Source organism: Agelaius phoeniceus, chromosome 1 (genome assembly GCF_051311805.1).
Source record: "Agelaius phoeniceus isolate bAgePho1 chromosome 1, bAgePho1.hap1, whole genome shotgun sequence".
NCBI classification, from domain to species: domain Eukaryota; kingdom Metazoa; phylum Chordata; class Aves; order Passeriformes; family Icteridae; genus Agelaius; species Agelaius phoeniceus.
In genome coordinates, this window is record NC_135265.1 from 125,017,289 (window position 1) to 125,089,377 (window position 72,089).

The 72,089-nt window shown below is 42.1% G+C and overlaps 1 protein-coding gene across 6 annotated transcripts; it reads right to left on the reverse strand.

Annotated features, from left to right (window-relative positions):
- Positions 1 to 13,907: 13,907 nt before the first annotated feature.
- Positions 13,908 to 55,182, reverse strand: TPD52 (tumor protein D52). Of its 6 annotated transcripts, XM_054639177.2 has the most exons (9): positions 55,027 to 55,170; positions 46,623 to 46,704; positions 26,056 to 26,171; positions 24,303 to 24,451; positions 23,308 to 23,409; positions 22,257 to 22,283; positions 17,911 to 17,952; positions 16,514 to 16,562; positions 13,908 to 15,366 (listed from the first exon to the last, which is right to left on the reverse strand). In XM_054639177.2, exons 2-9 carry the CDS (start codon positions 46,627 to 46,629, stop codon positions 15,250 to 15,252), a joined length of 609 nt encoding a protein of 202 aa, XP_054495152.2. In that variant the 5' UTR covers positions 46,630 to 46,704; positions 55,027 to 55,170; the 3' UTR covers positions 13,908 to 15,249. The 6 variants fall into 6 exon arrangements, with proteins under 6 accessions (XP_054495152.2, XP_054495144.2, XP_054495117.2 ...); XM_054639169.2 differs by lacking the exon at positions 46,623 to 46,704 and having other exon boundaries at positions 55,027 to 55,182; XM_054639142.2 differs by lacking the exons at positions 46,623 to 46,704; positions 55,027 to 55,170 and adding an exon at positions 31,195 to 31,584.
- Positions 55,183 to 72,089: the final 16,907 nt, after the last annotated feature.

Sequence of the window (72,089 nt, forward strand, 5' to 3'; positions counted from 1 at the left end):
AATACTCAGGCTCATTTTACTGTACAGCCATTATCTACCAAGACAGCATCCCCTCTAAACCTCCACACCTTGAGTAGTCACAGACATTTTGTCTCCTCTTCTAAAGTAATTCTGCACTGAGCAAAACATCCTGCACTGCCCACCTTGGGTCTCTACCAGCTGTACTTCTACCCAACAGACAAGGTGACACATAATTGGGTTTTTTTTTTCCTTTCCTTCTAATTTTTTAAACCCTGTCCCACAGCTTAGATACATCCTGAGATGAAGAAAACACCATCAGAAACCACCTCAGTATACAGCACTAACTACATTATTATACAACTTACTCCTTTGGAGAAGATTTGTACCTGCCATTATTTTTTCAAACAACACAAACTATAGTTCTGCAGGGCTTCACCTGCTTGTTTATTATCAACAGACATAACAATAAACAGTAAAGAGGAACAAAATCTGATAAATACTTGTACTTGCAATATACATTACATGACTTGCCTTTATTCTGTAGTACATGGAAGAGCAGAGAAGCTGTGGATGCCCCATCCCTGGAAGTGCTTAAGGCCAGGTTGGATGGGGCTCTGAGAAACCTGGTCTGGTGGAAGGTGTCCCTGCCCATGGAAGGAGGGTTGGAACTAGAGGATCCTTATGGTTCCTTGCAACTCAGGTCATCCTATGATTCTACGAAATCAGAAGTCTAAGATGAAATATAAGTCAGGAGCATCTTTTGGACTTGAATGTGAACAGTAATGTAAAGACAGGAACCATCTCTTCTCTATCTCTATTCTAGTATTTGACAACCACTGGAAAAAGTACCAAATTACTTGTTATTCTCTTATTTGCCAATGACATTCATCTTGAGCAGTATTAAGGAAGAGAATCTGCAAATTGCTCACTAATATATGCCACTTATCTACACAGACAACACACAAAATAAACACCAGCATGATGCCAGTGCTTTAAAAATGTATAAGGCTATTTTAGAATTTTTTGAAGCCCAATATTTAATTCTGCAATATGTACCAAGGAAAATTTTAAAATACCATTATTTAAAAACACCAAATGTTTATGGATAAAATAGACAGGTGAAACTACAGAGTAGAAAACAGGAAGATCGGATTAGGCAGAGCTGTGTAAGAATAAACAGAGACACAGAATTTACCTAGCATACACATAACTAAATATAAAAGCCACAAAATTCACCTACTAATGCTCATAAATAACAGCACATCATCCCACATACAACAGAGGCAGAATTACAACCAAAGACACCATGAACATAGAGTCTATTCTTTAAAGTACACTCTCTGTTTTATATTTATCCTCCCAAGAATACAGCTCTCTTTCCTCCCCAATGAGCGGCATGAGGTTTTGTTCCATTAAAAAAAAATCAAAAAACTGAAGTTTATGCTGTTTCCTCACAGATTCAATTTACAACCCAGAGTGGGCAACCACAAAGACAGGGAAGACCTCTTCAGTTTCCTTTAAACAAGAGACTTTTCCACTTTATTCTGTACAAAAATATTAAAGAAGAAGAAGAACTGATTTAAACTTCTTGTTAACAAAAGGCTTTGAAGATTAAATACTGAACAAAGCTTAAACAAAACAAGATTGGTGTTATTTAATAAAACTACTGAAGGGAAATAGTCCAAACAGAAAACATTAAACAAGGATTTGTGATTCAAAGCAGTAATTTAGGGAAAAATCTAAGGTTAATGACTGCACAGTCATGAAGAAGAGCTTTGAAAGCAGTCAAGGAGAAAACTGGAATCTTCCCTGCTAGATATTGAAAAGATATACAGATACATATAGATATATATACAAGATAATTATAAAAAGCTTCATATGAATCACTTCCTATGCAACAGTTGTTACAAGGCAAAATTTCCATGAAGACAGCACTTCCACACCAGTTAGCACATTCTGAATTCTATAAGGGAATTATTTTAGCTATAAGGATTCTAGTCTACTATTAATTATTTAATATCTACAGGCCAGTAGAAGAAATAACAGTGTAACTAAGAGTTCCAACAGACACCATATTCCTTCATTTTTTCTCAGTCTGAGTAATGATTTGAATTGCACCACCAATGGTAAAAAACTCCTAATTCCATAGTTTTTGAATAAACACAGATAGTATTTGTACTCAACTTTTTAAAGTAAAGTTTTGAAAAAAGTAGGAGAAGGGAGAAGAAAACAGAACCACTTGTTAATACAATGTAGTACTACAAAAGTGATATTCAAGAAGAACACAGTAAGCACCAGATTCTCCTCCAAAACTATAGCATTTGGAGGGAAAAAATCTTTCAGATTTTATGATTGGAAAAAGCAAGGGAAACAGCTCTGTTTTGCCTATAGAGAATCAGGTAAATTGACTGCTATATATTCATTCTTTATTAAATTTTTATTAACTTTCAAAAACTTTACTTCAGGTTTTAATTGTCCAGAGTTATTTCTTATCATAATTTTAAAACTGCAAGTATCCCTAAAGAATGAACAGAAAGCAAAGCAAACTTCTGCTGCTTCAATCAAAAGAAGAACATCCATACACTCTCCTCAGCACAGTGAAGAAATATGGTTTTATTTTAAAATGCAAACCAAACAAAAGTCATCAGCTAAAAAGATTGGAAGAAACTGAAATGAGGCCTGTAACCACCCCCTGATGAGGAACAGTAACTGTCTGGCAAAGCATCACTCCAACTTTACTCCAGATATTAAGATTTTTTGGTGGATTTTAGATTTTATTGTCAAAGCCTAAGAGTATTTTGTAAAATCCTCCCCATGAAAGCCCTGAGTCCTTGTTTTTGTTCATACTTCAGGACTAGGCTTTAAGGAGCACAGAATTCCACTCTCACTGCTAACTTGGAGGTAAAATCTCGTAGTGTCTGCTACATATGTGTGCTGGAAGTCTCAGCATACCTGTGAGCATACTGAACTGAACCCTCTGGAGAAGAGCACCCTCTCTCCTGTGGAACATCTCAGACAGCATGATCTATTCCATAAGCCTTCTTTGCAGCTTGGACAGAGCATTCTGACAGTATTTTAAATCTTAGTTGTAAACCAGTGAACTTAGAGCTGCTCTTGCCACTCCATTTGAAATCAGCTAAGCTATAAGCACTGCAATAAGAAGAAAATCCTACTTAGTTATCAATTTAGACCTAAATAAACTACAATAGCACTAATAAAAAGCCTCTAGGAAATCCCATTTAGATAGCTACATTAACTGGATATCCAACTGCCCTCAAAAGGCTGAAAACACTGGAATAGAAACTTGGATGGATGTTGCTTTCTTACACATACATATTACAACTGGTATTTTTTTCACAGAATGGTTTGGGCTGGAAGGGACTGTAAAGGTCACCCAGTCCTAATGCCCCCTGCCACGGGCAGGGACATCTGCCACTGGACTTGGCTGCTCAGAGCCCCATCCAGTCTGGCCTTGAACACTTCCAGGGATGGGGCATCCACAGCTTCCTATTCCAGTGCCTCACCACCACCACCATTCTTCCTTTTGTCCAACTTAGATCCACCCTCTTCCAGTTTAAAACCATTGCCCCCATCACCACAGGCCCTACTAATGAAGACTGAGAGGGACTTTTTACTTTATATTAAAAGTACACAGAAAGGTCTTCCCAGAGCCTTCCAGGCTGGACAATCCCAACTCCCTCAGCCTGTCTCCTTCACAGCAGCTCCAGCCCTGCTGTCATTTTTATGGCCTCCTCTAGACTTCTCCATCTTTCATATACTGGGGACCCCATAACTGGATGGAGTACTCCAGGTGGGGTCTCACAAGAGCAAAGGGTATTCATCAGTTTTGAAGTGCACAAATTTACCTGAAATACATGTTTGCTATGGAAAATGCAAAAGTCTCTGGCTGAAATTCAGTGCCTTATGTCAGTCCAAGTCAGCCTAGATGGCCCCAGTGATCATCTCCAGCCTAAAAATCAATAGTCTAAGATTCAGTTACATAAGGACACATTATACTTTCAACAATACAAATACCATGCAAACCATAAAACCTTCTGGCACATTACTCCTAAAGAAAAAATGTAAGAACTGTACTGCTTCACTGACTTCCACCTGGGAAGAACTGTAACTAATTAAGAAAGAGGCTACTGCACAAAAATACCTACAGGGTTATTTTGAAATTCATGTAAGGCAGGAATAAATTATTTTCACAGAAGAGTATCTTCATTTTGTCCAAGTAACAGTTCCTGTTTACCAACCTTTCCTATCCTAAAAAGAAAAAATATGGAGAGTACTAAACTTCAGTTTTACCAAGAACAGGATTATTCATATTTAGTAGCATTGTCCAAAGGGAAGCAAACACAGTTATAGGAAGTTATAAGGTTTGTCATACTTGGCAAAGACCGCTGCAAGATTTCGCCTGGCTACAGACACAAATGTTAAGCCAACTTCCCATAGTGAAATCATACATTTTTAAAAAGTGCTTAAAATCATGTTTTGATTGCAGATTAGGAAAGGATTACACTTCAATTTTAAAAACAACAAAAGTTTCATCATAGACTACTAGATATAAATTTATCTTCATTAACAACCTTCCATCAAGCTCCATATTTTGGTACTCACTGCAATGCTGACTGATGAATACAGCATATTCCAAACCTAGTTTAATTTTTGCATACAGAACAACTTCTAGTTAAAAATATCTCAGCTGTGCAGAGAACACATGATATGCTTGAATGTATATATTTGTATATATATTGCCCTCATAATAATGAACAATGTAATACTGTAAACTAAGCACATTTTTAAAAGAGAACCAAATAGTACTAAGCCAGTAAAATACCATGGTGAAAACTACCTTTGTCTCTCACAATTACACTTTTCAAGAAGAATCATGTAGATCTCAAAAGAAAAAAAAATCACAGGAATAGGATTTGGGTGCTGTGCCTAATACTCAACAGGTTTTCCTGAACTGTACTTTTAGTATCAAAACTTCTTTGAAGTTGTCCAGAAATCTCCATTGCTAAAGCTATTTGCAGCTTGTTCTCTACTTGAAGATGGGTGCTTCTTAACCTTATCATTGAGATGCAGTATACAAACTCTCCTTCAACTGATGGAAGAGCATAATTATTCAGAATACTTTGTAAACGTATTTAACTTAGCAGTGCCTTACTACATGCTACTAACTCAAGTGTAGCAGTACTGTTCACAAAACAAATGTCAATTTTTTCAATTAACAGACTCATCTCATATGTCCTATAACAAATATTGTGCTATCAGAGTAAATGCAAATTAAGCTGATTTTTTTTTTTTTTTTTTTGTTAATTATGGCTATCCCTGCTCATTATCAGAAAAGACAAAGGTTTACACTATTGTGTTTGAGTCTGGGTGTTTTGGTATTATAAACAGCAACACACATCACTAAAATTAAAAAAAAATACTTTTTTTTTTTCCTGTGACTCTATGTAACTGAGCATGTGCTTAGGAGGAATAGCATAAAACATTAAAGGACATCTGGGGAGGGGAAGGTCAGCCCAGCTGTATCACAAAAATTAATCATCTGCTACTTCTAGATCCTTTTTTGAAACTTTTCATCAATCAGCTGCCCATTTAAAACCAGAAAGTCATACTGCTAACACACTATAATGCTACCCAAACCACCAAGGCTTACCCAACAAGTCTTATAAATGTACAATCTGCTGCACTGGTTGACTCAATACCAGCTTCTTTATGTTTGTAGTAAAAGGAAGGTTTTCCATTTATCTTCACATTTTGACTGGATACACAGCAAAGAAACTGCAAAACAAGACTTTCATAAAGAATTTCAAATGCAGCTTTGAAAATATGCTGTTGACTAGCCAGGTGGATCATTTACTGAACAACGCTGAGCTAAGATTTTATTTCACAACACAAAATAGCACAGAATTTGGTCACAATAAAGCAGCTTGTTTTTCTTGAAATTAAATAACTTCCATATAGAATTTAAAACATGAAGTATTTATCCATATATTTCTTTCAAGGGTAACTTTATAGCAAACAAATAGAACATTAGCATCTAAATCACAGAAAGTGGGTGAACCTACTGCAATGGATTAAGTCAAAAAGAAAATCTAACCAGATGAGCACACACAGTCCTGAGAACAGCCCATGGTGTTTTGAGCCCACTATCTGCCTTTCTCCATTTATCACTACCTTGCTCTTCCAGGCACTTTTTTTCTTTTTCCAAGCTCCTGGAGGACAGGATGCTGTTTCAATAGTCATAATTGGAGAATAGCAGAGCTCTCCCACAGCAGCAGGGGATGTAAATATCCTGTTGATAACAGTAACCACTAGAAAGGATTTCAATTCCTATTTAACTGTCACATTATGGCTACAGGCACCTTCTTCCAGGTATCTCACATGCAGTCAATCAAACACAGGCAGCTGTCATGCAACTCCTTTTCTCCATGATACTGGCAGTCCCAAGACAGTTTAATTTTGGGGATTTCACTCTGACAGCCAGTCACCAAGGCCATATCACCCACCACTCATGGATCCCCAGCAATGCCAAAGAACCAACTCACCAACCCAGAGCTATCTGAGGGAATGAGTCCCACAGACAACTCCTCCAGAGCTGTGATCTTCATCTTCTAAAGCCAATCAAGGACTAAGGGCCCAGGGTCTTCCCACATGAATTTGTGTCCCTGAGTACATGGCTGTGATAGGCAGCAGTGACAGTGTCACTGTACTACAATTAAGCCCTCCAAAGGGCAGCAGGCATCATTCCTCTGCTGTCCAACATCAGAAGTCCTGCCTACTTCCTTTCAGAGAGAGTTGCTCCAACACCCAACACCAAGTGAGTTTTACAAAATCCTGTCATGCAAGCACTTCTGTCACAAGCAAAGCAGGTCATCTGACAGACCCAGCTGTGCCTTCACCTGGGACAAACCCAAGGCAGAACAGACAAGTTCTGGTGCCTCAGCCAGAGCATTCACAAGACAGAGATGCTCCTTCACAGAGGTCAAAAGAAGGACAAACAGGTTGATTCCTACTGTAATACAAACGAGCATTTCAAGCAGATCCAGCTGAGAGGATGCTGAGAAGGCTGTGACACATGATATGCTTGAATGTATATATATATATATATATGCAGTCCTTATTTAGCACAAACCTGTAAGCACCAGGATGTGTTCACAGCACAGTACAAGCACACAGAACCCAAGTTTCTCAAACACAGACTTACAATCTGGCAAAGCAAATCAAGGGAAACTTCCAGGAAAAGACTAATTCCAGATCCCACAAACCCCACAACTGGCATGGTCCCTCTCTCAGTTAGTGAGCAGTTTCCAGCACCTGAATGCTGACCAGAAGATAATCCACCTAAAACAATGACCTCTGCACTTGGCATATAGCTGTTATATCTGTAATTAAACAAAGAATGTTATTTATTAGTTATTTATTAGCACTAGCAAAGCACTCCAGTCACATAAAGATTACAGGTATACTAAGAAATATTACACTCTGAAAATTACAAGTGAAAATTGCACTAAATATTAATCAGCATTTGTGCTCTCAAATAACTGCAATTTCACTAAAATCACCTTCTAAATGCTAACTTAGCTGGGAAGACAGATTGAGAGAAATATTTCCCATCAATTATTAGATTAAAATAATTTTAATTTTTTTTTTTACTATTTGATATCAAAACATCCAGTGTCACACATTATTTTAACCTGAGAATGCCCAGATGATGCACAAGCAAGACAACAACACATTCTTTATAAAGATATCCATGTAGCTTTCAGAAATGTAATACATTCCTTTTAAATTGTCACTTTTGTGTTTTAGTTTTTAATTTCTCTCTTAATATATAAACAGATGAAAGGGCTCTTTATATGACCTATGAAAATATTTTTTCATTTTCTTTCTTAATGAATACTGATATTTTATTTTTTAAATAGTGACATTTAAATACACAGACATCTTCCTCAAATTTACTAATCCTTTCAGCAAAGAACCCATGGCTAAGTTAATTTAAACACGTCTGTGCCTAGAAGAATAATTTCTGATCTCTCACTTGCAGAAATTAGAGATTATCATGTACTGATACCAATCCAATCCCTTCTATCTGAACTTTAGACGAAATTAGTTACGTTTCTTCTTAACAGATGCTTTCCCTTCAAACACGGCATTTAAGGAATTCAATAGGAAACCCCTCAAACGTGCTGCTCTTGCTGAGACATCTGGAAAGGAGCAGTGCCCTCTGCTGTGCCGGGCGGGGATGCTCACGCAGCCCCGGAGCAGCATCCCTGCCCCGCTGGGCCCTCCAGGCCGAGCCAGGGGCTGCAGGTCCCTCCTTTGAGCAGGACAACCTTCTGCTCGTGGAACCAGCCCCTGACACGCGGCTGATGCTCGCACCCTGCTATTCTCACATGAAAACCTCCCGACAGAGCAGCTCCATCACACTGTGACACACAGAGTGGATTAGCAGCAAAGTTCACTTAAGGAACCCGTTTCTACCTAAAAGGACATTTGACAAACTTCACCACTCGCATTTGAAACATTTTTAGACTACTTAGTTCACAGTGAAGAAAAAAATGTCCATTTGTTCCTTATTAGTGAGTTTATTCTTACATTTTCTTCAAACTTTGGTAAGTGAGCTAACAACACAGCTCAAAAAACATTTCTCTACCTGTATCAAAAACCATCTCATCCTTCCTAAAGACAAGGTTTTCTGTTTTACTAGGCAAGCAGCTTTAAACCATTAATGAAGGTAACACCTAAAGTATTTGGTCCTTCTAAAAGATTTCATTAAGCAATTCCATAAAGAAAAAATGAACTTTAAACCTATCTTTTTTTTCTTTGTTGTTTATAATGCAAAATTTAAATATAAAAGTGCAGAGGCAAATGCAGCAAGAAATGAGTTGCCTGCTGTAGAAAAATGTCATATGGGTTTATCAGGATATTTGGCTTACCAAGTTGCTACCTTTTCAACAGTTTTAATCAACATTTAGGTGCCCTGTCTGTAAGTTTCACTATTAACAAAACAGTAACAACAGAACTGTAAACTCAAGGTGAAAGCTAAAACACAAACCTGAACCCCTCTAAAATTACCAACACAGCAGAGACACCACCAGGCAGTTCTGAGGTAAGGGCAGCAGCACACATTGCTGCCAGAAAACTTAAAGAGCTACATAGACAAAATATCATCCCTGTGCTTTTTAAATCATCTGAAGACAAACACATGTCAACATGCCCATTTATCAAGTTTATTTATATTTGCCTAAACTAAGCCACTGCCACCCAAATGTCAGCCAGTTCATCCAGTTTCAAAATTGGAGGAACAGCTGACATAGGAAACCCATGCAGGAACTGTTATTGAGCCTCTTCCCAAAAGAAAGAGAAACACAAAGAATCCAAACACCAGCTCTGGCTCTTACAGGATGAAGCACAGCAAAAGACAGGCAGCACTTGTCAGCTGAGATAAGGAACACAAGTTTTCCTCTGACCTTAGCTCAGGTAAGGGATGAGCAAGACCACATTCCTCCTCCTTCAAAGAGCAGGTCCTGCAGCTGCTGGGACCACAGGAAGGAACTGCAAGTAGAGCCATCACAGCCTCTCCCAAGGGAAGTGGGTGCTTCTCTTAGAAGGATCTTATCAAAAGGTCTTCTAAATATTTGAGTTTCACCACCAGCATCCAGTGCATCCTACCATAAGTATTACCCAGCTTTACCAAAGTAGCATCAGGGTTGCTCCCATCTATGGAAAGTTTATTTACCAAATAACATACTGTCTAGCAATCAAATATCAGCTGAAAGTGGTGATAATGGCATTTCAAGAAAGCTACACAAAATGAACAGATTACACTGCAGTCAGATCCCTTTCATTTCCCTCTTGTTTCATGCCACCTTCCACTGCTAACTCATTCTCACCAACACCCACTCCCTCTCCAGTAAACTATTCAAAGAGCAATCTGTTAATTCAAGATTAATAAACATTAATCACACTCAGACTCACTGAGCACTACCTGGGCTGAGAACAGCATGAAAGTAGACTCATGATAATCTTCACCTCATTATTATGCTTTCAACACCACTAGGCACTGCAAAGCAAGCTACTTTCCTTCCTCTGGTTCAAGTGAAAAAGTAGCTCAGCAAAGCGTACAGAAATTCAGAGTTGTGGTCCAGATATTCATTTTAAAACCCTAGTTTGACTTCTACTAATGCATTATTTGTATTTGTGTATGCAATTCACATATTGTGAATAAAATGTAACATTTGAGTTAGTTAAGAAGCTTTAAAGGCTTGATAACAATTCATTTACAGAAAGAGATTATGTAGATAGAAAATAATGTTTCCAGCTACTCACTTCAACAGAAAAAGGGGGGAAAATTAAAATTCCCAAAGTACCATTCAGTATCTGCTATAGCTACATCAAGTGATTTTTTTCCTAAACTCCTCTGTTAGACACCACCTGAGCCCCAGGTTTGGCAAACCTTTGATCTTAGCACAGCCAGCCTTGCAAGTGTGGATCTTCAATGGAAAATAGAATATTATAGATTATGCAGTAATTTGGGATATCAGGTCTTGGATTCAGTGATAGGCATTTCCAGTTCTACACCTGCAATACCAAACAAGTCCTGTCATAATTCACAGCCTTAATCTCCATATCCTACTGAGCACATTTCAAGCAGTCTCAGATACAGAACTGAAAAAAGTTACAAAAAGATGACTGTCAAGGACAAACACCAGCATGGCATCACTTCCATCTGAGGAATAAGCAGAGATCAGGGGTTTTCAGTTTAGAAGAGATATTTTGGAATGTCAGTACACACACAGAACTGTCTTCTGTTTCCCTACCTGTCTGCTAATGGGCACTGTCACAATCCACGGGAAAAAACAGTATGATAAAGCTCAGTGCATTGCTAGAGAAAGTGATGGTTATTCACAAAATCTCTACGTTTATTTTACCACTCACTCTCTCCCAAGTCCCATCCACTCACATTCCCATATCCCCGGATTCCCAACAAGCACCTGGGGAAAACCCATTTGGGTACAACACCGAGGATGAAGGTTGCCAGCTATCAAAGCCTCACCTCTGACGTTATTCCTGGTGGAATTCCTGGTTTGGCAATGGTGAACTAGGTTTTGGACAAATCTTTTACACCCTTCAGGAGTCAACAGCTGTTGATGGGGTGGTCCTTTGCTCCAGAATTCTACTTACTGCAGCCTCAACAAATAGCAGACTGCTGCTCATCATCTCCCTCTCCATGATTCATGGTGGAGTGACAGGAAAACAAATGGCATGTAAGATATGGGACACAATCCTATGACCCCCCTTGTGCATTTCAGGAGCAGGGTCTGTTCCTGATGAATCATTCATGCTGCAGCTCACCAGAGTGCAGGCCTTGCCAAGCACACCATCCTAATTTTACAGCCAAGGACAGCTTCCCAGAAAACTGTGGGTTTTCAAAGTAACTTCCAGCATCCTTTCAACCCTTGTCCTCATGTTTCTTATGCTGGCTTCACACACATACAATTCTACAGGTGTTTCATTCATAAAGGCCTTTATATTTCCACCAAAAGTCTCTGGAATACTGGTTTAACGGGTCTTTGATGTGACCCAATAAAATCATCAAAAGATTTTCCACATCCTCCCTGTCAGCTTGTAAAAAGCCTGAACACAGCTTTGCCCATGCAGCAGTACCTTGCATGCTTTCTACATTACATTTTTGTAGGAGCATCTTAAAAAGAAATATGAGCTGTCCACGTTTCTGCAGGTTACTTATTAGGCAGGGTGAAGTGGTGAGAAGAGAGAATCAGAGTTGTTAGGGTTGGATAGGACCTCTGGACATCATCCAGGCCAGCCCAGCTGGCAAGGCAGGGTCACCTGGAGCAGGTGACACTGGAGTGTGTGGGTTTCTGGGTTTTGATTGTCTCCAGAGAGGGAGACTCCACAACCTCCCCAGGCAGCCTGGTCCAGTGCTCTGCCACCCTCAGTGCAAAAAAGTTCTTCCTCGTGTTGAGATGAAACTCCTTGTACTTTAGTTTATGGCCACTGCTCCCTACCCTAGTGGTGTCGCTGGGCACCACTGAAAACACTCTGGCACCATCTTGCTGGCACCTGCCTTTGAGGTATTTATACTTATATATTGATGAGATCCCCTCTCAGTCTTGTCTTCTCCAGACTGAACAGACCCAGCTCCCGCAGCCTCCCCTCGTAAGAGAGATGCTCCAGACCCCTTCTCATGTTTCTGGCCCTCCGCTGCTCCCTCTCCAGCAGCGCCTCCTCTCTTTTGCACCGCCGAGACCAGAACCGGACACAGCGCTCCGGCTGTTGCCGCATTAGGGCCGAGGACGCTGCCCCGGCTCGATCCCCTCGCGCCCTCACCTGCCGGGGAGCGGAGCCCGCGGTGCCGCCGCCCGGGCGCTGCTCCGTTCGCTGCGGGGGAGTCTCGGCGGCTCCCGGCGCGGCGCCGCTGGCCCTGCGGAGCGCGGGCAGCAGCGCCCGCCATGGCCGGGCCGCGCGGCCCCACAGCGCCGCCGCCATCACTGACCGGGGGCGGGGCCGGCGCTCCGCGCGCAGGCGCAGCGCGCGGGGTTGAGGCGGGCGGCGCCATCTTGGGTGCGGGACGGCGGCGCCGCGCTGCCCCCCAGCGGCAGCAGCGGGAGCGGGCACGGAGCTGAAGCCGCGCCAGGGAACGGGCGGGCTGGACACCTGAGGAGCTTCTTCACGGAAAAGGTAAGTACGTATTGTAGTGCCCAGGGAGGGGCTGGAGTCACCGTTCCTGGAGGTGTTTAAGGAACGACTGGACTTGAATAACCTGAGTTGGACGGGACCCACAAGGATCATGGAGTTCAACACCTGATCCTGCACAGGACACCCCAAGAGTCACACCATGGGCCTGAGATCATTGTCCAAACAGTTCCTGAATTCTGTCAAGCTTGGTGAAGTGACCACTTCCCTGTGGAGCCTGTTCCAGTGCCCAAACACCCTCTGCGGGAAAAACCTTCTTGTAATACCCAGCCTGAACATTGTCGGGCACAACTTTGTGCTGTCCCCTCTGGAGCCCCACTTAGTGCCATGGTCTGGCTGACAAGGCGCTGTTTGCTCGTAGGCTGGACTCCCTGCTCTCAGAGGTATTTTCCAGCCTAATTGATTCTGTGATTACTACACCAGCCCTGAAAGCAAAGCTTCAGTGCTCACAGCAGCCCCAAAGCCAGCTGCACATGAGGAAAGGAAGCTGTGGGCAGAGGAAGATGCAGCAAAAGCTCCTTGTGTGTGGCCTTAAAAAAAAAAAAAAAAAGCTTTCCTTCCTTCAGCAAACAGAAAGCTCAACTCTGGACTAGATTGACCTTTCTCTTTGTCAGTTAGTTAGATAAATAAATAAAAGACCCATCCAATAACAATCATGTTCCAGAAGAACCTGCCCTACATGGTATTGACCCAAAAGAGGAAGAGCTCCTTTCTCTCTAACCATTCAATTCTCTGTTCCTTTGTTAAGTTGGAGCTGTCAGAGGCTGAGGGAACATGTCAACCTGTTTTCTGTTTTCTGAATTTCACACCGTAACCAGGGCAGTTAAATTTTATATAGTGGCAGAGCACTGGAACAGGCTGCTGCAGAAGGTCCTGGATTCTCACTCTCTGGAGACATTCCAAACCCACCTGGGCACAGTCCTGTAGAACCTGCTCCAGAGGTGAGCCTGCCTCAGAGACAGGGAGTTTGGGCTAGATGAACTCCAGAGGTCCCTTACAACCCTAACAATGCTGTGATTTGTAATTTTATGTAAGCCACTAGAAGGCAATCTAGGCTCAGTGTTCTCTAGAAATGCCAAGCTCAGCCATGCAGAGTCCCAGCAGTACAGTAATATGTACCAGCATTGCCCTGAACCAAACTTAAAGGACTGCTTCAAGTAGAAATGAAATCTCCTTACTTATTTACATTATCCTCCATGTTCACAGGACAATACATTCCTCACATACACTTTTATTAAGCTTCTCACATTGTAATTAAGCACACATTCTACATCTGACATGCTAGCAAGGTTGTCAGGAGCCAACTTTTTTTCCTCCAGACACCTGTGGCAGTTGAAGTTTCATGGATTTCACACAAATGTAGCAAAAGTTGTTTCCAGTTCTAAGCAGGGTGATAAAATGTTCTAACCATGTGGCAGAAACACATAAAACACAAGAAATTTGAGGAGTACAGCAGACAAAACAAGATGTAGGAGGACACATCTTTTAGGAGAGCTACGCTGAGCAGTGACACTGTGCACCTCTCTAAACAGACTTCTGGGGCTGGCAACAGGGGTGTTGGCTTAAATACATTTAAAAAGGTAAGATGGCGTAGCAGATGTTTTCAGGGCTCAGCCTACAAGAGAAACAACATTAGGCTACAGGAGCAATTCTCTTGATGACTACAAAAGAACCACTTCTGGGGTCAAGCTTATTCTTCTAGTCCATGCTTTGTTAGTGTGAATATGACACCACCGCGTGTGAATGAATCTATTTGTGACTGGTCCAATGTTCAGAAGAGTGTTATCTTACCACAGTGATATCCTGTACAAGAAACAAGACTGAAAATGCTGTGGTGACTGAACCAAACCAGCACTATGAGGCATCCTGCTTCCATCTGCGTTGGTCAGAAGTTTCTGAGGTGGACAGTGCACAGACAGATGGGTAAGTTTTACATGTTCTATCACCTATCCACACCTGCTGGATGAGGAACACGCTCAAAAGACAGTACATTCCTACTCATGTGTGATCCTGCTATAACTTGTGTAAAGCCTGCTGAAACTGAAGTCCTTTCTTTAGCTGGGAGGGATCCTTCCTCCTTGTCCAGCCTCCTGTCCAGTGTCTCTTGCAGGCAACACTCAACTGAAACAATCACAAGGGAGCGAAGTAACAAGCTTCAGTTTGGCAGCAGCAGTAGATTCATAAGGATTAAGTTGAGCAGTAATTACAGATTGAAAAGAAAATATGTATCCACAGTATCTGTACAATATAATTAACTTCTCAAAAGAGGTTTTTTTCATTGCTATATTTTCAAGGTTGTCTTCAAATTACAGGTAAGTCCTTTAAATGCTTGAAAGGCATAGAAATTCCCCTTCCCACACAAAATCCCAAACAATGTATTTTAGTTTCAAAAATATTTTGAACCCACAAACAAGCTTGGTATCAGTTAATCGGGTAAAATAACTACGTGCTAAATAAAAGCACATCTGGTGGAAAGAGCGCGGAGAATGTTACAAGTGTGCTTGGTTTTCCTTGCAGCATCTGGCAGTGGATAGCAGGACAGAAGCAGAAATCTCAGTGGGTCTCTTCCTCTGTCTGTTCTGCAATAGTTTCTGTGGCACTGGCATTGGCAGCAGAGTTGAGAACTTCTCCAAAGTCTCCTCCAGCAGGTTTGCTTCCTCCAACTTTAGACTAGAACACAGAGAGAGCCCCAACAAAGCACAGTAGTTAGTTGGCATGCCAAACATGCTTAACTGTACAAAACCAGTATGTCTGGTTTAATAATTCTCTTCAACAAAGCAGCTTTTCCAGGTTGAGAAGACCTCCACAATATTCTTGAAACAAATCTCTACATATCTGGCAGGAAACACTCACCAGCAGATTAACACAGTAATCTCCTTTTGACTTTGAGATACACGAAGCAGCCCTTATTCCAGGGCTGATTCCAGAGTCCAAAGGTTGATACAACCGCAGTTTCAAGTGGATAAAGGTATGAAGCCTTTCAAATCAAGGAGTCTTTAAGAGATTCAGAGTTAAAACTCGCTACTTTATTTCTCAAGAAAGAACTTTGGACAGTTTTGAGTCTTAAGAGCAAGTCCTGAGATCTTCAGAGGAGCAGAGCAACTATGATACTTTCTCCATGTAACATGTTTACCTTTTGACTTCCCTCCGCCCATACGCTCTGTGGCACTGCAGGGGTGTTAAGGTCAATTAGTTGCAAGAAAAGAAGGGCCAATTCCCCTTGCTATCACTTGCATGCTTCTCATTCAGCCCAGTGTGCCCAGGAGAAGTCAAATCTGGTTCTGATTACACAGATTAGTTATTTTTGTTTTTACTTGGAGAAGTTATTAATGTTACCAGTTTTTACCTGGAGAAGTTATTAATGATTGTTTCTGACACTTGAGGCTTTCAGGAGTGAAGTTAAAATTAAGGTGCAAAGGCCTTTAATCTTTTATGCCAGAAATGAGAGATGTATCCCAAGGTATTCTCCTGTGTAGGATACTAGTCCCTAGAAAGCCATGAAATAAAAGCCTAGACAATTCTGGATACCTAGCATTAGGTATTAATTATTTTGCATACCTAATATTAGCTGTTTGTGCAGGTTAGCTGGCTGTTAGTTCTTCTAAAGGCATGCTCCTGTAGGAGGTGCAGGCAGCCCATTACTTTATTTGCAAATCATTAGGCAGAGAAACTGTTTCCACAGGACTTAAAAAGATGTTCATCCAAGCACCTCTTCAACAGTTTACCAGTAACTAAAAATTAGGCTGCCCAAAAGGACTTGAGTCTTTTCTCCACATCCACAGCTGCACAATCAATAATGTGTTTTAGAAATTCTTACCTTGAAGTTTTCAACTTTCTCCTCAAAGGATTTGAAAGTAGGAGAATTTCTACAAAAATAAAAAAAAGGATCCACAGGATTAAAACCACATCTAGTTAACCTATAAACATCACAAACCAAGCAGACAGTTCCTTTTACCCAACAGTAACAAGAGATTTGTTTGGGGCTCTTTCTCTGTTTTAAAGATAGCCTAAAAATAGTTTACATCTTGATCCTCCCAAGTACTACAAAACTAAAATTCAAACATACTCGAATTGCAGGCTCACTTTCAACTTGGCAACAAAACATTGCCAGGTCCACAACAGGATCCTTCCTATCAACATGGAAGGGAGAACTAGCAAGTATTTTAGGTTTAGCTTATATTATTCCCAGTCTTTTCAAACATGTTTCTGGCTTAAAGCATTTGTTCAGAAAATCTTAGTCATCACTTCTGGCTAGCCTAATATATTATTGCTGAAGAGAGCTCATCAGTTTTTTTACTTTTTACAGGAAAACCAATTCAGTTTACTTTGCTACATGTTCAATAAATAAAACATGGTTCACAGTGGCATTTTCTGCTAACATGTTACATTTAAGTGAGACTCTCCCTTGCCTTTAAGTGCCAAAGGCAGCTGTAATTACAAATAGTAAGTTATGCTTACAAAAAGCAGGACAGCTTGGGACTTCCAGTGCTGAAGGCTGGTGTATAATTCATTAGGGTCAGAAAAGTGGCTTAATGCTCCAAGTAGCTGTCACTGCTATGTGCAAATCTGTGCAACACTTTTTCTGCCTTTATGTAGGATGGAAAATGCTTGCCTTCATTGGACCAGGACTAAGGATTACTCAAAAATGTATTATATAAATATTGCAGACAAGGGTGTTTTTCAAAAGAAGCCTACAGCTTCCCTTCTTGCTTTGCTTGGCATTTGTGTGGGTCAGCCACACTTAGCTGCACACTTTTCCCTTGGGAGAGCACACAGTGACACGTGTCAACCCAGACTCTCAGAGGGACACGGTGCCAGGCAAGTGGAGAGAAAAGGCAAGCACCCCAGATCACCAAGAGACTTCTTGTGAAACCACAGGGTTTTTTTTACTCACTTTCATTTTCAAAAATATATGCCAAGCTACTGCATTAAAATTTGGAATCACTTAGTAACATTACACTTTAACAGACAGGGAAAAGCTGTTATAGTTTTCCAAACAGTAGGGAAATGTCACTTTCCAGATGTTTGATAATCACCTCCATTAACCAGAAATAAAACAAATTTTATCCTATATGTTAGTACAGGAACTCCATTACAAAGCTGGGTGGGTTTTTTGCTTTTTTATAAAACTACGTTAGTTGATTTAAGTTCAATTTGACTTGATTCCACATGTGAAAATAAATAAACCAAAGAGCTGGATTATGCATACATTACCTCATAATAGGCATACTAATTGAATGTTGTATGGAGCGTATACTACATGCCAGCATTAAGAGAAAAGAAAGCAAAAAATTAGTTTAAGGATTACATCGAGAAGAAATTGGCTTAGAGAGCTGACTTCTGTAAACTATCTTTGGTAAACAGCCAAACAGTCTTACACAGTCTTAGTAACTGCTTGGGTTTGCTTTCTTAAATTGCTTAGCCATGCACACACACACACACAAGTACATCAGAGCAAAAGCTGCAGCAACCTTTTTCTCTTTTAGAAAGATTCAAGTGCCATGCTTGTTAGTACTTGTTCTGCTTAGCTGCAACAGTCTGTCTGCTCCTTAAGTTTCTCAAGCAACAGGAGTCATGCTGCATTTACAGTTTTGGCAATAGCAAGTAGCAAACACTTGAGAGTCTTATAAATCAGCTAATCTTCCAACTGAAAAAATTATCTCTACATCCAGAAGGCTTCCATTTACATTCAGTAAAGTTTTTTACGCTCATCAATACAAATTATCTACTCATCAATCAACAAAAGCAGTCACATCAGTCAGTATTCAAGGTTGGATTTATGCTGGGAGCAGGATAAAGTCCTGTGTTCTGAAATTCATGGACGATTTCTATAACCTGCCAGTGTTGCTATAAAGTTACTGTTTGTCTAGCAAGAAAACACATCTACTCCTAGAAGGTAATTGGATATAGATGAAGGAGCTCCTGCACAGCTTCAACACCACTACCACACACCTAATTTAGTTCCATACAAGAAATCCCTGTTTACTGCAGATACAAACAAGCCTTATATGTTGAATAATTCTTACCAAATACCACAACAGTAACTTAGAATTAGTGATGATCTTAGAACAAGTGATGATCTCAGGTTTTCATAACTACATATGGAATGTCAAAATTTGTCTGGGCTTTATGATGCCTTTCAAGAGAATACCTTCCAGGCAGTTGTTAGGGAAGGAGAGGAGGGAAGGGAAACAACTCTCATAAAATGTACCTCCAAACTTACAATTAGCATCTCAGCACACTCAATGGAAGATACATGCACAGAAGAAAAAAAGTTCTATGTTTATTGCAGAAAAAGTTTTAGGAGATCCTTTATGAGGGCTCATTAGTAAAATACCATGATAGAAAAAAGGTTGGGATCCCTTAAGGCAGATGCACAACTATGGTTTGATTTGTAGTTACAGTGTACTGGGAATCAGATACATGAGGCCAGATGCTTTCCTGACACTTCAGTAATGCACAGCTATATTTCATCTATTTACCCAAGCCCATTTCTCCTGTGTTTCATTCTTATGGATGGCCTGGCTTCCACAGGCTTTTCCAGATCACAGACAAGCTGATTGTCTTCTGGACTGTAATATATATCCTTCACTGTGATGTGGATTACTACAAGTTCTGGGCTTGCTACATGGCAGGTTTTATTACAGAACTACACTGACACTAACTGGTTTCAGTCAATGCTCAGCCAATTCCCCTCATGCTGCAAGAAGTTTCTCCCTGCAAGAAGTTTAAGGCTAAAGAGGATTAAATACATATATTTACAAACTGTAGAACTGCTCACACTGAAAAACAACAAGCTATAGTGTATCGCAGATGTTTTAACAGGCGTCTGAAAAAGTTTCGTTTCATCTCAGACATCATTTAATACAAGAAATATTCATGTATTCATGAAGAATTTACTTGCTGCTGAACAATACACTTCTGTATACCCTCAGTATCCAGTTTGCAAAAAACCACCATAAGATATTACATAGTATTATCATACAATGATCTGGTTTGCAGGAGAACTGAATTAGACAAATGCAGTTGATTTTTTTAACATAAACCACCTATTCTTCAGGTAATGCAAGAGGCACAATTAAGCCTTGAACAGCTTTATGAAGAGAACTTGTATTTCTTTCCCAAAGCACAGAATGCCACACTAAAACACACACTCAACTAGGCCATCAGCTTGGGCAATTTGAAAGACAAGCCCTCTTTGCAATGCTCAAAAGCAAACCCCTAGCTTAAAAAAGACAATAAATAAAAAAAGGCACAGTAAGCTGCCCTCCAGTCTTCCATGCATTTTGTATTGTATTAAAGCTTTCTTATCCTCTACACAATAATTTTTTTAAAGCTACTCCATTGCCTCACATTTTGAAAAGGCACAAGGAGGTATGCCAGAGTCCCAGACTAGAAAACACAGCTCAACATACACAGTAGCTAGTTACTTTGTAGTTAAATTTCCAGCTGATAAGTTATGGTATTTTTAGGAATCCATGATCAGAGATCAGACTTCTAAAGCAAGCAAAGAAAGTTATTCTGTAATCTCAGAGCAAGGCAAAGATGGACTTTGCTCCATTATAGGGATGCAGTGCAAGAAGGGCCAAGTGCAAAGTCATGACTGCTCAAAAGCTACATCTTGGTACTACTACTTTGCACAGAATACTGATGTTGCCTACAGAAGGAAGGTTAGCTTATCAAAACTTCAACAAATTCTTATAAAGAGAATAAAGGTATTAAGAAAAACCTAAGATGGAACAGAGTTCATTTTCATCATAACAAAGGGCAGAGAAAACAAATACAAAAAGGAAGCAAAAAATGCACTGGCATTGCACTACCAGTCCTCTCTTCCTCTCCATTTCAGTTGTTTCCAAAATCACAGCTCCAGCAGCTGCCTCACTCCCTTTTGCAACTCCCTATGACATCACTTTGCAGTGCCCAAATAAAGATCTGTGTGTGATGTTTGCTGCATGGCATATGTCCATAATATAGTCCAACAGGGAAGAAATCACACCACTACAGCTGAGAAGTCCCTCAACCAAAACAATAGAAGGGAAAGTGAGCCACAATGAAGCCAATGCAAGAGTTTAAGAACAAAAATGAACCTGCATACTCAGTACAAGTTCAAGTATCAAGCCCATCAACTCTCACTTCCAGGAAAGAATTTAAGCATCTAAACCTTTCTGAAGCTCAGACTTGCCCTTGAGTAGTTATATAACCCTCAGACCTGAATTCAGATGAATTTGGTTCTCATGAAAAACATTACTATTTTGTTTCAAGTGCAACTAAGATCTTTAACAGCAGTAATTCTTCACACTTTTCTTTTGTTTTCTAAACACAGCTGCCCCTGAATTTATAACAATACCTTGCATTTCCATCATCATGATTCTCCCTGAGAAGCACACCAACAGAGCAGACTTCTCTGATACTGTTAACATTCTCTCCCAGTGGCCCAGTTTCTAATAGAGTACTCAACACTAACAGAGCCACTAACTGGAATAATTAAGACACTCCTAAGGTATTCCTGAAGTAGAAGACAGCTCTATGTCTGTGCTTGTCCTTGTCCAGTGAAATACTCCAGTGCTAATTGGGGAACACCACAGCCTTAAGGTAGAAAAGTGACTCCTGTTAAGTGAGCAGCTGAGCTCTGCATCCAGAGGGAACAGAGCAGAGTCTTCCAGGTTCCCCGTCTCACTGATTGCTGAACAGGACATATTTGAGACTGGCTGCTATTATTATACCTGATCAAACTGAGCTCACTTTAGAGTCTGAGTTCTTAGAGCATCCTGTGCCTCTGCTCATCTCCTCCCCTGGAACAACATCTCCTCCCCTGGGACAACAGCTCCCAGTTAGTACTCCAGGAGCCAAATGCCAACATCTTTATAGAGAACCTACTGCTGTCTTTAGCTCCTTACTGGGGGAGTACAGATAAGATTAAGTCAGGCTCAGATAGATGGGCTGAGAGGCAATGGACAGAAGTTGTTACACAGGAATTTTAACTGCTGAAAACACTGAGTATTTGCTTAGATCAAAGGTAATGTAGATGAAGTAACTAAGATACTGGCATTGCTAAAGTAATCAACTCAAGGATTGTTTCACTGGACAACCCATGAACAAAGAATGTATAAACTATTTTACATTTAGACTCTAGTAATTTAGTTAGATTCACAATGCTAAACAGCCATTGTAATAGACACAAAAAGGGGGAAATCTCTGTTCTGCCACAGCACAAACACTGTACAGACAAAGAAGGAGGAATCCTGCATGCCATTGACCTCAACACCATATTCTGTCTCCTGATAAAAAACCTTGCAGCATCATTTTAGTGGGTTTACTTCTAACAAGGAAGAGAGACTTATTAATTATTATGTATACTCAAGATTTTGTGTTTTGAGATAGCTACCAGGTGAACATGAAGAAACATCTTCCCTGACATTAAAAGGGCTTCAGTTTTACCCTTACTAACACTGAAGAAAATAAGAAATTACCTTTTACAGAGAAAACTTAAATGAAAAACTGTAATGGAGACAATCTGACTACATGCTTAGTTTGAGAAGCAATTCTTGTGCCCACCTTACCTAAAGGAATGTGAAAATGCCTGTAGTCTGCACAATGCCAGAGTAAGCATTAAAGAGAGAAATGAACTTCTGATAAATCTGAAGAAAAATCTGTAACTGTGTAGTTGTACTCAAAGCATTTTCTCACTAGACTTCAAAAAGCAAGAAGTTAATGGCAGCACTTTAAAATGGCTGATTTTATTACACTGCTGCCAAAGCAGCAATATTCTGTGAGAATGTGTGAATTTTTATTTGCCCAATAACTGAAAAATAAGTTTAACAATAACAAATTACCTGTGGAGATGAGTAATTGTATAGGTTCCAGTACTAAGAATTACATAATCAAGGAATTGTCAGCCAAGCATCTGATTGTATTGCATCCAGCAGGATTTTTGCAAGCAGCTCAAAATAGCTCCAAAAATGACTTGGCAGACTTACCTAATGTGTATGAAGGGCTGTGTCATTTGGCACAAAGTCAAAATATGTTGCATGCCAACAATATTTAAGAATTACAAAGTGCCAATAGTCTCTTAAAAATGTAATAAAATCAAGCCACTTCTATGAGGCAGAACAGCTTAGACAGAAATAAAACAGACTTGGAAGGAATCGACACACAAAACAAAAACAAACAAACAAAAACCCAAACAAAAACCAACAACAACAACAAAAAAGAGAAAAACAACAAAACACAGTGAAAGATATTAGTTGTTTAAATGTAATATTCCACAAGCTGAGAAAGAGAGCAGAAATGACAGTGCTATGTGTACCCCACAGAGGCAGGCAGACAGTGCCGCCTGCAATCACACCAGGAAAGTAAGAGCAGCAGTGGAGGTGGCAGCACACATTGCTTCTCTTGCCTACATAAAACACACATCACAGAACTCCTCAGCACCAGTGAGGACATACAAGCAGATTCTGCAGCAAGTCTCTTACCTCCCCTAAAACAGTTGCTGAAGGCTCTGGATAGATTAGCTTTTAGAAGCACTAGGTACGTTAACAGCATAAATTTACTGCAGTAATCAACCGCGTAAATAAAAAATGCAGTTACTTGGGAAAAGGTAAATAAACCTACCTGACATCTTCAAATTTCTTGGTTATGACTGAACCAACAGAAGAAAAAGCAGCAGAAGCCTTCTGACCAGCCTGAGACAGGGTTTCTGATGTTCTCTTGTATCTGTGTTCAAAAAAACATTTAAGTTTTAGATTTTTTTAATGAACACAATAAGGAAACTTTTAGGGTGTGTCTATTTGTATTAAATGCAGAGGTACACTTCAGCTTTGGAGTCATATGGAAAACCTGCTTAAGACATTATTTTGAGCCTCTGCAGTCCCTTCTGGCTACAGCATCTCTGCCAGCTCTGACCAGACGCAGTTCACCGACATGCACCTACTACCCCACCCCTAGAACAGATGCTATCTGCTTTTGTAGGATTTATTAAAATACAAAATAAACTCACACATCAAACACCCCAATCAAGGAAAAAAACCTCAAAAAATACAAAAGAAAACAAACCACAAATAAATAAAATTATGCACACACACACTGAAAAAGGTCTATTTTTTTGTGCCAAGCATCTAAATTCTTGCACCGCACAGTTCTGTCAATAAAATTCACCATAAAAAGTTTGATGTACATCTTGTGACATTCTGTGGTTATTAACTGCAGAAGGCAGCTTGCTCTAGACCTTAAGCTAACAATTGTGTTTGGAAAGAACAGTAACTGTGACTTCACACTCTTCCTGCATGGGCTCAGTTTGCAACAATTTTTCAGTGTGGAAAAGAAGGGTATTCTGTTGGACTTAGGACACCTTGCTATCTCAGATGTATCAGACACAAAAAGGTGTGTTAGAATAGCCCATATTTTGATCAATCATTCTTCTTTTGCATGAGATATGGCTTGCAGGGTTCTTCTTTTTAAAAAGTCTATGTTACCCAGAGAAGTATTAATACAACTTAACTTTGTGTTATATATACTTATTTCACAAGAACAGAGTGTTTAGACATGACACAAGATCTAAACAGATTTCACTTCAGCAGTCTAAACAATCATCATGAGCTGGTACATACGCTGTGGTTGATGTAACATCTTGCCAGCTTTTGGTAATGTTCTGCTTTAGTTCCTGTAGTGAGTTAATTCCCAGCTTTCTCTTGATTTCTGCTAGATGCTTCTCTTTGGCAGCTAGCACTTGTGAGAGCGTCTGGATTTCCTCTTCCACCTGTGGCACAAGAGTTGTTAACAAGTGGTTAACAGTTAACAAGGAATATACCCAACCATTTAACTATGTATTTCTTTAAAGCATCCACCAGACATCAGTAATGGGAGGGCTAAAAGAGGTTTTTAACATTGCCTCACAGTCATTCCTAAATACTAAAAGGGAAATCCAACAGATACTATAAGAGCTAGTGAGAAAGTAATGTACCTGTAGCTAGCTCTGTTACTGAATATGTACAAGGAAGTTGGTAACTAAAAGACTGCATAGCTAGAAATTAGTACCTATGATATGTAAAGGTTGAAGATTAGTCAAACCTGGGACAACTGCCAACCCTGTATTCTGCTTCCACATCAGAAGATATACCAATGTGTGACCAGTAACAGGAAGCTCAGAGCATGTCTGTCATACACAAATTTTGTCTCCTTGCTTCAACAGAAAGGTCCTTTCATGGCTTAAGCCAGCACCTGTAGGCTGGATCAGCCACCTCTTCCCCAGAGCAGGTGTGGAAATGGTGGCAGACTGAGCAGTCAACACAGAACACACAACACACAGCACCTGCTCTGTAACTAGAAAACTATATTGTTAGTGTACTTCCTTCTTTACTCAGATGGTCACTTAAGCCTCTCCTGGAAACATGACCAGAGATGCCAGCACAGTTCTACAGTGCCATTCTGTGAGCTTTATAGAAGTGACAGAGGCATTAAGGCCATACATATAAAGGCAAGGGCATCCCTCCCATCCTACTTCCTCATCCAGACAAGATCACCCCAGTTTAGAGCAGCAGGCTGCCCACTCATTTAAGCTCCTTACAGGAGTACAGCTCCTTACAGTATCTTCAATGCACCTCTGTTTTGGATATCTGTCTGAAGCCCAGCATGACATATCCTAGCAGGATCAGCCCACCCTCACTATCTTTGGCATGAAATGATACTCAGGACTGCCAAATACAAGAATGTATTAAATATGCTTAATTTAAAACTAACATTTGTTTGCTAACCTTAGACCTAAGCTAGTGTCTTTCATAAGGGTCCTAAAGTCCCATAGAGCTACTAAAGAAAAAAGACTGACTGCTTAATAAAGCTTGACTTTGGCATGTATCAGGCTTGAATATTTGCCTGTCTGCTCTTCAAAGAATGCTACTTTTTCTCACTCTTAAAAATATTCTGTTATGAACAAGAACAGTAACATGGTTAGACATTAGCAATACAGTGCCTACACAGATACTACTACAAAGCATTCTTCATGAAGGAAACAGCTTTAGCTACTCCATACCAGTTCAGACAATACTTGGGTTTTGGCTTCCAAGCATGTTCTTTTTGCTGATTTACCCCCTTCTAACTCGAGGGAAAAAAAAAAAGAGTTAGGTATTTATGTATCTTAGTTTAAAATCTGTGTATTCAGCACTTCCAGCTTAACTCCCCACCACTAGAACTGGCTGTTCTTTTCTCCTTGACACCCCTTCCTTCCTATCTGTGCAATGCACAGGAGTGCCAGCTTTAGACGCTCACAGAATAACTATGCAAAGCATTAACTGTATGTTTAAAGATAACATTATTCCAGATTTTCATTATCAAAATAAGTTTAAGAGCTATTTGCAAAAGAATTACCTTGGCAAGCTCTTTTCTTAGCTCATCCCGTTCTTCTTCTGTGAGTGTTTCTGCCATACTGACTGTAGCAGCAGCATCCTCTCCAACCTCAGGTATAGAGTCACTCCTCAGCAGCCCTTCAGATTAATAAAAAGCATTAAAAGTGAGATTACCACAAGACTGCCAAACAGCAGCTAACATTAGCACACAGCTCTTTTGTCCCAGTGCACAAAAAAAACTGATGAGAGGACACCAAAGTCATGCTCTCCAACTACAGGAAGGAAACCAAAGGCATTTTATATTTCATTCTATCAAGCTGTATTAAAGCTCAATATAATGGCAGCTGCTGCTGTAATAGGAGACTGGAAACCTGTTGAGAACAACACATCTCACTGCTCTGTGAGAGAACCCAAGATGCAGAACGCTATGTCCTGACCAGTGTTTCCTACACAACCTTGCCCAGGAGTCTGTGCACACTCTAGTCTCTCATTCATCTGGCACAGAAACTCTGGAATTGCTGGAGATGCTCAAGGCCAATGCAGAGGGTCCCTCCCTTACTACTCTCTGGATCAGATTATAAAGTGCACACTGGGTGCAGCCACAAGCAAGGTTAACAACCCTGGAGAAAACTACTGCACTGCAAGTATGAACTCTGTACCCTGCTTGATCTCTCTGTCCCTAGTAACTGGGACCCCAGTGCCTAGAAGGTTGCAGGTATCAGGGAACTGGAAATAGGCTGCTGGTTTGCACCTGGAACTTAAGACAGATGGGAAGTCCAGAGACAGAGCTCAGGAATGAAAGGCTGTCGCTTCAAAGCAGGAGAGTACTGAGAAGGGATTGATAAGAATGTGCATCCACTCAAACTGCTGCCTCTTCTAAATCCAGAAACCAAAACTCTGCCTAATTTTCCTACATAAACCATAAACATCCCCATGGTTTTCCTCAACTTTTGCTTTCACAGCTTCAGGGCAAGGAAGGAGGATGATATTATTTGTATTACTACGATGTAATAACTGTAATGATTAGGTTTTTTACTCCTTACTACTTGCAGTAAGGTCATTTTAAACAACTTTTATGCAACAAGATTTCCACCAAAAGATTTCCCATTTTGAGTCTTTGTAGCTGACACTTAAACATAAAGTTTGCCAAAATCAAGGAATTCTGTTCTAATTGCAGAGAGACCAGTTTGCAGGGAGACTGCCTGCCAGAATGCTTGTGGATTCCCAGGAGTAATTCTTTATTCAAGACATAAAACAGCCTTACAGATAAAAAGAAAAAAAGCCAAATAAAAATCTTAAAATACAAGAGGAAAGAGATCAGGATTGTCTGTTAATAAAGAGCGAGGAAGAGTGTGTGTATGTGTACAAATATGTGTGTGTATATACATACACACATATATGTGTGTGTGTATGCACATAAACGTATCATTGATCTAAGATGAAGAGGCATTAAGCAACATTTCCTATTAATCACTATAGAAATTAACCATCCAGCCAATGAAATTCCATTCTCATTTCAGCAGCTTCTCATGGCACTCTATACTATCCTCTGGGAATCAAAAACTCATTAATCACCACTATGATTTTGCTGTGAGATTTCATATCAAACAACTACATCACAATCAACTGAAAAATCAGGGGAAAAAAAAAGATTCTGCGAGTCACTAAGTAGCTGTGCACATTCTGTGGAACACGGTCCTAGCAGCTGTCAAGCCAAACAAAGAAGAAACCTTGTTCTTGAATCAAATTACTGAACTCAGGTAAAACTCAATTCCACAAATTCTTTCCAAAATGGTATGTTGTCTGTCTGTATCTGTGTCCAAAACCCTTGTCCTCTAGAAGCACATTGCTACATGGACAGGACTTTTTGTGAATGCTGTTACTACCAAGTACACTGAGAAGGAAACCTACAGGAAGAAAATTAAACCTAATTCTGCATTTATTCTTGAGATCTGTGCCACGTTTTCCCAGAGATTTACATGTGTTTTCTACACAAACATGTAGGCCCTGTGGGTTTCCCAATACACTATTTTGTGTCAAAAATCTAGGGCAGTGAGAACTTCAAAGTCTAACGCCCAAACCAAAGCACAGCACTATGGCACCTAAAACAAAGGACTATGTCTCACAATCAGATAATTTTTGTTTTATGCATCAACATATTTCCTTAACAGTTAAGAATGCCACACCTTTTTGTTAAATTGCTATTTAACCTATTAATTACATAAACCTACCCTGAAGGAAAACATTTGAACTGCATTTCTCCTCCACACCCTACACCCCCTCAGTGTGTTCTACTGTGACTCCTCTCCTTGCTCTCACCTGCAGCCCTTCTGGGACCACCTGCTTGCCATTACAAAACCATTTCAGAAAGTTTGCAAGTACCAAAACCACCCTGACTCCAAGAGCATTAGCACAACCAGCTGAAAGTCTGTTCAATCTGATTATGAGGAGTCATCTGGATTAAATCACCAAAAATAGATCAAGTGAATCAACCAGTAAGAAAACATGCCAGATTGTCTCCTGCAGCAACAGCTTCCATTTGGGGAATGTAGCTTCTCTTTGAAAAACTCATTTTTAAGACTGTTTTGCTTCTTGCCTACCAAATAGAATTTAAGGCACAATGCTAAGAAGCAAGGGAATGATCTCTCCTCCCCTTCACATTCCCTGAGTTGTTAGGGAAACAGGAAATCACTGCTATTCAGAGTCCTCTATACCTCACCCTGCACAAGTGACCATGCCTTCCTCTTGTTGCCTGCAGAGCCCCTCCCATTTATTACTTTTTTGAGCTTCACATGAAGCATACTGACATCTTCCCATCAATCTTCACTCTGGCACCTCCGCTCTCTCTCCTGTCACCCCTCTGTTCCCTTTGTTCCCATTCTCCAGTTCAATACCTGCAGGACACAGGGATCATCCATACTATGGGCTAGGCTATGCTGAGCCATCTGGCCAAGGAGCAGTTTTCTACACAGCTAACAACCCACAGACCTCCACAATGGTGTGCCTACAATCCAAATGCATCCCATAAACTAGGGCTGACAGCCAGTAAGAGCCTGGCTTTGAAAAAACTTCATCAGGAAAAATGCACAGCCCACCTTAGATCTCTCTATGGGGCAAGAAACCAGGAAATCAGCAATCAGCCAACAGATGGAAAGCTTTGGCTCAAACTACTACTAAGAGAGCATTTCTCACTTGTGGTCTTTTTTTGCCAACAGAACTGTTGCTATTATTATTTTATATTGCTATGTAAAATTATTACTACAGCTTTCAACTTGTTACCCTTCGTTATGTTAGTTCTCTCGCATCATTGGATTGTGAAGAACTTAAAATTCAGTCATTTGGTACTCTGTTATAACCAAGTTTAACTGAACATTTCATGTCTCTCAAACAGAATAAAAAATCTGTTTGGGAGGAAAAAATCATAAAGACTTAGACAGTATTGAGAAAACATACCTAGCTTTAAGGTTAGGTTTTAGGTCTGTATTTCCAAGATTAACATATTTTCCCAGCACTTTATTAGAGCTACTTCAATGAACATAATAACAATATCGACAATAAGGACGTGAGCAAGTCAGTTGATTAGGACTCCATGGATCACATTCAGGGAAATGGCATTTAAGTTCCTATTATTCTGCCAGGGTAGGCAAAGCATTAGAGTAATTCAATTAACACTCAAGTTTTTCTGATTTGTGGTTTGCTTTGGCCAGTTTCAATCCAAGTTCATGCTCCATTTTGACCAGAAATCCCTACCTCCCCAGCCTAAATTCAGAGATCAGCAACAAACAGGAGCAGTTTTAAGAAGTACTTTTCGTTTTGGATGAGCAGCCTCAGGGTGGGGGTGGGTTAACCTCCACAAAGCTTTTTTTTACACTGACATGTTCTGCATGTGACACTCAGAATGAGCATTGTGGCTATCACTACACAGTTGGTAAAGCTAAAGAAAAAAGGTGTTTGTTAGAGTTCAGGAGAGCAAGCTGTTGCAAAGTTGTTATAAGACCACTCTAACATTTAAGTAACATACAGTACTACAGAGCATATTTACTCTGCAGTACATAAGAAAGATCAGATTTAAGTGCTTCCCATTTATCTCAGTGAAGAAGCCAAAGTGAGACATACTTCTTCAACCTGGGGAGAAAATTCTTGGGCTTCTCCCAAATGCTGATTAGACATTCATTCAAAGCAAATGAAAAAGAAAATAAAGCCCAGAAAAGGCAGTGGTAATGGTGATGCATCATCACCTGACACTGAGAGCTGCTTCCCCTCTCCTTTAGAAGAGCTGGGAGAAGCAGTAATTGCAGAAGTGAATGCTGACCATTGTTTCCCAATAGCTCCTGGCTCATCAACTTCACAGAGAGGGTTGTTATAGTTCACACAGAGGTTCCCCAAGGGATGCATGTTTCTTTAAAATTTTAAGTAACAAGCCCATTTAAAAAAAGTTAACACCTGTGTAACTCTGCTTTGCTACACCTGAAGTAGGTCTAAGCTTTCTATATTTAAAATTACTTTGGAAGATTGCATCTGGCAGCAAGAAATGGAAAGGAATGACGACAGTAAAACCAGACTAGGATGCATTGGGAGGCACAGCTATACGTGTTCTGTACAACAGGCTACCAGCAAGAAACTCCTAGGGTTAAGCATTAAATGGATGCCACTGCAGCACAGCACAGGGCAATCCCAGTGCAGTTCCTATCTGCAGGGGGAAGGTTTGCAGCATTTTAAATGCTAGGTGGAATGGAGTAAAGGTTTTAGAGGGCATTTTTGTTAATCAGTGAGATTTTCAGTATTAAGGCAAAAGCAGATTTTAGACTATCCAGAGCTCTGAAGTCCTACTAAAAATGCAATTTCTACCTCTTCCCCCCCAAAAAAAATTCTAATAGTCAAACTAGGCAAATTATTCCAATCTTGCAGAAGTTTTGTTCCTAATTGTTCTTGCCATTTCATTTTTCCTCAAACTGCATTTCTGCTGAATAAATAACAAATAATGTAAAGCTGGTAAATGTATAACACATAAGACATTATCTACATGACACACTGAAGCTAACACACTACCAGAATTAACATGTGGCCAACTTTTATAGATTTTTAATTTGAGAAGTTTTACAGGTATTAACTGCTAAGCATTTCATGAAGAGATTTTAAGGAAAGAAGAGAAGGCAGTTACCAGACTTTGCCAGTGTAGGTGATCCAGGTGGAGAAAGGTTTATGCCAGGCGACAAGTAAAGATAATTTCTGTTCACTCCAGCATTGAAATCGAAGGGTGATTTGTAATCCTCATAGAGATCCATGCCAGACAGTTCAGTGCGTGCAGCCATCCTCCTCTTCCACTGAAGCATTCATCTTCGCTCTCTGGGGCGACCCAGACAGCAGCATTCAGAAACCCTCCATTCCTCCACATGACACTCCCTGTGCCTCCTTGGAGAATTCAGCTCTGCTACATATGATAGAGCTGCCTAGCAAGGGACTTCTTAGCCATCCTGGAGCTGCTGCTGTTTACATGGCACAAAGTTAAGCTCCTGTAAATTTGTAACTGAGACTGGACTTAAACAGACCGTTCCTTTAACAAACATTCACAGTGCACCACTCATGGCTTCTGGAAGAGCCTTGGTCCTCTGCAGAACTGCATCAACTGTGTTCAATCGTTTAAATAGAAAAAGGTCAGCTGACTGCAGCTACACCAGGATATCCTTAATCTTCTAGGACACAAAAGGATTACCAGCCGTAATCTATCCTATATACCATCTGTGTTGGACTTTTTCCTCTGATTAATGGAAAATTCTGTGCACATAGCTATTTCTCCAGCTGCTTCCATCAGTGTAATAACCACTAGTGAGAACTCGGTCTCTGCTGCCCAGGTATCACACCATAGTGCAAGTTGAGAATAGGAGAGAGCAGCACTCCTCTCTGAAGGCTGGCCTATAAACACCACCTAGGCTTATTGATGAACCTTCTAATGTGCATTATGACTTTCTCTCATGAAGCTAAACATATCTGGGTCTGAGGGGGTTTTGTTTGGGGGAGGGGGTTGTCAAATATTTACGAAGTACACTGTCCTATGTCCTTGGTGCTTCAACCAGCATTGTTTAGAGCAGCCAGTAACAGCAGTAATACATTGTCTGAAATGTATTTATGTTTTGACACACACCCCATAAAGAAAGATCAACTTACATAAGCCATCTGACTTCATGCCAGGCCTTTAAGATTCAACTCTGGGAAGCAGAAATGCTTCTTACCTAAAAGAGGCACTCAGCACAGTTTTGCAGCACTTCACCACATTGTTTTATTTTTATTTCAAGGTCAGCTTCCTTCATTGAAAAAACACAAGGCTATTAGCAATGTGGATCACCTTTAGAGCTGAGCAACAATTTCCTCCCAAACCCCACACCTTCACCTGGGATCCTCACTGCAGCCTGCACGCAGAGGAGCATAATCAAATGGGAGTTAATATTTTCCTGCACAGTAAGGACAGAGCCAATCAGGCATTATTCCAAAGAAGTGAAGGAGCCTTGCAGCATTCCGAAATCAAGTCCAAGCAAAGTAATCCCTGGGCATATGAGAAGAAAGCACATCCCTTCTGGAATTTTAACTTCCTATTTCCACTGCAGTCAGTCAGTTGCCACAGGAACAGACCTTCCAGCTAATTAAAAAGCAGATCCTTTAGGCTAAAGACCTACATTCACTTCTGCAGGTGCAGAGTACCTGCAGGCTCATAACAATGAGAGTGCTGGAGCCTGAAACACAGGTCTCTGCTATTTTCTAAACCCACTGAAAAGAAGAAAATAGAATGCCCTCCTGCATTTCTGACACGTGGCTGTGACATCTGCCAGAAATACTGCAAAGTTCACCTGGCAAAGGTCAAAGATTTGGCCACAGATTGTAGTTAAAGCATCCAGAGGCAGCAGAGAACTGTAACACAGCTACAGTAATAAGATACTCAATTAATGAAGTTTGTTAATATGAACAGCTACAAATTGTACTTTGCAGTTTTCCCTTGTATAACTCAGCAGTCAGGGGCTGCCTTCTATGCAAAAGGTTCAGGCAGCAGTTGTGCTAACTGGGTTAGGCAAAATGACAAGTTATCAGATGTGGCACACAAAGAGCTGGGTGTTTTCTACCATCACTCTCCCAAAACAGAGATAGAGAGAGAGAGAAGGGGAGGCTACACCCTAGGACTTTTTCCTAACCCTAGATAATCATTCACTTTAACACTGGTCAGTGCTAGCTGGCTACAACTACAAGTAGCTATTCTAGGAAAAAGAACCCCTTATGAAAATCTGTTGATCCCTGCTAACAATCAAGAATACAGTTTCCTAGGCATTTCCTGAAGCAAGCATTACAAAAATTCCCTATATTCAGATTTACCCACCATTCAAAAAAATCTGGTACTCCTCCTATATCTTTGTAGTGCACAAGTTGGTTTCATGTCCCTAGATACATCTGGGTTGCCAGTCTCAACCACTGACCTGGCCTGCCACCCCTACTGACAGAAATCTGTATGGGCCAAACTCTTCAACACCTCTTCAGTGTAGTCACAGACACATACAGGATGTGGCCCACTGCTGGAACATACATTTGGCTTTCAGGGAAGATTTGCTGAATTACAAATCTGAGCCTCCACCTGAGAGGCGGAATTCTGCTTTTGTTCGTCCTTATGCATAGCCTGAGCACAAGCCCAAGTCACCCAAGACAATCTCTAGTTTTTAGAAATATTACAGAAATATTACTGTTCTAAGGTAATTGCCCAGAGAGGGACACCATGCAAGTGGTCCTTACTTCAAGTTCCTCTCTTTGCTCAATTATAGTGGCCATACAGATGGGTTGCTACAGCACCTACCAAACACATCACCTAAACACATCAGCCTCCTGCTCTCTTACCTGCTGGAGTTTACAGGAGTGTTGCTCCTCACTTTTCTCAGGTACAAATCCTACCTGGTGATGAAGGAAGCTGTTTTGCTGAACAAGCTCCTTCCTCATCACTTAGGGAAATCTGATGGTCTTCAAACTGAAGTATAAGTCAATCTCTCTGTAGAAAGAAAGGACTGCAGTCCATCCTTCCAAATCTACTGTAGGACAACTTCTAGGCTGTCATTCCAAACTCATCCACTTCAGAGAAGACAATCTCTAGTTTTAAGAGATCCCCTGCCAGCCATAACAATCATTTTATCTGCTTCTTCCCCAGAAGTTTCTTAGCACATCCAGGGATTCAGGGCAGAGCAAGGCAGGACTCCCCCATACTGCCCAGAGCCAGTCTAAAGAAGATAGGTTCTGCTCCCTGTGGTGCATTTAGAGGACAAATGAATCCCTCTCCAAGGGATTTTCTAAATTCAAGTGATGGCCTAAGGAAACAAAGCAGGATGGGGATGACAAACAGCAGTTGCACAGAACCAAAAAGCAACGTCTTTCTCTGCAGTTTGAAGTTTTCTGACCACTTTAGCAGCTCTTGACAGTCACAGCAATCAAGATTTCTGTACACTATGAAAACAGGCACATTATGAGGCCCTTCTAAATGGCCCTCCCATGACCAAAATATCCTGCTGGATGGGCTTTCTCTCCTTCACAATAATTCAGAGCACTTGCAGCTGGCTGGAGGTGGAACTGAGGCTGTAGAGCCATACCCTAATAGATGGATGCTGCCTTCCCAGGGCAAATCACACACATTTCAGTGCTGAAGTTTAAGTTTAGGCTTCTGTTACATGGCTTAGAGTAATTAACCATGAATCCTCAAGTATCTCTGTCCTTTGCCCTGCATTGCAAATTCAGTTTTACTGTGTACCTTGGTTGTTACTGCAGATACCAGCTGCAAGGCAGTACCTGCAATGATCTTGGAGCCTAAGGAAGGAACTGTTCCAGAGCCAAGTAGCAGTGGTTTTTTACTTACTATGCAAGAGATTAAAACCCAAGATTTTGCCGTTCCAGAACAAGCATTCATTTGCCCTTAACACCTCAGGATAACTTAGAGATTAGTACTTAAGTCATCTATGGCATTCAGAAGCTGTCTGAGAGATGGCACAAAGGTAGATACCTTCTGTCAAGGATGCTTGAACCAATCACTGACAAGTTCAACTGAATGTCACAAAGTGTCTGAGGAAGGCTTGGCAAGCCTCAGCAAAGCATTACTATCACAATTCCTACCATTAACCATGTTGTAATCTCCTCTTAAGGTTACAGAGGTGTAATCTCCTGCTAAGGTTACAGAGTGTACTTAAAGCTTTCCCATGTAACTATTTAGCATTAACAGTCAGTACAGATTGTGCACCTCATGAATCATAAGGAAGGGAACTCCCTCCACAGCTAGAAAAGCTGATAAGTTTGAGCCAACACCGTTCACCAGATATTTGCCTGCTTAGTCTCAGGTGTGGTTCTTTCTTCAGCTAGCACCTGCTACCCAGGTCTGCAGCTTCCACCTTAACCTAAGGCTCTAGCAACAATTTAAGCAATGCAATATAGTATTGAAGCACTTCTACCTTGATGGCAGCTGAGCAAGGATAGGATGCTATGGTAGCCTTGTGGAGAAGCTGCTTTTCCCACATATAGGTCCAGCAGAAAAATAGTTTGTTTATACATGGAAACTTTATATCTCTCTTTCCCTACAGAAATAGGATGAAGTTTCCTGAGTAAGTATGAATGAGTACCACATCTGGGCTTTGAAGAAACTGAGCTATGTATTCAATTTGTTTTAAACACTACCATATTCAGTAGTGTTTAAGACAAACAGTTAAACTCAGGAAAGGCTACCACTCATGCCTCAGGATTGGAGGAATGCAGAAGCTACCCTAGGACATGATCTAAACAATATTTTGGACAAAGCTATCCAAATAACCAATCCACAAGATCTGCTCTGAGTTCTGCTGTTACACAGGCACCTTCACCACATTGAACATCCTGTGTTTGTGTTCTGATTATACCCGGAGCTGCCAAACTTGTGCACCACAGCTCATACTTTTGGCCAGGCTATCATGACTCCAGCACTTAATCAAGCAAGCAAAAGAAAATGGGGGAAAATGATAAGAAGACTTTGTTGATAAAGAGGGGGAAGAGGTGCAAGAAGCATTTGCTCTGTGGGGGCATAGCAAAAAGATTCAGTCTCTTATTTCAAGGTTGCCTGTGAAGATTCAATTGCCTTCTCAGCCTATACTTGGTTTAAATTTCAACTTCTGTCTGCTAAGAGGCAAGATTGATAAGAGGCCTTCCAGTAAGTCTGTCTGGGGCAAAGACTTACCAGACAGGTGGTCTTCCACCACCCCCATCTTTCCTCGGTAGATCCCAATCAGGCAGCAACAGTCAGGCTCCTCTCCCCACTCCAACCGAGTTTTATATGGCATAAGCCATTTTAAGAGCCATAAATCTACTTAAGCATCTTAAGCCAATCTAGATTCTGTAGCATCAATTTGATCTTAAAAGTCTTACCAGTTTACAGACAAGTAAAGCCTTTCAGCACCCGATCTGAGGCCTTAAAACTGTATTAAGAGAAAAAGATGCTGTGAAGCAAGAGGACAGAAGCCCAAAGACTAAACAAGCCTGAAATTTGTACATTAGTGCTCCTATTTTCACATTGCGCTCTCTCCCCTTCCTTTAACAGCAGACACTTCTTTCAGTCCCCTGAGATTTGTGCATGACATGAATGGAGCTGCACAGCTACAGCAATTCCTGAACAGTACAAGCACAGGCTTCTGCAACCCTGTTAGTTATGGTCAGCAGAATGTGGCTGAAGGGGTTAAGTGTCTGCTGTCTTCTAGCAGATCAACACAACACCATGATATTAATCTCAGTACTTCAGCCTCCCCCACATGCTTGTCTCTGGACAAGCTCTGCCTGATACAACTACATCATTCAGTACAGTTCTTTGTACAGAAATATCTTCTCCAGCACCTTCTTTAGCCTAAGTGCTGCCTTCAGTCACTGTTATTAAAACAAACAAAAAACCCAAAGAAAAAGCCCCCACCAACAACCACCACCTCTTTGAAGATGTATCTCCCTGCAACACAAACACTTGCAAATGTTACAGGTAGGGATTAGGGGTTGCCAGTGCTGCTCTTCTCTGAAACCAGAGTCTCAGCCCACGGTATTTCAGACAGCTGACGCACGTCTTGGTGAAGGCAGCAGTTCTTGTCTCTCCTCTCAATCCAATTATAAACTCAGACTCATTTCCTGAGCTCTTGTGAGGGAGTACATCCACGCTCCAGCATATCCTATGACTAGACAAGCTGATACTACAGTAAAATACTTAACCCATTCATGTCAGACAAAATTCTCTATATTTGCACATATTCTCTACTGCCTTGCAAGGGTTTCAGCATTTAGAAGATTAGGCAGAAATCCCAGATTTATGACAAAGTTGTGTGTCTCAAACAGTGCTCAAAGCTCATGTTTGTCAGCTCCAACAGTAACAGGTGAAAAGCTTTCCGATCTATGGAAAAGGACCAGGCCAAAGGACAGAGTACCACCCCAGAACCAGTGATCAGAGTTTGCACTGACTTTGGAGAAGTCAGATCAAAACCTGCAAACACAGAAGAACATTTCCAAGTGAGATTAAGAGAGTCAAAACACTGTCAGGTAGATTTTAGAGGAATGTGTTTAGTTATTTCACTTCAGCCACTTATCCCAGTCATGCTGCCATTCTCTATAGACTCTGATCCCTCAGGCAAGAGACTGACCCTGTCAAAAATGTAAAGAAACAGTGCTGAGCTGCAGCTAGATGATAGCTGGAAAAGATTAGGAACACTGCAGTGCAGAAATGGGATTGTCTCAAGCAAAGTTTCAGTATGTAACCTTGCAATCTAATTAAATGTTTTACTTGAGTGACTCTGGAGTAACTTCCAGCCTCCCTCAGAAGACAAGACTACTTTTCTGCACTCTTAAAGCAAACCTCCCTCTTTTAACACAGCATCCCAAAGCCTCCATTTCTGAAAAGCAGCTCCAGAAAAGTCCACCATCCCCAATCTATGTTACCAGGTCCCACCATGAAATTGATACTGAGGTTCTAAGAACAAAGCAAATTCAATTACACATTAGGCTGAATTACATATTATATATCTAAAATTAAAACCACCAAAAAAAGCACCCTCTGTAGTCTTAGCAGTACCTTAATAATACCAACAAAATCTTCATTGCTTGTGGGACTCAGTAGTTCCCACCATATAATTCCCAAGTTGATGCCTGAATTTGATGTAGCACAGAAATTCCATCATTTACTATCAAGGGCAGAAGTACAGAAGCAACCAAGCAGCACACAATTTGATGCAAGCAACAAGAGTTTAGGGTAAGTACTTCACAAAATCCATTTTTGAAGATATTCAAAAGCCATCTGGACATGATCATCAAGGTGGACATAGATATCAAGGACCAGTAGTCTTTAATATCTTTACTGATGACACAGATAATGGCATCAACTGCACATTAAGCAAGTTTGTAGATGATCCAAAGCTGCACTGTGTAGGTGACAGAACAGAAGGACAAGGCACCATCCAGAAGGACCTGGAGAAACTCAAGAAGTGGGCCCATGAGAACCTCATCAAGTTCAACAGGTGCAAGTGCAAGGTGCTGCACCTGAGTCAGGGCAATGCCAGATATAAGTACAGGCTGGGAGAAGTCCTTGAGAGCAGCCCTGCAGAGAAGGATTTGGGTGGATAAAAAGCTGGACATGAGCCACTAGTGTGTGCTTACAGCCCAGAGAGCCAAACACATCCTGGGCTGCATTGAAAGCAGAGTGACCAGCAGGTCAAAGGAGGTGATTCTTCACCTCTACACTGCCCTAGTGAGACACCACCTAAAGCAGAGCAACCCAGCTCTGAAGTTCTCAGCAAAGAAGGGCATTGACCTGCTAAAGCTGATCCAGAGAAAGGTCACAAATACGATCTCTCTACGAAAGATCCTACAAGGACAGGCTGAGGAAGTTGGGGTTGTTCACCTGAAGAGGACTCCAGGGAGGCCTCATTGTGGCCTTCCAGCACCTAAAAGGGACTTGTAAAAGAGGAAGAACAACTTCTTACTTTGTAGGTAGATAGTGACAGGACAAGGGAGAACAGTGTCAAACTAAAAGAGGAGAAGTTTACATTAGACATCAGTAAGAAATTATTTTCTCAGAGCGTGGTCATACACTGGAACAGGTTGCTCAGAAGTGGTAGATGCCCCATCCCTGAAAGTGTTTGAGGCCAGGTTAGATGAGCCCTGAGCAACCTGATCTAGTTAGTGGGGGGCTGCCCCACCCTGCCCATGCCTGGGGGTTGAACTGATGAGCACTAAGGTCCCTTCCAACTCAAACCATTCTGTGATATGGTTCTGGTGGGCAACCAGCTCCAGGTGGCTCTGCCCTAACAGAGGGGTTGAACCTCTAGAGGTCCTTCCCACCTTAACAATCCTGTGTTTAACACAATGGCTGTTACAAGTCACAGGCTGCTCCTCCAGATTCTCCAAGGATCCTCCAGGGACCTCTCTTCTTCAGGAACACAAGGGGTCCTGGCACCCTGCCTTAGGGCAGGTCTGTGGCCTACCCTTCATCCTGTGAAGTAAATTTATAAATACCTACCTGCTGACAGAATAAAGTTCCATTTTCTCCCACACTTTCTAAACTGAGATATAGACAGAGACCTCATGGGAGACTTTTCACTTCTTTACTTCTACCCAGTGCACAGGAGTATTATGACAGCTGACAAGCAAAGCAAAAGCATTTGCAGCAGTAGAGACTGCTGGTTTCTCTTATGAGGCTGCAGGAAAAAGCTGAAAGATTCTGGGAGAGGAAAAAAGTCTCCTGTATTTTCAAAAAAGGGACAGGCTTACATTTCACTCACTAAATGAATGAGCAAGCAACTTTTTGGGCCTGACATGTGACTCCAGACACAGAAGCAGCTCTTGGAAAGTACAAAAGCCATCTACTTCCACCACCCCTTCTCCAGGAGGGAAGTGAATGTATGCTTCTGCAGCAGAAAGAGTTCACTCTTGTACAGAAAGAAAAAGTTGCAGTAGACAAATAAACTATCCATGTCACTGAGCTAAAGCTGCCTTTCAGCAGGAGCCTCTCCTCCTTTTACCCTTTATCAATTGTAGAGACCAAGGAAACTAGGCTCAAGTTAAGCCTTTGAATTCCCTTCTCAGACTCCTCAATTTATTTTTCATCCATTCCAGTGCAGTTTCCTTTACTCCTCCAGTAACTCTCTCTACCGCATGCTCTCAGGTTCCCCAAGCAAAGCTCCTCAGCCCAGAAAAAAGCTGCTACAAAAGCTTCCAAACACATGTCAGTTCACCTAGAGATGTCAGCTTGCCCTTCAGAAGCACTGGGAGAGTCACTTCTGCGCTCAAGACACAGTAATTCTTAGCACAAGCACACAAATCTCCCCAAAATAGTCAGAGCACACTAATCCTCACGTGAGCTTCCACAAAGGATGCACACATAATACCAAAAGGAGTGACATTTTCTAGAAGTACTGCTAATTTTACCACACACAAGTTAGTGGTTGCATGGTTAAGGTGCACTCCTGCTGTAGCCTGGCATCTTATTCTGCTATCCATAATAAAGATCAGCTTTTTGCTTAGCAATAATGGCAAACCACCAGATTTTTTCCCTTCTCAGGACTTGACTAAGTAAGTTTACAATTTTGACTTGTACTGTCAAACAAGTGTAATTACATAAAACTTAAAGTACAATTTCTCAAAGGCAAGCAACTGCAAGTAGCAAGCTGTATAGAAATCCTATTAACATTTCTGCTCTTGGCTTATCTGAGAGCATAGCATGAAATATCTGTGAAACTGTAAAACTCTGCCTAGTCAGCAGCAAAGTGCACTAGTATGATAAATTCACAGACATTTAGCCCCAGAAATGTTTCAGCTCATAAGAACCTGCTCCTGATCCCCCTTCTTCAACCAGTCAATTCACACCTTTAGACCAGTAATGGGCTTTGCTACAAACCCTTCAGAGAATCAGCCTGTTCATGAGGTACCTAAAAGCTGACAATGGACACTGAGCCAGTTACAGCTTATCCAAGCAGATAAGCCCATAATGAAGACAAGCCCTTATTATTCATCTACATTTCTCACACTGCAGAGTTTCAGTGCACCCTCCTAAACTTAAGGAAGTACAACCTAACAAAGCAGTGCTAATGGCACACCACCAGACTGCTGATATAAAGTACTTGTGCAGCAGATCACTATTACTGGGAATCTCTCACTTGAAAACCCAGAATAAGCTGTGTTGTTTTCCGTGCAGCATCAAACAAGACACATTACCTACTCCTTTATAGTCCAGCACTTTACCAGTCACCCATTCAACTGTGCAGTGCTTGAAGTGTCCTGTTCCAAATGGAGTGTGCCTGCTGCTTGCCCCTACTGCTAAATTCCACATCCAGCTGGGAGGCACCAATTCCTACAGTGCTTCCAAACGGATTTGGAGCAATAGCTATCACTACTTAAAGGATCTTGGACACATCCTGCCAGGCTTGCAAATTGGACAAACTCAGGATGTGGGCTTGAATACTACTGCACTGCTCTTAATCTCATTTAACAGATAAGAGAGAGAATCCTTCAGCTGTGCATGCAGCAACCAGCAGCAATTCACTAACAAACCAACTGCACTGACCAGCTTTTCTTTCTAATATAATGCAGATAATGCATCAACCTTTAGATTATTATGACCACTGAAGTTGCCATTATATTAATAAGTACTCTGAGATTTTATCCAATTGATATGTCCTTGACTGACTTTTAATGCTGCTTGAGCTGAGTAAATCCTGTTAAGAGACATTTGCCCCTACTTCAAGTCACACTAGGACAGTAAATTAAATGAAACTGTTAGCCTGGAGAGATACTGCTGTCACATAAATCAACAGGCAGTCATAAAACACTAATCACTCCAAAAGCTGAAGGTGGCAAAGATAAGGGTCAAGCAAGTTTGTCCAGTGATGATTCCACAAAAAGACATAAAGCTTTAAAGGACTCCCAGGTCCTAGAAGACTTGAGCATACCTGACTCCATCAGATCAGACTTTGGACATGAAATGCTACTTTTTGCTGCTGGGTGACATTACCAGGCAACCTGTATTTCCTTTTTAACAACCTACACAGGTCCAGATCATGAAAGTACTAATCTCTCAAGATTTCCAAGCAATATTAATATATTTATGCACCATCTAGTTGTGTTCCAGCCTATTCCATACAAAGGAAAGTTCTCCTAAATATCAGCATGCTTAGATAAGTGTCCAGCCTCCTCATTTATATTTCACAGCAAAGTAAGTAGAATGAGTTTAACCATTCATTTTACTGAAATATATGATAGTGGACAAAACTGGAAAGACCTATCTAATGCACAGAAAGTCAGGCAGGCAGTTTTCCTGATTCCGGTGCAGTTGATGTGATGAAAACTACAGGGGGAGGAAAGAAGTGCAGGTTTAAAGGAGAAAAGTTTGAAAGATATTGAGCTTCGTCTCTAAAAGTAGACAGAAAATGAAAGAAAGGAAGGGGAGGAGGTGACTGGGGTTATTTTTAGTTTTATGTGGGTTTGGTTGTTTGTGGGTTTTTTATGTTGGGATTTGTGGTTGGGTATTTTTTTTTTGGTAAAGAAAGAACACATCCACTGATTTTAGTAACCAGCTGCTCCAGAACTGCACTGTTCCACAAGTTTCCTCCTCCCAGTATTTGACCTGAAACAGAGCATCAGTGCAAACTCCAAGAACAAAGCTTTACACTGTTATGGGAAATCTAAGTTTAGCATCACTCCCTATTGCACAAGCTAATTCACGACACAGCTCATTTCACAACTGTAAATGTCAAGCAAAAAAAATACATATATTCATAGCCATTTGAGTACTGGTCATGCCCTAGTTTAATGGATCCACTGTGTTTAAAAGATTACTCTGGTAAACTTTTCAAGCTTTATGGCTAAGGACTGCTCTAGCTGGTACCCAGGTTATTGTTAAATCAGATTTGGCACATCACAGCTCGGCCATCAGCACAAAAACCACTCAAAATAACTCAGAGCTTAAACAGCTATGAATATATACTGCTAGTCCTCAGTTGTCAATCCACAAGTGTGCCCTGCAGCAAGGAGCTGTAAAACAGCACTATTACTAAGAAGCCATCACATCCCTCAGAAATGCTGTTGGCACCACCTTGCATGAAGGGCAACGAAGGCCTCTCCAGTAATATCACCTTGGAACAGGAAGACTAGAGAAGTTATTTTACTTTGCACTTGCTCTATCCTTAATTCATCAGTTTTCCCTTCTAAAAATATTAAAAAGTTTTCTCAGCTCCTCTTGACAAAACACAGAGGTCTTGCTTTGACTTTTGTATCCCTCTTCTCGTATTTTCACTTTCTCAGAAGTTACTTTTGAATAGGAAAATACTCTTCATTGGGGATGGGAGGGAAGTATGTTTTTGGGATTCACCAAGGTGAAGCTTGGTCTTGAATTGTAAATAAGAAACAGAAGCATACTAAAGACTTCATGTATTAGTGTGCTAACACAGAATGAAAGTCTGTACATTCATTCCAGTAAAGCTCTCCCTTTTGCCATTTATCCCAAAAACACTTCCTCACTACAGAGAAAGTACTCAGCACGTCACTCTACTAATTCCGTTGACACAAGTTGTTTTCCTTCTTACACAATCTCCAGAAATCTGTCATGCCAAAAAACCTGCACAGTGACAGGCACAGAAGCCAATCGAAACCACTCAGCTTCAAAGCAGGAACTCCAACAGGCTTCACTTGCTACTGTTCAGAAATGTGCAGAAACTAATTCTCCCTGCTCACCACTGCTCATGAACCATACTACTCATGTTCATCTGCAATTCACACACAAAGGCAGCAAAGCAAGATGCGCCAAATATCCTTTAAGGGTGGTGTAAATTTCCCAGTTAAAGATTTGGTCAGTATCTGTGTTTTACCATAGAATGGTTTGGGTTGGAAGGCAACTCCAGTTCCCCTGCTAGGGACATTTTAAACTAGATCAGGTTGCTCAGAGCCCCGTACAGTGTTTCCATTGGACCTTTCAAACATCCAGTGGACCACCAAAAACTTCCAATGTTTTGAGGAATCAAGCATCCACCACCTCTCTGGACAATCTGTTCCAGTGTTTCACCACCTTCATCATAAAAAAATTCTCTATATCTAGTCTGAAGCTACCCTCCCCTTCAGCTTAAAACCCCTTGTCCTATCACAACAGGTGCTGCTAAAAAGTCTGTTGCCATCTTTCTTATAAACCTCCTTCAACTACTGAAACAGTGCAGTAAGATTTCCCTGGAGCCTTCTTTTCTCCAGGCTGAACAAGCTCATCTCTCTCAGCCCTTCCTCATATAATAGGTGTTCCACCCCTCCAATGATTTTTATGGCCCTCCTTTGAACTTGCTTCAACAGGTCCAAGTTTTTCCTGTTCTAGGGAGCACAGAACTGGACACAACACTCCAGGTGGGATCCCATGAGATCCAAGAAGAGGAACAGAATCCCCTCCCTTGACCAGCTGGCCACTGCTGCTTTTGATAAGGCCCAGGATGTGTTATGGCTTTCTGGGCTGCAAGTACACACTGTTGACTCATGTCCAGCTTTTCACACACCAGCACCAGCTCTCTCTGCAGGTGCTCTCAATCCCTTCATTCCCCTGCCTGCACTGATACCACAGGTTGCCATAACCCAGAATAATTTACAGGAACAAATTACACACCTAAGAGTGAGAACAACTTGCAGCTCAGAAGTTGGTGTTTTAAGCAATGCACCCAGAGGGGAGCATTAAGCAGAAGGCTCACCTACCATTGCAGCTAGGCTCTGAGAGCACCAACCACCTTCCCTGCAGCTTTGATGGACTGTTAAAACCAAGTCCTCAAAACCATATTTGAACCTGAAGGATCCCCATACATACACCAGCAAAACCATGAAACTCCTGCTTCTTTACAGAAGCGCCTACTCTGTATTGTCCAACCAACCCAATCAGTGGGCAGTTAGTGCAGCCCAGCACACAGAGGCCACGTCCTGCAATACATGCAGCAACTCTCTGGGCCTTGTTACGTGCCTGGTGAGCAGCTGGCTTTTTCCTCCTTTGATATTAAACAAGTTTATATTGAAGGTCAGCACTGCTGGAAATGAATAATCAAGACTGTATTTGCAGTAGACCAATTTCTGCAGAAAAAGTCAACTGTTAGAGACACCACAGTCCAAAACAAAATTCTTCTCCCTACACTGTCGTTATAGGATACAAAAGAACACACACTCACACCGTTCTCAAGGTGAAAGAGAAAAAAAGGGCCGTTTATTTTCTGACTCTAACATTTATAGTTTTCTAAAAGTGACAGTGGATTGGAGGGTGACAGTGGCACCTCTCCAATGCCACTGGTTAAACCAACAGTCTATCAACTCTCTCTTCTTCTATAAAAGAATGCAAAACAATGAGTTATTTACAGAAAGTGTGTGAGAAAATTCACTACAACAATGTCAACATCAGAAAGCTTAAAAAATCTTAAAAACCCAGGGTGACACTACACTAATCAGAGATTCCTCCAGAAAAACAAAAGCAACTAAGTTGACTGAGATTAACCTGAAGGGCAGGAAAGCAAAATTTGTTTGCATTTAAAAATCAAGACTATATTCAAAAAAGAGCACTGCACTATATTCAAATTCAGTCACTGCATTTCACTTTTCCCAAGAAGGATACTACTACCTGCTTAGTGTCTACACTAGTTCTGCTATATCAAGTTTTAACAAGTTCAATATACAAAGCTCAAGTAGCAGTTCATAAAGTACAGACAGGTGTCTCTGTTGTTCCTCATCATTTACTAGAAGTGCACTAAGAAATTCAAATGTATTTTAGGAAGGCTAGTATTTAAGATTGATTGCTCTAAACAGTTATTTAAATGGTAGCAGCAACTGTTTATTCCTTCATCAGAGTTTTCAGGCAAGGAAGTTTAGAGTGGGTATCTAAAACACACCTTTACTGCAGTTAAGGACTGCTTTATTGGAGAAAATAACAGCAATGTTATTTTCTTCCCCTCCTTCCAAATTATTGCACTTAAATCATATGACAGTAGCAGCCAGCTAGAAGTGCAGTAGAGTTTTTGGCAGTTAAACTACATAAACAACAATTTCCATGATTGACAGGATCCCCCCAGCAAGCTTGGGGCTGAAGTCCTCACACACCCTGAACCAGGAGGTGGTGGAAAAAGGTACTGTGCAGGGATCCAACCGTGCCTGAGCCCTGGAAGAAGTAGAGAGCCAGACCCACAATGTGCTCAGTTCTTGTTCAACAAGAACATCAGGGATGAACACTTGCTTGGCCAACAGCAGCACAGCACCAGTTTGCCATTTCAGACAACAGGAAGCTGAGGTTGTGACCTTCTTCAGATGTCCAGAGAGTTCTCCTTGGGGTCCTCTGCGGGAACTTCTGTTCCCTGTTCCTTCAAGTGTCTCCAGAGGTGGTGACACACCACACGGCAATGCTCTGAACACAGCAGGTGGACCCATCCCTTTCTTGAGGGCCCATGACATACTTGGGATGCCAGAGCTGCACAGGGGCCCCTACATGGCATACTTGGGATACCAGAGCTGCACAGCACCTAGACAGTCTGCCCAGGCAACAGACAAAAATGCTTCTCTCAATTCAGAGCAGAAGAAGGTAAAACATACCTGCCATGCAGGCACCAGAGCAGTCTTAAGAGAAAGACAAGAAGTCATTTCAGGTCTTTCCTTTTACTCAAGAACAAACTCCCTGTTAAACAAAAAAAAAAAAAAAAAAGTTTTGGAACACAACACTTGTAAGTAGCTTGCTGAGGAGACGAAACAGAGCATGAATGGTGCTTTTATGAGCTCATAGCTCAAAGCAAAGCACATTGCAGTAAAACAGCCTGTTTTCCTGCTGCCAAGACAGTGACATCTGGCAAGAGGAAAGTCAATATTTAAATCAGGCTCCATTCCCACCCCATGCCTAGGCTGGTACTACTTCTGATGCTGAATGCACGTCAGCTGCTCAGCAAAGCCTCTTCAGGGACTGCCTGGTGCAGATTTTTGGTGCTATGGAAACAGCCTGCACAGCAGTGTGTGATCTGCTCACACACATCAAGCCTGTGTGTGCAGGCACAGAGCTAACCTCTGCAGCAGTAATCAAAGCAGCTCTCAGCAGTCAGCAGGGTAAAAACAGGGACTGATCTGGGGACTTTCTGCTCTGCCTTCTCCTGCTTTTCAAGACTCCACAGAGGTAGAGATGTAGGCAAAACACTTTTGAGATGTGCTGAAGGGATTTCTCTTCTGTGTAACAGTACAGACACTAGAGAGAAAGGTGCACTCCAGCCAGTGGGAGCTGTGCTCATTTCATAACCCAGACCCTTCTTTTGAGTAGGAAGTACTGGTTCCTACTTAAAGGACAGCTTCTTTAAAGATGCTTATAGGCAAGTCCTTGTACAGCCCCATTCCTGGGAACCTGGGTGAGGAAAAGCAAGGGACATCAAAACTCTGATGTACTCCTGCAGGGACTACAGGGTATCAGTAGATGCAGGTTCAATGAAATGGTCTTCTTCAAAGGCAGCCTGTCCTGGCAGCAGCTGCAAATGTCCACCACTAAGTTATTTCCAGGGACTGGATTGCTGTAGAACAGCAATGAACATCAGACAGAGATGACTCGAGTAGAAGCATAAGGGGAGTTTCTTTCAAATTCTGCTATCCTGATCAAATTAATCAAGAGTTTCTAATGTCATGATGTGATAAATATTTAGGAGAGAACAGACAAAGAGACATGAGTAAGATCACTTATTGCTCATCTTGGAATCCCTGCTAGTAGTTTAATTAAAATATTTTAGGCAAAAAGTAAACAATGCAAAAGAGACACAAGCAACATCCCCAGTGCTCAGAACTGAAATACACAGCTTTGCCAGGCTAAGGAGCAGTTAAAAAACATTACTTACAAAGCTTTGTTTTCAATCTTTTTGAGTTTTTTCTCATGAACCAACATCACTGCCATACATGGAGTCCAATCCTAGCGAAGCACAGGAGGAGCACCTGTCTGAAAACACCAACTCCAGCCCAAGTTGCCTCCCTTGGCACATCTTTTCATCTCTGTCTGCACTTCCCTCTAGCTGCTAGACAAGGGAAAGCTAAACAGGAAAAATACCTGTTCTTCTGCCTCTGCTTGCCTAACACACCACCCCCAGCAACCTGCAGGTGCTCCCCAGCCTCTTTGTTACTCCACAGTACAACACAGGCATTGCTAGTGACAGGACATCAGCTTTGAGCCAAGCTTGCAAGGCCCCAGGACTAGAGACTTGTCAGGCTTGCTCTGTTTCTACCCTTCTTAACTTGCCTGTGGGTTTGTTTTTCTTGGTGTGTCTCAGAGTACAGACACAGAATGTGAGACTACAGTCATGGAACAAGTAAGGGAGCACAGAGTTGACAGTGGAAATCCCATGGCTGTAAGAAAGTCATCAGTCACCGGTGGAAATGTGCAGTTGGACAAAACTATTTTAGAGATAACAGAGAACAAAGGAATGATATCTAGCATATATAAAAGGCACTTTCTGTAATAGCTTTGGATGAAACACAGAGCTTGCAAAGCCATGAAAGAAACAGCAGACATGTAAAAAGCAAACATAACAGAAGGATTCTAGTGGATCCTACAGTGAGGAAGAAACCACCACCATCCTATTCCTCCCAGAAAAGGAGTCACAATATGACAACTTGCTCTAATACCCCTGCCACAACCAAAATGATACTAACAGCCTCAGAAGCCAGGGGAAGGATGAGTAAACCACCAAGAAAAAGGTGCAGAAACTAAGTTTGTACGTTAGCTTTATTATTACTAAGACTTCATCTGCATAATAGTCTTTTTCTAAACTAATTATTGAATTAGGCTGCTAAAATTTCAATCACACTAACAATAAACAGGCTTTCTTTCCATGTACACACACAAAAGTGTGCTTACTCTTTACCTATGAAGTTTTTAAGCACAGTACACATTTGTTGTTCTTCTGGGAGGCTACAAGCTGGAGAGGGGCACTTTAGAAGCCTGTCACTCCAAACCACATGTGTCACAGCATGTCTTTAGACCTCAGTTCTGCAGAAAAGGGAGCATTCCAGGCTTGGCCAAGGCAGCATTTGCTGGGCCACTCCATGTCAGTCAGCATCCAAGGACACTTACTGCTCTGCTCTCACACTCTGGAATAGAGAAGTCAGCTTGCGAAACAGGAAAGCTGCCTCTTTCAGTGACAGCATTCACACTACAGCAGTAGTGCTGGCTTCTCTCCAGATAGCATCAATCCACCCCTTTCTGCTCAGGAGCAACCAACAGCACAGTGAGCATTTTTCCACACACCAGCATTTGCTAGCAGCCAGTGCTTGCTGCTCCCCCTACCCTACCCAGGGACAAGTGGCTGCAGACTCCTGCAGCTGTACTTGAACTTGCACTAGCAGAAAATCCATACAGCCATCTACACCTCTGCCAGAAAGAAGTGTTTTCACAGCACAGCAAGGATACCCCAGACCAGTTAGCCTGACTCATGGTATCATCCTGCCAAACAGCCAAAGCCAACACACAGCTATACATTCTTTCACTTCTGCTCCCTTAACTGGAGGCAGAGGAAAAGGAGGAAGACAAGTAAGAGGAAAAGGCAGGAGTGACACTGAACCTTCAGGAGAGATCCAGATTACAAAGTTCTGCGTAGCTGAACTGTTACTGCAATCCCAAAGAGAAGGCTTGCAGTAGAAAGCCTGTCCTCCAATACAAGGTTTTTGAGTGAAGGTTCCCAGTCACTCTGGCTAACACACCCAAATATGAGCAATTCTGAAGACACTCTCCACCTTTAACAGGAGAGAAAGCTGTCCCTCTGGAGACTTAAATTGAAGCTGATACAGAGTGACTGTGTTGGCTGAACAAGAGCATTTCAATTTAGTGCTTAATCTCACTTAATGCTTGCTTTCCCTTTCAGTCACCCTTTGTTTGACATTTTTCTGCTTACTCACTGCAGGATATTAAAAGAACAAGGTTAAACACCTCCCTTCCTCCATACAGGAAATCTCAAATTAGAAGTGCCCATATTACAAAGACTCCAGTGAAGGCAACAGTGGGGCCATCATTCTCCTACCTGGAGCATCTTTAAAAAGCACAAAAACCCCACACCTATCAGGTGTCTGCTGCACAGGGCTCAGCAAACAAAACTGTTGCTCTCTCCTATTAAATTAAGAAGGAGGATTATTTTCTTTTGAAAATTGGTCAAGAAACATTGACTTTCAAAAACACTCCCTGCACTGTATCTGCTGCCATGGAAACATCACTTTTTGGAGAGATATAGCACATATCCTCTCTTACCTGCAGCAATGTCCAGCACCCTCAGGAATCAGCAATCCACAAACAGCTCACTGATTTTACATGGCAAATCTAGGCCCTTGTTTTCCTACAAGGCTTCTCTGTACTGGCTGAGGGACTTCCTGCCAATAAAAACTGGCAGAACATCTTCCTGTTAAAGGAGCAAACAGTTGTGAAGAAACAGGACAAAGCCTTTACAATACTCAGGTAGCCAAAGCAGTTTTTTTGGATGTCCTTACCCAGTAGGGTCAGTGCATGGCAGAAAGCACCAGAAGCCCCAAGACCCACTTCCTTTATCACCCAGCTCCTCCTGGCACTATACTGACATCTGGCTCACAAAGCAGAAGTTGTTAGTCAAAGGCTGCTGTATCCAGCAGCTGTAGAAGACACAGGGAAAAAATGTACATACAAGATAGACAGAAGCATGAATAGAGATATGAATGACTTAAAAATGAATAGAGATAACATTCCCAAGGCTGAGTAGTGGAGTATGTGATTACTGACAGCCCCTGCAGATGGAAGGGGCTGTGCTCTGCAGCCTCCAAGCACAGTTCATAGCAGCTCAACAGCACTCATGCCCAGGCCAGGAGAGGTGCTAACATATGGCAGTCAACTTTCAGCCATGAAAACCAGCTGTTCCCACTTCACCCACAAAACATCCAGATCAAGCAGAGCAAGGCACTTGTTCAGCCTCCACCAGCACATTCTTAAACCAAAGCCAAGTTGCAGTGCTTTATTTTAGGCCAGAAATGTCAGCCTGAGCCTCCAAGGCCTCCCATTGCTTTGGTGGGCATTCGCAGCAGGAGAAAGAGGAAACTCGTGGGCTGCTTTAAAGTGTGGGAAACTGGAATAAAAAGGAATTGCATCAGTTTCATGTTGAATTTTAAAAGCCCCAAGCAGTTACAGCCTGGCCTCATTGGAGGATCAAAGGATCCTTTGCTAAGCTTTCCCTGCACCAAAAGGGTGAGAGCAGATCTTATTCTGCCTGAGTGAAAGACTGTATTGACTGCTTGGGATAGCAGTCATTGTAGGGAATAGGGAAAAAGATCCATGTATACCACAAGCAACAGACTCTTTCCACAGTTGGAGCACTGGGCTGGCCCCTTCTCCATACCCTACTGAAGTGGGTGTGAGTATGAATGAAGAGCTCAAGTTACCCTGCAATGCTCCAGCACTGCAGAGGGCAGGAACAGCTGACACTGCTCCAGCCTTCAGCTGCCCACCCAACAGCTGTGCATCAGCTGCTGCAGCGTCCCTCCAACACAGCACACTGATCCCCCACATTTCTGTACCTCATTCATGCACTGGCTGAGAGAGGAGGACAGCAATGCCATCAAATAACTATGTAATGCCACCTCACTGCATCAGGATCCTCAGCCTGAGTCAGAACAGGTTTTCCCCACCAATACAGTTTTTCTTGCAAAAGAAATGAAAGCCTGCTGCTGTTCAAGGGACCTACTCATGTAACTCTTCTGATATTTCTACTATCTTCAAGTCACTGTTACAGACACTCAGCTCAGTGAAATCATTCTTTCTTTGCAGTTCCCACAACAGCTGTCCACTTGTATTTACTTACAAGTGTTTGATTTCACAATTGCACATTAAGTGAAAAAAAAAAAATCCTACCTACAAGTACTGCAAGTACCTAGTGATAAGAAAACAAATAAAGCAGTAGGAAAAGGTGCAGCTTTGTCAAATAGGACAATGGGGGAAACCTTGTCCTACTGCCAGCAACAAGTTCTTTCTGCACAAAAAAGAATTTTAAAGTCCATTTTGTCAGCCCCAAAAGTGCAAGTCAAGGCTACAGGAAAAGAAAGGCTTACATAGTCTCTCAAGAAATCACATGTAGTGTTTTGGGACTCCTTTTAAGTACCACAAAAGCCTGAAGATTTTGAAAGACACCAGATTACATAAGTGAAGTGTTGCTGAAGCATAAGAGGAACCCCTGAACACAAGACTGGAGATGGATCATCAGTTACCAGATAACTGTGCTGTGGTGCATGTGTTTGTGAGACTGCTCAGTGGCACAGTCTCCTCATTCAGAACACTGCTTCCACTGCAGGGGCAGCTTCATCCTTATTTTTCCACTGGTAAACTGTACCAGCACCAACAGTAACAGTGGCAAGCCAGAGAGAGACTCATTTTGCAAGGAAAATCAGGTGTGGTTGTTTTGCTTTCTTTTGGTGGGGGAAAGTAGGGAGGAAGAGGGGACAACAGCATCTTTGTGAAAGCACAACTGCAGTTATTAATCTATTCAGCAACTAAGTCCATACAGTGAATCAGATTTTTGTTCATGACAAGTTAAAGCAAAGCAACAGAACAAGGCACTCCTCATCTCAGGATAATACTATATCCATTTGGCTTGAGCTGACACTACTGCTTTGGTGCCTGTAATCACAGAGCAAGAGACTCTGAGTGCTTGGAGACCCACTTCCAGAGCTGTTGGAGTGCACTGAGAATCACATGGAGCCATCCAGCCAGTCCAAATATCCCTTCAATGAAAACAAAGACACTTCAAGTGAAAAGTTGCTCATTGAATCTGATACTAGGCTAGGAACAACATTTCAAGTACTGCTACCAAACATGACTGCTCAAGAGAGAGACTTAAGCAAGGTTCAGCTGGAGCATTAGCCTTGTCTAATTTGGCTGCAGTCTTGACCATAACCTAGATTTTCTTCCTACCTCCTAATTAGCACTATCTGAGAAAGCTGTCACCATAACAACAGAGTGCAACCTCTGGCTCGCAATTTTAAACAAATCATTTCTGTTTGGGAGTGGTAATCCAGAATGTTTATGCAGGCACCAGAGACAGGACCTGATGGCCTGGACTTTAACCATATATGTTGGCTTTAGTGAGTAATAATATTGTATCATCAAGCAGTTTCCAATGTAAGCACTCCAGTTTGCCAAGAAAGGTGGTCTTTGACGTCTAATTGGCAGTGTATTAGAAGCCTTTAATTAACTGACACAAGTGTGTTGACTATTCTAGATTTTCCCACCATACCTGCAGATCTCCATGAAGAGAAAACAGCATAACCACTCCAAAAAGAAGGCAGAGGAAGAAGGCATTGCACCATGTTTGCTCTGTAACAGTCCCTTACATCACACTAGGTACACTATTCTGACAAACATCCTGAGGTGTAATACCCTCTTTGTACAAAGCAATTTATAACAGAAATGAGTACAACAGCAAAACAAGCCTCTAGTAAGTGTCAGGACTGTCACCAAAGTTTTTCAGAAGATCATGTTATTTTACCCTTCTTTCCCATCATTAGTTGTTTAAAACCATGCAGTTGCAATAAAGACCTCTGCCTTTTTTATAGGAGACCCTCAAGAGCTTTGAGATAACTACTGAAATCAGTTTTAATGCTCCTGCAGCTGGAATTAAAATTCTGAAGCAACTGACAGTTGTGCTATTTTCTGGCACAATTCTGTTAGTTGGTGCCCAAGAATAGGGTTTGGGGGCTGTTTTCTTTCCTTTTTTGTGGAAGTTTGGTGGGTTTTTGTTTGTTTTGTTTTTAATTTATACTTATATTGAAGACAGACACATCACCTCAAAATGGTTGAAGGAACCTGTCTGAGGTGATTCAGCCCCTCACCAGATAACCTTCTGCTCAGGCAGAGATAGCCTGACCTTTTCTGTAAATACAGAGAAACTCAGAAGGCATTGTTAATTGTACAAGTGTACTACACAATCCCCGAAACACTTAACTGGGAGCAAATCAAGGCTGGCACCTGCTCAGCTGGCAGAGCACAGAGCTTGACCATGGCAGAGTATGGGGTACATTCTCAGCAGCTCCTGCACCTCCAACATCCCAGCTGCCACAAGTGCAGGCTTCCTGCTATCCCCAGCATGCCAAGCAGGAAAACCCTGAATGAAATCAGCCCAAGGGCACAGACACCGAGCTGGGCCAAGCAGCCCTGCCAGCTTACCGCGGGTAACTTAGTGACCCCAGCCTGCCCTAGCTCGTCTAGAGGAGAGCAGCTGGCCTGCCATTCAGTACCACTCCATATAAAAGGCTCCAAATGATTCACGAATGGTATTACATTCATAAATGTAACACACCTCTGTGGGATAAGCCTATACACCAAGAGAACGTGCTTTGCTTGCATTCATGTCAGTTTCCATCAGGGCACCAACTATTGTCTTGGGCAAGCAGTCCCAAGGCTTTTGGGTTCCAATAAACCATGAAGTTTTAGGAAGGCAGGCAGGACACCAGTCTTCCCGGGCAAAATGCACACCAGTGAAGCACCACAGAGGCGCCGGCCCTGCTGCCGCTCAGCGGCCGAGGGACAGCTGCCCAAACAGCTGCCAGCTGTGGAGCAACCCCGGCTGGAGAGAATTAAAAGGGAACAAACCCTGCGCACAGCGCTGGTCAATCGAAAGTTGCACACTCGTATAATGGAAGAGCTTTACTTTTACTGCAGGGTGAAAGCAGAAAGTTTATTGTGCCCGCGAAGCGCCGCGGGAAGGCCGGGATGCGCTGCCCGTGCATCCGCGGCTGGGGGCGGCCGGCAGCCGCCCCGCGCTCCGCCGCCCGGCCCCGGTTCCGCATTTCCCGAGCCGACGGCCGGCACAGCCTTGCCCAGGCCGCGGGCAGCGCCTTCCGCACCGCCCCGGCCGCAGCGCTGCCCGGCCCGCCTTGGCTGGGCTGAGCAGGGCAGGTCCGGGCCGAGCAGCGAGAGCTGCGAGAGCCACCACGGACCCGCCGCGCCGGCAGCGCCCCACCCCCGCCCTACCTTGGTCCCTCGGGGGCTCCATGGCGGCCCCGCGCCCGTCCCGGTGCCCGTCGCGGCTGCCCCAGCCCGGCTCGGCTCGGCTCGACGCCCGCCCCCGCCTGGGTGGCAGCGGAGGCACCGCCCGTGCCCGCGGGGCGGGGCCCGCCCGTCACTCAGCGGCGCGGCCCGCCCAGGTGAGCGAGAGCCGCCCGCCCCGCCCCGCCCCGCACAGGTGAGCGCGGCACGGCCCGCACGGGGGAGCCGCCCCGAGCCTGCCCCTGGTCAGACCCTCACCGGCTGTACCCTGGCTCCAGGGCAGCGCCTGGCTCTGCAGTGCTGCTGCACCTCGGCGTGTGCGGGCTGACACCGCGTGGCACCGGCTCGGTGCGGAGAGACACAACCAACCTGCTGCCCGCAGCTGGTGAGACGGGCAGGAGGAAGCTGCCACCGAAGAGATCCAGTTCACAGAATTAGTTAGGTTAGATAAGATCTCTGAGGCCACCGAGTCCAATCTATGACCAAACACCAGCTTGTCAACCAGACCATACACCAAGTGCCAAATCCAGTCTTTGCTTAAACACCTCCCGGGACAGTGACTCCATCACCTCCCTGAGCAGCCCATTCCCATGTGTAATTCCCCTTTCAGTGAGAAAGTTCTTCCTAATGTCCAACCTAAACCACCCTGAGCTTAAGACTGTCTCATCTTGTCCTGCTGCTGATTGCCTGGCACAAGAGGCAGATTTCCACCTGGCCACAACCTCCTTTCAGGTGGTCATAGAGAGTGATCAAATCACCCCTGAGCCTCCCTTTCTCCAGGCTAAACAACCCCAGCTTCCTCAGCCATTCCTCACAAGACTTGTGCTTCAGACCCTTCTCCAGCTTTTGTCCTTCTCTGGACATGCCCCAGCACCTTTGTGTGGCTGTGGAATCTTCCTTCTGGTTGTATATCAAAATATATCCACCCACACAAATTGTTGCATTACAGAAGCTAAACTGTGATTTTATTCTCACTTTAGAGATTGCCCTGCAAGACTCACTAGCATTTACACTAGGCAAGCTAATAGCTGTGGCTGCCTTAAAGAGACTTCAGCAGCTGAAGAGAAAACCAACAACTGCTCCAGCTGCAATCCTAGCTTTTTCTATTGCAATCACAGCTCTTTCTATTAAAATATCATTAAGTGCAGAGTTTTCATTATGCATTTTGACCAGCAGGCTGCCTTACTGAGAATATTAAGCTACCAAATAGATCTTTGCTTCACCCTTTTCAAATCCCTGGCCTTGACATCTACAGATTTGATTGCTTTAAAAGATCAATGTTTGTGCAGAATGAGCAGCAAGGCCTCCATGGCAGGGCTGTGTGAATAGCCAAATTGTCCCCAGCGTTCAGCATGCACAGTCACATGCTAAAGCAGAGCACAATAGAGAGTCATGAGGTGCCAACTCAGAATGTCCTTGCTTGGATAACAAACAGCAGCAGCAAATCCAGGTAGTTTTCGATCCACAAGGCAGCTGAGGAATGTGAGCTTTTCCTAGGGAAAAGGAAAGCATGTTTATATTCTAGGATATGCATAGTTGCAGCAGGAGGTTGTTAGAGTGATGCTGTGAAAATAGGGAGTCATTCAGAATGTACCCTGCATGTTTATATTTTTTTCCCAGATATATGACTCAACACAAATTCATCCCACATATCTCAGATATGTTTTATGGCAGTTTCAAAAAATAAATTCAAATAGATATTTGAGAGACTACATCTGCTTCTATTAAAAAAAACAAAACAAAACAAAACAAAACAAAAAAACCCAGATGTTTTTCCCCTACAGCACTCCACTTGAAGTCCTAAGCTTTCCCACTGACCAGCTGATATGTGATACATTATCAGTAATCACAATGGAAGAATATCAGTACAAATAAAATTTGCCCTCCTTTGCAGGGACTTTCACTATCAGCAGGCTTGGCAGCTCTGAAATGCCTATGAAGAACCAACTTGCAGAGCAGTGAAGCTGTCAGCATCTCACTGCCTCTTGTAGGGGAAGGGACATTTCATTAGCACGTCCATAAAAGCAAGAGCTAGCCATCAGGAAAGGACTGCTACCTGGAGAGCTGATTCAGTACCCTCTGGTAGTGGCACTCCCACCATCCCACCTCAGTCTGGGTAGAGCAGAGCACTGCTGAGTCACTCACCACCCACCCAGCTGAGGAACACCCTGTTCAATGCAAGTGCAGCATGAATGCATGGTTTTGCTCCCAGTTGGCTGAACTCAGTGTCTAAGCTTAGAAATATTCTCTTCCCAGTCCTGCTGGATACTGTGCTGCTCAATTTCCCCAGCAGCTGTGGCCCTCTCACAGTAGCAATGGGACTACATGTGATACCAGATCCTAAGTAGGTCCCCAGCTGTCCTGCCCAGAAAAATTTTAGCTACAAGAGACACAGTCAAACCCACCATCTGCAAATACAATGATGTATTGCCTTTTTACTCATTGTCCTGAGTAGCAAGGAGATGGAATTGTAACAAGCACCTATTACTCAAACTGAAGCCTGTTAAAAGGTGTATGAATGTTGCCTACAGGCTCCAATTATGAGCACAGGACATAGACCCATGAACTTAGAAGAAAAGACTGCATCTGTCCTGAAGGTTCTGTTGTGTCTATGAAAAAGGACAGAGGTGTAGGACAATGGGACTGGGGGTGTACTGAGCTCGGTTTCTTGTTTTCTCCAATCACTTATAACAAATAAAAACAAACACATGCATGTATAGCAGCCTGGTCTAGTGGAAGGTGTCCTTGTCTGCTTTAGTGGGGTTGGAACTAGATGATCTTTAAGGTCCCTTCCATGCCAAGCCGTTTTAGGATTCTATAGGAGGCAAGCCTATTAGAACTTTGAATCACCTAAATACAGGACTTGAAAATACTTAGTCCTGAGTGGTATTGGGCCTGTCCTGTGCAAGGAATGTTTATTGCCAGGGAATATGAGTAGAGCAGCAAACACAGAAACACCTGACATTATGGCTGCATGTCACATTTCATTTCCCACTCATGACCCTGGAGCCTTCCCAGCATTCTGCCCTACTGATAGGCTTGGTCTCCCACTGGTGAGTGTCAGAGCCCAGTTTTAAAATACATTCCCCCTAGATCAGCTGTTTATTGAAAATAACTGGCAAGGCAGTCAGAAGTGAATAAAGACCAAGGTGTCAAAGAATTAACACTGCTAAAGGGAATGTATATTGAAGAATATACATTTAAGAGTAACTTACTGTGGAAGAGGCTAACAGCAGGCCTCTTAGCTACAGGAGCGAGAAGAAGCTGAGAAGTAAGAAGAAGCTGATAAGGAGCTCTCTCCAAGGCTGTAGCCAAGGAGACCAAGAGAAGAAAGATAAGAGAACCTTGCAGCTGGACGAAGCATTTTTAGAAAGTTAGTTGAAGTCACTGTAACTTCTCACCAATAGTATTATGTTGACTTATTGTGGCCAATAGTAAAGATAGAAGAAGCATAAACAATTGGAAAGTGTATAAAAGTCAGCCATGTTCAATAATAAAGTGTTGCCAACTGAGACTGCTTGTGGTCTCTGCTTTGTCTCGTGACCGCCTCGACAGTGACAACTTTCTTACATTTTGTTTCAAAATGCAGCAAAAGGGCACCATTGGCTTAGCTTCTTTCAAAGCCTGGAATGATTTTATTAAGCTAAACCTCTGTTCAACTACCTCTTCTAGGTAGAGAATGATGCCCTTAGCTCCCATAAACCTGTCCCAGGCTCAGGAGGAAGTACTCTGCCTCAGGACCATGTGACAGAACATCCAGGGTTCATGTTTAGGGTCATGTTCAGAACCTCCAATGGAAATGGTTCCAGTACATATAAAAAAAGTTCACAGCACCAAAAGAGTGTGACATTCAATTTTAGTGAGAGAAGAACCTTGTTGCTCGGCTGTGTTCTGCTAAGGACATTTATAAATATTCATTGTGATGTAGCTAAGCACACCATTTTCTGGCTCACCTTGTAGCCTCCTCCTCATAACCTCTGGCTTGGGCACTCTCTTGCAAAATAAAAATTCAAAACCCCTTTAGCAGAGGACACATGTACATTCTGAACCACCAGTATAACAGGTAAATAAAAACTGTAAGGATCCTGTATTTACCATATGCCAGGTGAATATCACTGGGATATTAGTGGAAGGAAAACAGACAAGCAAGCACACTCCCTCTACATTATTGCCTGATGCACCAAGCAGAACCCTGAAAGCACTTAACTGGATCAAGGTCCTGGCAGCCAAAGAGTGGCATACATTGGATCAGAAATGCTATGCAATATGTCCCTCCTGAGGAAGCATTTAAAGTCCCTAAAATCAGATCTGCCTATGCCAAACCAACTCTACAATCAAAAAAAAAAAATTGAATGTGTAAGAGCCTTTTTAGGCTGGTATCATCTGACTCACAAGTCAAAGAGTTTATAGTTTTTAATGATGTTTGTCTTGCTAAAACTCTTTTGTGGAAAATAAATTCTTCATACCTCTTAGTGACTACAGGTCAAGATCATACCATGGCACCCACTGGGATAGATAAGCAGATGCCTGGTAGGATTCTAAAATCCCATAGGCTCCCACCTCACCACAAGCAAAGTGCTTCATGTTGCTGAAAATATCTGTGGGTGCCTTTCCACCTCTTTGAATGGCCAAGTGTCTCCAAGTCCAAGGCTCTTTTGAAACCACTACTGAACTGGTTAAATGCTGAACACCCTGCAGTTCTTAGCATTTGAGTGAGAACACATTGAGGCCGGGGCTGTTGGAGATGCCTCCAAAAGATCTTAAAGGTCTTCAGCTGAGTAGACCACCATAGAGAAGCCTCCACGAGCACTGCACAGTGGTCAGCTGGCTGTGAGACTGTTATTGTCCTGGGCCAAATCCCAAAATCCTTACAGGAACTAAGCCTTCCATCAAAGGACCAAGCTTCAAGTGCCTACATGAGCTTGTTTCCTGGAACTAATCTGACTGGGTGCATGCAAAAGGCTGTTAACTGGGAGTTTGCACCCCCTGCCTATAGCTGCTTTTGGCACCCTCTGTGTACAGCTGCTAGCAGATGTGGGGTAAAAGGGCTTGGGGTGGGAAGTAAACATTTTAAATAAATAAATAAGTAAACAATTCTAATCCTGTGTTAAATCTGCTACAGGGGCACTAGAGGGAGGGCTAGAGCACTGCATGAGTTTGGAATTTGCGTGTCTCTTGGTTATTTCATTATTTCCCAACAAAGGAAGAGTACCTATATGTCTATTTTAATTAAGTGCCCAAATCTCCACACAGATCTTATTTTCCATGAGATACATACAAGAAATTGAGCATAGATGTGCACACAGATGCATGAATGCTGTAAATGTATATCTAGGAATACCTCATATTTCTCTTTCCTCCCTCTCCCCACCCCTGCTACTTTCTCTTGTGAGCAGAAGAAATGTTTCTAACTTCTCATTACCTATTTATCTTGTACCACAACTGTCTTTGATAGCATTTGCTCAATTATAGCTCCAGGAATGATGTGATAAACTGTTCTCAAGCCTTCTAGCTGTTTCCAGTTATGACATAAATATATTGATTGGAGAGCACAGTCTTGTCTTTTCACCATGTGTCATCATCTACAGCAAGCTTTATTGCTGTAGTAAATATACTGTAGATAAAGCCTTAGCTAAACTAAATCCATGTCAATTAACTGCTGCTAATTAGTTAGTCACAATTATTCTATTTCAGAAAATAGATGAAATGGAACATTTTATCATTCTAAAATTGATACTGGGAATAAAATGAGGTCACATCTTCAGTAACTCATTACTAATTATTTTTAAGGTTGCAGTGTTGTACAGTTACAACATGATAATTAAGAACCAGAGGATCTAGGTTTAAATTGTAGTTAACTTTCAGTATGCTCTTGTGAGATAACTATGTACTACCAGGGCCACTTTACTACTGGCAAGCCAAAACACAAGTATTATTTAATATTTTTTAGAAGCAGACAAAAAAAGAAAAGCAGAACTGGGGCCAGAAGAAATATGTAGGAGTGTAATTACAAGGTTACAAGGGAGAAAAAAAGCAATGATCCAATTAACTAAAATTGCTGAAAATTGTTTATGTATTTTACAGGCAGAAGAAGACTAACGGGAAAGCCTGCTTGCTTACATAACAGAAGCTCTAGGACTCCAGCATTTTGAATTCCTTCAGACATTTTTTCCTTATCCATTTTACAAACAAGAAGTCAAGGCTCATAGCTCCTCGATAATGTAACATCTAGCCTGTTGAAGAGACAAAATCTGTGTTTCAGGCTTCTAAGTACATAGCTGTTTTCATTGACAGGCATACCATTAAGCTAGATAATGTAAAGTGAAAATAAGAGCAACAAATTAGACTATAAACACTGAGATTAAACTTTCATTCATCTCATTAATATTTTACTAGTAACACTGTCTACTCCCTGCTGCCATTATTATAGTGAGTAGGCAGCTCCATCACAGTCTCACTTAGAAATGCTTCCAGTAAGAGATGCACAAATAACTCATAAAAGTCAGTCTTTCCTCCAGACTGTTGTGAAGCCAACTATGCTACATGTCTTAACATAGTTACTACCTGATCTTATAAAGCTCGCTTTGAAACTCCTTGCAAGAATCATGCCTTGAAATTTCCCCAAAGAAGACAGACCATAGTTCCAATTTCAGTCACAACAAAACAGATAAAGCAAGTCTCCTCCCTTCTTTTCCCACACCATATCTCTTTGTTTAAAAGAAGCACAGAGTTTATCCAGTTTCCCAGAGAGCCTAAACCACCACCAGAACTTTTCAAAAATGGGGCAGCCACTTCCCTGCCCATCAGCAGCAAGGAGGCACAGAGGTGGTTCTGTGAAGTGAGACACCAGTCAGCCCCCAGCCCAAGCAGGTTCCGGTTTTTTTTTTTCCCTTCAAAGAGAAAATGACAATACTCATTTAATTTACAATAGCCTGTAGGTTTTGTGTCTGAATTATACATTGCTGCATGTGCTAAATGCAAGCAGGAAGGCATTCTTGTTTGTCTGTGCATTCACTGAGGTTTGTGCTGGTAAGCAGTGACAAAGCCACACTGCAGGCTAATGGCAAGCAGTGCACATGCAGTCACCTGCTCACTAAGCCAAAGGAGAATTTATGTCTCTTAAAGCAGTACCCTGCCCTCCTACAGCACTAGCTGGGCCACATATGGGTGTTTTTGCCTTCATTCTGAATTTGTATCTCTCAGCTCCTTCTTGGCCTCAAGTTGTCCTCAGTTCATGCTTTGAGACTTTCAGTCTCAGCCCTCACTGCAGCAGCAGCAGCTCTCCAGATCAATATATGGACGTGAACTGGGTGAATGACTGTGAAGCTCCTGTGTCGGAGAAATTCCCCCTACGCTCCCAAAACTGTATTTTTTCATTTCACATTCCTCATTCCCATTACTTCACTAGATAAATAGTCTGAGTTTCTCATATGAATTTGACTAACAGCTAGACTTGGTTTCAGTACAGATTCTGTTTCCTTCATGGCAGCAGAGGCTGTTGACTGTGCACTTGGCAAGGCAGCTTTCCTTTGTTACTTTGGGGGAAAGTCATTCCAAGCACGTGGATGTACCTACCCCACTGCAGGGCAGGACCCCACAAAGCAGCCCAGAGTTTTGGTCACAGCCTTGTGCTTTTAAATCTCCTACAGGTGGGTCCATTGAGCTCCTGCCTCCAAGTAGGGACATGCTACAAATAATGACACTCACTTTGCACTGCAATCAGGGGTGCTACAAGGGTAAACTCCTAACCCATTCTGTAAAGCCCTGGGAAAATGCAAAACACAAGAGGGGGTCTGAGGAAACAGCTGATTGCCTGTTCTTTCTTCTTATGCTGAAAGTACTTGAATGTATTCCCTTTCACTCAAAACCAGAAATCAATGCATGACAGCCCCCCTACACCCACAGACATCTCTAGGTGCTGTAGTTCAAAGGCAAAAAGAGTGTGTAAGTTCAAAAGCTGTAAGGCAGCATGTCCTGCAATTCACAGGTTCATGATAATTAATCATTTAATCGAGGTATTCAGAGAAGTTTTATGAACAATATGTTGGTTTGCTGAAGGAAACAAGCATGTGAAGGGTTTTGTTGCTCAGCCTGGAGCCAGACCCTGCTTTTCTGTGTGAAAAACTAATATTTGTGGCTGTTGTCTCAGAACACTGAGCTCTCTATTTTTATTTCTCTTGTGAAAATGGTACATGATGGTATCTTCAGTGTGCATTTGACTTAATGTTTTATCTACTGCTGTCAACATAAAGCAGCCTATGACAAGGCCCATAGTTTCTTTTGCAGCTCTTATATGGTTTATCCTTAGGGTTAATAAAGTAAATCACTATGTGGGTCTGTGTCTCCAGCCAGTTTCAGCATTAAGAGGAAATATCACAGATAATACAGCTAATTCTCTTCTGTGTACCAAGACACAGTCAGAGTCAACTCACTGGTGTGCAGTTTTCACTGTTATCAAAACAGAAAATGAAAGGGGAGTTTAGCATGCACCCTGAAGAAATTAAAAACATGCTGCACATTCTTTTTCCTTATTGAGTAAAGCAGTAAAAAAGAGGTTTGACTAATGGTGAAAACGTAATTAACATTTGAGGATGTATCCTGCTCCTGTGAGGAAGCTTGATTTTGTGTGGAGTATTTCTGTCAACCTAGAGTCTCCAAATGCCTTGCAGTACTAAATATGTTAGCTGAAGAACTAAATAATAAATAAGGGCAGGGGAAGACAGAGCTTTTAGAAAAGCTCTAAGTGGTCATTTCTTTCATATTTAAAGAAGATGTACACTACTTCCACTCAGGCCTGCCCACCACCCCCCCTCCAAATAAAACCAAAGCAACAATCCTCCTAAATTGGCTGATGATAAGTGCTCCACCTATTCACATGCTCCATCTCTCTGCACAAACGTGCACATAATAAGAGAAGGTGTGGATGTTTAAATCATTTTCAGATGGATGATTTCTTGGCTTTTACTTGCCTTAGCTGCATGACTCTTCCAGCGACCCATTTCTGTGGCAGCTGCCACCTCACTGCCACTGCACTGTCTCACTGTCCTCAGACAACATTTGGAAGGTGCCTGTAATTATTTATCAGGCCAGGGAAAATGCCAGCACCCCCCATGTGATGTTTATGAGCTTCCCCCAGAGCACCTCCAGGCTCTGTGCGATGCATTTTTACAGGGGCTGGAGTTCAGCAGTCTGGTCTGCTGACAGTGAATTCCCTCCTTGCTTCTCCATGCATTGCTTGCAGCTTCCCAGCCTGTAAGCCCCATGGATTCCCCCACCCCCATCAAAACAGGAGGAAAGGAGAGACCAGCAGGCCAAAGAGCAAAAACAGCCCTTAAGACAGCAGCTGGAGGAAGACATTCCTAGGAGGCATTGCCAGAGACAAAAAAAAGACAAAGCTCCAATAGCCCTCCTTTCTCATGAAACTTCTTACATTGCTTGTCCTTATTTACCTTGTCTTTTCTTATTTATAGTCAACAGAAATAGAAATACTAAAAGGATTGGGTGGGAATGTACCCTTTTACAGCCTTAATGAGCTATGTGTGCTGGACATGTAAGCAGTGGTAAGTGGCCAGACTCCAGCCTCCTTATTGCCACTGCTGAAGACAAGATAAAGTCTTCAAAATCATGAAAATGGTTTTAAAATGGCATTTGATATAATTCTGGTTATTTTAACTTTCTTCTCCCATCAAGAGCCTTGAGGGATCTTCATGCCCTCAGACTCATCTTTCTGCCTTCTGGGCAGTTCTAACACAGTGCACACCTTCATCTAGGTCATGTGCAAATTTGGGTCAAAACAGCTCAATTAATGCTACTCCATAAAGAAAAGAAGAAAAATGGAGGTGAATGCCATACATAATCAAGAACTGGGAGACGATGAAACTTGGGCAAAAAACCCCAAATATTATGTTTACATCAAGCTGCAAGACTTGCTCACCACAAATCTGGTGTCTTGTGCTCAGAAGTCATTTTCCAAACCCATTAGTTACTATTTTTATATCACTCCTACAAGCTTATTACTTGCAAAACAATGCCAAATTCAAACAGAAATGCATTTTGTGGGCCCAGTCAATTGCATTGCATCTTTAGTTGTGAGGCTGCAATAAACAGAGGCGTATTTGTTTATTGTTATTTTTTATTAGTATATGTATATATTCTTACACAAAGCTCTTATGAGGAGCAGCTGAGGAAACTGAGATTGTTTAGCCTGGAGAAAAGGAGGCTCAGAAAGGATCTTATCACTCTCTACTCTCACTGCTAGAAAGGAGGTGGTAGTGAGTGTCTTCTCCCAAGTAACAAGTGACAGGAGAGTAGGAAGTGGCCTCAAGATGCACCTGGAGAGGTTTGGATTAGTTGTTAGGAAAAATTGCTTCACTGAAAGGGTAATAAAGCATTGGAGCAGGCTGCCCAGGAAAGTGACTGATTCATTATCCCTGGAGGTATTTAAAAGATGCATAGATGTAGCACTTGAGGACAGGATTTAGTGGTGAGCTTGGTGATGTTAGGTTAATTATTGAGGTGATGATCTTAAGGGTCTTCTCCAATCTAAATGATTCTGGATCCTGTTCCATGGTTCTGTGGAACTCTCTTGCTGTCCCTCACCCTGTTGTGTCAAGGCAGGCAGAAGGACCTGCTGTGCCAACCACTGCAGCCACTCCAGGCCAGCTCTGCAGTACCCAACTCTGGGATTTTCAGTAATGCAGCTCTAGAGCAAGAAATTGAATTGCAGGTTGTAATCTAGCTGCATTCCATTCTGGGGCAGCAGAAATATGGACTACAGGTGAGCCCTGGGCTTACCCAGCTACACATAACCAGATCCTGAACTAGTCAGGGTGTACTCCACAAGACATGGCTTTAGTGGTGAGTCCAGCATGCAAAGAGGGGTCTTTGTTTGTCTTAGGGTACACACTGCAGTGGGAGTAATCCAAATAATCTCCACAGGGTATATTACAGCTGAGTTCAGAGGTGATAATCTCCACAGAGTATATCACAATTGAGTTCAGAGCTGAGTGTATAATGCAGATCAATCTGACAGCACTTGTTCACATGAAAAATGAAGTTAAAATGGTGGTTGTAAATATTTCTTTAGATTGTGAGGTATCTATCTGGAAGGTAACACCTCTCTCATATAGCTTGAGAATTCATGTGTCCTGTGCCCAGGCACTCAGGAATGCCCACAAACCAGGAGGGGTGGATTTGAGCTTCAGGGCCCCCATTCCCTTCTCTTACAGCTGGTGTGATATTCTTCCAGCAGAGGCACAGGGAAAACAGAGACCTTTTGCTATTATGACATTGCTTTGCTAGAATGTCATGAGGAAATTTACATGTGACATTATGTGACAGCTGAATAATGCTTTTAATAAAAACATAACCCAGTCAGTGTCTTCAGCCTGCTGACTCTGCTTTTCATAACACTCTTTATCAATGTCAGGAAGCTGTCAAAAGCTATAAATGTGCTGAAGGAAAGTGCTAATGTCATTCCTCAAGCCTGTGATCTACATAATGGGAAAACATTAACATGGAGATATTAACACAAGATATTTCTTGTTCTAAAGGTGCAAGGGTTTCAACTCAACTGAAGTGTTTAGAAAATGTGAACAGATTTTTCAACCAGCATGAATCAGCATAGTTGATATTGACTTCAGCTTAGACAAGCTGACTTCTACTGAGGATACAATATAAATATTGACAAATCTGCTATTATTCATTGGAAATAATGAGCTGGGCAGAAACAGCTCCAGCATGTGGCAGCACAAGGCAATTCAGTTTCACTTGGATTTTTCACTGAAGGCAATTTTAGAGAATGTGGTGAAATTGTTCTCTGGAAAGCCCAAAAACAAGTCAGGGTGCTGTGAGGAGCACAGTGCTGCTCCCTGGCAGCACAGCCAGCAAAGCTGAGCCTTCCCCAACAAGGAGCTGGGGTGCTGAGAAGCCAGGACAGGATCAGCTCCAGGGCAGCAACAGGCATCAGACACAGATGGGTGCTCACCAAGCAAGTCTTTAACAACCAGGGCAGGTCAGGAAAGCTGATCTGGAGGAGCTGGGCCAGGGTCACAATCACAGCAGCACCACCCAGGGCACAGGCACCACTGCAGCTCAGCAGCACAGGTGGGGCCAGGGGTAAAAACCTCAGCCAAAACCAGCTCCCAGCAGGGCAGGCCTGTGCTTCTGTGTGTCTTCACAACAGCCCTAATCAGTGGAGCTTGGCTGGCCTTGGATATAGCCAGCTATGCTCCAGAAGGGATTTGCCCAGGGTCTTGGCAAGGAGGTTCCATTTTTCCATCCCTGTTTAGGAATATAATTTTCTCCACCTTCTCCTACTCTCTTTGATAGATGTCAGTCAAAACTGCATCTCATTAGTATGAATTAAAAATTTCACAAAATTAAAAAATCTTCAGCAGGCTAATTGTTGAATGACTTCACAATAAAAGAAGAAAGCAAGTGTATTTTAATTTTAAGAATACATCTGGGGGATTAGAAGACAGGTTTAGATAGAGGAAGAGCTTCTTAACATACTGCTTGCTCTTTGCAGGGAGTATGAAAATTAGGGGAAGTTATCCCTGTAAATAAAATAATCCATTTACAGGAACTGGTCCATCCCTGGTGAAAAGCCACACTAAATACATGTTATTGCTACTCATGCTCCCACTACTAAGCACATCTACCACTTGGGGGGGATCATGATGTAAATGTGGCTTTCATGTCTATTAAATGTCTATTAATGTCTATTAGGCTTGAAGTAGATGGGCAGCCTGGCAGCTTCCCTTGCCAGGGACAGCTCTGCACAGCAGTGCTGGGTCTGAACCCAGCAACAGCAGACAAAAGTGCACATGGAGCAAGCTCTCCTTCCTCATTCTTCTACACAAATGCTGATGCCTCTGAAAGAGAAAAAGTCTGATCAATGTGGTTCCTTTCATTTTATTAATTGCATGCAATGTACAGGCACAGATATGTGTGGTGATAAGAAGCAGCAATGGAGAAGGCAACAAGCACATGGAGAGCCAGAGAGGGGACATGTGGACCAATTACAGTATTATATATACAAACTTTTCAGTGCTTGTCATATTGCTTAAATATTTGGAGGTGAGCAGTCACATGTCGGAGGTGGAGCATATGTTAGGTTTAAAGAAAGGGAAAATTAGAGAGTGTGCAGAATCAGACAGGGAAATCCTGACCCAGAGGTCAATTCTGATGTTTCATAGGACTCCTCCTTGGTGGAGTAACTCCCCAGTGTCTGCCTTGGGAAGAGGGAGCTGCTTGTGGCAGCCAGCAATTCCCTGCTGGACCACAGGAATATGATACCACTTATCTGCTTCTGAGGATGGAAAGAGACATTTACAGGGACCAGATCCCACCAGAAAGCAGCAGTGTTGAAGCAACCACTGTCAGATAATTTGGACTAGAAATGACTGAATGTCCAGGGCTCTTCTTTTCTAGAGACAGCAGTGAAGATATTGTTTGTGATGGAATGGGAGATCACAAAAACCAGGGATATTTTTCCCCATCTTCATTCAACAAATTGCAAAGATCTAACAACAGACCCCCAAAGAAGCTCTTTCTCAGCAGCAGCTGGTACAACCTGAAGCCTGGATGCTGCTGGTCAGTGTTCAGCACCTCCAGGGATCCTTGACTGATCTCTGTCAGTCAAGATGAGTATTTGGAACTTGCTGGCTTTTTCCATGGTGCAGGAGGGAACTACAAAGTTTTAGCTGTAAAGTAATACAGCTCAGGAGTATTTCAGGAATAAATATTTGGAAAGTTATGTGAAATTATGAATGCAAGAGTGTCCAATCATGCAGCTTTGAACACTTACAGAGTTAGGCCTGTATTTCTATGTGCAAAGCCCAAAAATCTGACTATGTTTATTTATTGATCTAGCAATTTTCATCCCATTAATTGGTAAATTGCTGTGGGAAATGAGCAGCTTGAACTTTTCTGAACTCCCACATATTGGTTGCTCTAAGCAAGATCCAAGTATGGCAAAGAAGCTTGTCACTGCTGCAATATCACATACAGAATATGTGAAGAAAAAAAAGGCAAAAGAATGTGTGGAGGGAATTTTTCACAATTAGGAGACCTTGAAATAGACTATTGGCCCTGAATTTGCCAGAATGGAGAACCAAATGGATTCAGTAAAAGGCAAATAATTCACAATAATAGTGTCTCATGTTTCCATCTTCACTCAGAACAGATGTTTTTCTAGCTCATAGCAGGAAATAAAGGTCCTGAAGTAAGAAAAAAGGTAAAGAGAAAAGCAAAGCTGATGTAGATGCTGCTCTGGCTTGCAGGTGTATACTTCTCTCCAAAACTCTCAGAGCTAATCTGGCTAAGAGTTCACTTTGACTAACTCATGAGGAATCCCAAAGAAACCAGCTCTTGATTAAATTCAGGGGGATAATCTCATGCTTTGAACTTGACCTCTTCTATTCTGGGTGTCCTGCATTCCTTACTCTGGGTTACAGGAAGATAAAGTTGCTTCTTCAAGCTCTTGAAAAGAGGATTGACATGGGATGAAGGCAAATCTCATGGAAAGGCTCCAGGGACCAAATGTCAGGCCACCAGCTCTTCAGTTGAAGAGAGCTAAAAGAAGGGGGCATCCTTGGCAAATGATTACTAAGGAGTAACAATTTGTTCAAGCCACTGCAAGGATTCCTGACTGCAGGAATCCCTCTCTTTACTTGACCTGAATACACTTGTATTCCTTCTCTGAATATTTTATGCTGTTCTGGCTTGTAGCACGCATTCCACTACTGTGTCCTGGTTTAAATGTTGTTTGTTTTCCTGTGTCATTTGGAGCAGTCTCAAGAAAGAAAAGATAAGAAAAATTAACAAAATGGGCATTTCTATCCCTAGTATCTGGGGCAACAGATGAGGTGGTGAAAAATATGCCTGTAGGGCAAAATTCTGCTCTGATCATTCTTGTGCCCACCAGAGACAGTTCTAATTTAAAGCACCAAGGATCATGCACTAAGGAGCTACACTTTGTTAATTTATTATCCCTCACCTTAATCTGGTGTATAAATCATGACAAAGGCAAGTGTGTAGCAACAGCTGTAGATTGCTCTGTCCTAGCAAGCAAGCAGAGTTAGATCAGGAGGTTCAAATATGAAAGAACTTTTACATGCTGTTTTAAAAAGCTCCCACATTTTCTATGTTAAAATATCATGTCAGCCCACTAGCAGTCTTTCAGAGAAAAGGTAGGAACAAAATTGAGAGAGAGGAAGTTTGGTAAATAAACTATTTTAAGTATCTATTCTCTAAGAATTTATCAGGATGAGATAAAGGAAGTGGCTCAGAATCTTTGGCCAGCCCCTTTGTAAGTGATAACACTGAGTCAAAAAGAGAAAGCATATTTTGTTTGATTGGTTTTGGTTTGTATAAATCTATGCTGCATTGGTATGCAGAGTGATTAAGCCTTCCCTTTGCCATTCAACACACAAATGGCCAGAAACCAGCATTTTTATCAGGAGTTTTGTTTCTTCCTGGATTAGTTTTCTGCCATGTATCAGTTGGCTCACCCCTCTAGGAGCATTAAACATTTACATTTAGGCAATGTGAATTATCCTTGAGTTGTTCCCTATTTAGGTTAGGTCCTTTCTGTGAGGACTCATGCTTTTCATGTCTTGAACAGGAGTTTGTTTTCCCTCTGATTTCAAGCAAGGTGTATCTACAGACAGGGCAAACTGGCCCAGAGATCACGTGAGGATCTCAGAAAAGTCTGCAAAACCTGTTCTTCTAGATGCCTGCTCAGATACTGGAACTGTGCTATGACAAGGCAACATGTAAGTAAGTTACTGGGTCTTCAGACAGAATTATACTGTCAGAAAACACTGCCATGCTCTGGGAACTGTTCCTGGATGTTTCCTGCACTATGTGAGGAATCAGAAGAAAACACTGAGAGCAGCAATCATCTTTGTGCAAGTACAAGATAAACGTACAGAATTTATTTCAGTTTGTGTAGGATGTAGGCTGTGCCCACCTGGAGGAGGACAGATCAGCTTCCCACACGGTGCCCAGGCTGGACAAACTACCATGCATCTTTACAAGGCTTTCCTCCTCCTCTGGGGAAGGTGAACACAGGAGCAACACAGTGTGCACAAAGGAACTATTTCACAGAGGTACCAGTCAATAAATGATGAATTGCTCTGGGCATATCTCAACCATAGCAACTGACGGGAAGGCTTTGCTTCACATCAGTGAAAGCAGCAGGGACAAAGTGCATGGGAGCCATGCAGAAAGGCTGGGGAGAGGCACGTAGGAGAGAGCAAAACAAGTGGAGAATGGGAAATGTTCAAGAATGTTTGCTGATGATGATGACGATGATGATGATAATAATAATAACTAATAACAGTAAAGGTAAAAGAACCTGCTTACACATAAAGCTTACTAACTGTTCTAGGGCAGGTGTGATAGTGAGTAGAGAGCAGCATAAATTGTCAAATGTATCTAAAACATTTGTATCTAAAACAAATGTATCTAAATGTGGTTTATTTCTGGGCTTTGGGCACCACTGGTATAATGCATACAAAACTGTTTCTTTGTCTCGGTCAATGTGCTAGAAATCCCAGGGTTTGAAAAATCTCTTCTTCACCACTAAAACCTCAGTCCATTACCACTAATTTAATCATCTGCTTGTGTGTAGCTGATGCAGACATTCCTTTATATCCCCATAACGACTTCCTAATTATTCATCTTCAGTTGATGGGCAGGCAATAAACACCTCTTCACAGGTCGCTGACTGATTTAACTAGATTCTAGGTTAAAAAATTACAAGACTGCACTGCCAGGAAGTCTTCACCCTGCAGTCCCTTGTGCAGATGTTTGGAGCAAGAGTAGCATCCAGTGGTCAAAATGTTAATTACATTATATTGAGGGCATTGCATGCTGGAAGCATTTTAACAGCTCCAGCTTTCTTGCAGCAAAAAAGCAGGTGAGCAGAAGCCTGGAAAATTCAGGGTTGTGCTTACATTGCAGAAAGGAAACCTATGCATGGTAACACATCTGTCTCTCTGCAAGGTTGGTCTGTGTTTTTCCTGCTCATGCCAAATGAA

Excerpts from the sequence above, each read along its gene's own strand:
- TPD52 (XM_054639142.2), bottom strand. The coding sequence starts at position 31,366 with ATGCTTCAGTGGAAGAGGAGGATGGCTGCACGCACTGAACTGTCTGGC. Across the intron at positions 17,953-22,256 it reads GCATTTTCACATTCCTTTAG|TATACGCTCCATACAACATT; the intron begins GTAAGGTGGGCA and ends GCTGGCATGTAG. Across the intron at positions 16,563-17,910 it reads ATTAGTATGCCTATTATGAG|AAATTCTCCTACTTTCAAAT; the intron begins GTAATGTATGCA and ends TTATTTTTGTAG.